Genomic DNA, 72,089 nt, shown 5'->3' on the forward strand with positions numbered 1-72,089 from the left:
TTCACCCTCTTAAAAGTAAGTGGCAACCGATTTTGGATCTAAGAGGGGCTTATTTATAGTGTTTCACATGCTAGGGTTACACTTTGAAAACCCTAATGACCCATGACTTTCCAAGTTCTCATGATCCATGGATTTAACCTCCATGGACTATCCATGGATTAGTTTAGTCCATCTACATAATCATGGATCATTGGCCCACACTACAATAATCATTGATTTACATAATCATTCCCCATATATTTAATTAGTTTCTTTTTACCACAAATTAATTATAAATTAACTCTTGATCAATACTAATTAAATAATATGATTTCATATTAATATATTATACTTCTAATATATTAATAAACCATAAATAACCTTATTCTCAAAATCCATCCTATCAAATTGCACTGGTAAAGACAACCCAAAAAGGACCATGCTATAATCGGGCCAAGTACATCCCAGTTATAGTTATGGGCTTAGACACCAAATCCAATAGTCTCCCACTTGGATAAGTCTAATAACAATAGCTACCATTGTAACTTCAGGATCCAAGCTAGCAATCGTAAGCTTTCAAAATCCGTTGTCAACTCTGACCCATTTAGTGACGCATCCTTTAGATAAGGGATCATATACTCCTCTATTCTCAAGATATCAGCTGGACAAATACATGGAACAATGTCAAACTTATTGTCCAGCAATTTGTTTCCTGATTTCCAATTCGTCTGAAATAGAAAATAACTGAACACATCAATTTAGTTCTGACCGGGGCCGACACATAAGTCAAAACAGAATCATCGAGGGGCCCAAGATATTGATTTTAATCCTCTTAGGATAAGAGTAACATATAAACTTCGACATTATATGCTTGTATTAACTACTCATCAAATCATGCACAACGACACATTTTATAACATCAAGTTACTGATGCGTTTTCATGCCATCAATGCACAACCAACTCGTATTCAAAAACTCATATATCTTGTTTTGAAGACTATATGATATTATCGTCTCACAATCACTCGTGATAAATTCCATGAAGTGATTCAGGTGAGTGCGGGTTGATCCAATACTCAAATCTTATTTCAGACGTACTCATGAATGTTGTAGCAAACTGTTTCTATGCCTAACTCCTTAGACAATCTAGAAGCTAACTCATGACAGTCTTCTTTCATACTTACTTCCAATGTATGATCGACTACGGATAGTTTGAGTAAATCTTATTATTCTGGAAGTCAAAACATGCAAAGTGAAACACTAGTAAATAATTGGCACAAGACAGTAACTTTACTTATAAATAAAAACCCTTTTATTTAATCATCAAATGTCAATTACAATTTAGCTATTACAAGTTTCTATTTATCTAACCACTAAAACTAATATCGTCCGTTAGCCAAATGCGCCTTGCATGCTGCAGGTGCTTAACCCTAGTCAGTCCCTTTGTAAATGAATCTGTTGGGTTGTCCTTTGACGATATCCCCTTTACCAGGAGGTATCCTTCTTCTACTTGATGTCTTATGAAGTGGTATTTTCTGTCGATATGCCTTGATCTACCATGATCTCTCGGTTCCTTGTTTAAGGAAATCGCCCCTTCATTATCGCAGAAAATCTCCATAGGCTCCTTTATGGATGGAATGAATCCAAGGTCTCCGATGAAGTTTTTCAACCATATCGCCTCCTTCGATGCTTCGCTTGCTTCTATGTACTCTGATTCGCACGTTTAATCAGCTACAGTCTCCTGCTTGGAACTTTTCCATGTCACTGCTCCTCTATTCAGGGTAAACACCTAGCCCGACTGAGAGTGGAAATTATCTCGGTCGGTTTCAAATCTGGCATCGCTATACCCTGTCACTCTCAAGTCATCAATCCCACCAAGGGTAAGGACCCAGTCCTTAGTCCTCCGCAGGTACTTGAGAATGTTCTTAACCGTAGTCTAATGAGCTTTACTAGGATTCCCTTGATATCTGCTGACCATGCTCAAGGAAAAGGCCACATCAGGGTGAGTACAGCTCATAGCACATATGATCGACCCAACTGCAGAAGCATATGGTATCCGACTCATCTCTTCTATCTTAGCCTCTGTACTCTGACTCTGAGTCTTACTCAGTTTGGTATTGCTTAGGATAGCTAGTTTACCTTTCTTGGAGTTCTCCATGCTAAAACGATTCAACACCTTGTCCAAGTAGGTACTTTGACTAAGTCCTATCAGTCTTTTGCTCCTGTCTCTCAATATGCTTATCCCTAGGATGTAAGCAGCTTCTCTGAGGTCCTTCATAGCGAAACACTTCCCAATCCAGGACTTAACCTCCTGCAAGGTTAGGATGTTGTTTCCTATGAGCAGTATGTCATCTACACACAATACCAGAAAGCTCACTATACTCCCACTAGTTTTGACATATAAACAGGACTCATCCTCGCTTCTCGAAAATCCAAACTCTTTGACTTTCTCATCAAAACAAAGATTCCATCTATGAGATGCTTGTTTTAATCCATAAATGGATTTTTCAAGCTTACACATTCTATTAGGGTACTTTGCATTGACAAAACCCTTTGGCTGACTCATCTAAACATCTTCAGCCAACTTTGCATTAAGGAAAGCGGTTTTGACATCCATTTGCCTTATTTCATAGTCATGAAATGCATCTATGGCTAGCATAACCCTTATAGATTTAACCTTCGCTACTAGTGAGAATGTCTCATCATAGTCAACTCCATGAGTTTGAGTAAAGCCCTTCGCAACCAATCGTGCCTTATATGTGTGTACTCTCCCATCCATGTTGGTCTTATTCTTGAAGATCCATTTGCACCTGATTGTCTTACGACCTGGTACATTGTCGACCAAGTTCCAAACTTGATAGTCATACATGGACTAAATCTCGCTGTCCATAGCCTATTTCCATTTTGCAGACTCGGGGCTTGCCATGGCTTCCTTGTAGTTGTTAGGTTCATCCAGATTTACCAGTGTGTTGTCACTGATAAATGTATCACCTTTAGCTGTAATATGGAAACCATAAAACTCAGGTGGAACTCTAACTCTATTGGAACGCCTCAGAGGTACAGACTCGTCAATTGGCTCTACCAGAGTTTCCTCCTCGGATTGAGTGCTAGTGTTTGAGGTTCCTACACCGCTTGACTCTTCAAGATCTTCAACGTCAATTTGCCTCCCACTATTCCCTTGTAATATGAGTTCTCTCTCACGAAAGACTCTTCTCCTCGCGACGAAGACAACATTGTCACTCGGTCTATTGAAGAAATATCCAAAGGACTTTTGCAGGTAGCTGATGAAAATACATTGCTCACTCCGAGGTTCGAGCTTTTCATGAGTCTCGCGTCTCATGAAAGCCTCGCAACCCCAAACTTTGAAGTGGTCTAACAAGGGAACCTTCCCTATCCACATCTCGTGAGGTGTTTTGGAAACCTTTTTGGTAGGGACTAGATTAAGGATATGGGCGACAGTCTCTAAGGCATACCCCCAGAATGAGATAGGTAACGAAGCTCGACTCATCATGGAACGAACCATGGCTAGCAAGGTTCTATTGCGCCTCTTAGCCACACCATTAAGTTGTGGTGTCCTAGTGGCGTCAACGGTGAAACAATTCCACATTCCTTAATATATTCAAGGAACTCGATACTAAGATACTCTCCTCCTCGATCGGATCGCAACATCTTTATCTTCCTTCCTAATTGATTCTCCACTTCTTGCTTAAACTCTTTGAACGCTTCAAAGGTTTCTAACTTATGCTTGATTACGTAGATATAGACATATCTAGTGTAATCATTAGTAAAAGTCACACAGAAGCGGTTAGCATCCTTTGTGGCAGTTCTGAATGGTCCACACACATCAGTGTGTATGAGATCCAACAGGCCTTCACCCCTTTTCACAAGTACCAGTGAAGGGTGATTTGGTCATCTTTCCAAGTAAACAAGATTCACAAGTGTCATCCGACTTAAAGTCGAATGACTCCAAAACTCCATCCTTTTGGAGTTAGGATATGCGCTTCTTGTTGACATGTCCAAGACGACAATGCCACAAGCATGCCTTATCCAAATCATTGGAAGAATCAATGTGTAATACATTATTTCCTAGGTTATCTACAACATTCACAGTTTCATATACACCATTGCAAGGTAATGCTTCAAAATAAAATACACCATTATAATAAGCATTAATACCACCAATCTCATTATTAAAAGAAAAGGTAAAAACTTGTTTATACAAACTGTGAAAGGAAATAATATTTCTCGCCATATCGGCCGAGTAACAATAACTATTCAAATCTAAATCTAAACCATTACTAAGCAATAAAGAATAAACTCCGATCTTGGTTATAGGAGACACTTCCCTATTTCTCATGATTAAGTTTATCTTCCCATGCTCACGTCCTTACTTCTTTTAGTCCCTACAAATCAGAACAAATGTGAAATCCACAACCTGTATCAAGGACCCAAGAATTAGCATGTGATGAGTTATTACATTGAATAGTGTAAATACTTGCAAAAGAGGGCTTGATCTTGCCATCCTTTATGTCCTGCAAGTACTTGGGGCGGCTTCGTTTCCAGTACCCTTTTTCATGACAGTGGAAGCACTCTGCATCCTTCGGATTAGAAGGGGGCTTAGTAGAACCAACTTCAGTGCCACTTGAAGAGGATCCATCAAGAGACTTTCCCTTGCGGCTCTTGGAGGGAGCCTTCCTCTTCTTTCCCTTCCCATGTCCGATTGCCAGAATAGGGGCAGAAGTAGTAGGAGTAGACACAACCAACTTGCCTTTCAGGTTGCTCTTTACAATCCTTAAAAGGCCTTGAAGCTTGCTAAGAGTGACCTCCTCCTTGTTCATATGATAGTTCATATGAAACTGATCATAACAAGAAGGTAAAGAGTGCAGAATAATATCTATGGGCAACTCTTCATAAAAATTAACATTCAATTTAAGCAAGCGGTCCACGAATTTCTGCATCTTTTTGTGACAACCGTCAATTTTTGGTCAAGTCAAAGTCAACTAAAGTCAACAAGTCAAACCGGTCAACCCAATTCGCCGTGAGTACTAGAGTTTACGTTATATAACTTCTAAACAACTCTCTATTCTAATGAGAGATCATAAATCGAAAAGTGCGTTCACCTAAATCTCCTTAACCTAAAACGGTGGTACGTAGAAAGCCAAATCGATACAACAATGTTACATACTCATCGGGAGTATGCAAGATCCCTAATCAAGGCTTAACGGGGTTTAAGGACCTTACAGTGCGTAGCCGGACACTCAAAAAGGTCACCAGTGAAACCTCTCCCACATATCTCTAAGTATGTGAAACCTCTCCCACATATCTCTAAGTATGTGAAACCTCTCCCACATACCTCTAAGTATGTGAAACCTCTCCCACATATCTCTAATTATGTGAAACCTCTCCCACATATCTCTAAGTATGTGAAACCTCTCCCACATATCTCTAATTATGTGAAACCTCTCCCACATATCTCTAAGTATGTGAAACCTCTCCCACATATCTCTAAGTATGTGAAACCTCTCCCACATATCTCTAAGTATGTGAAACCTCTCCCACATATCTCTAAGTATGTGAAACCTCTCCCACATACCTCTAAGTATGTGAAACCTCTCCCACATATCTCTAATTATATGAAACCTCTCCCACATATCTCTAAGTATGTGAAACCTCTCCCACATATCTCTAAGTATGTGAAACCTCTCCCACATATCTCTAATTGTGTGAAACCTCTCCCACATATCTCTAAGTATGTGAAACCTCTCCCACATATCTCTAAGTATGTGAAACCTCTCCCACATATCTCTAATTATGTGAAACCTCTCCCACATATCTCTAAGTATGTGAAACCTCTCCCACATATCTCTAAGTATGTGAAACCTCTCCCACATATCTCTAAGTATGTGAAATCTCTCCCAAATATCTCTTTGTATGAGAAATCTCTCAAAGTATGTCAAATCTCTCCCAAATCTCTCTAAGTATGTCAAATCTCTCCCAAATCTCCCTAAGTATGTGAAATCTCTCCCAAATATCTCTCTGTATGTGGAATCTCTCCCAAATATCTCTCTGAATGTGAAATCTCTCCAAGTATGTCAAACCTCTCCCAAATCTCTCTAAGTATGTCAAATCTCTCCCAAATCTCTCCAAGTGTGTCAAATCTCTCCCAAATCTCCCTAAGTATGTGAAATCTCTCCCAAATATCTCTTTGTATGAGAAATCTCTCCAAGTATGTCAAATCTCTCCCAAATCTCTCTAAGTATGTCAAATCTCTCCCAAATCTCCCCAAGTATGTCGAATCTCTCCCAAATCTCTCTGAGTATGTGGAATCTCTCTCAAATCTCTCTCGAAATCTCTCCCCGACTTTCTATAATCACTCGGGGCATCCCGACCCTCGAAATTGGCGAAAAATAGCCCAAGAATAGAAGTCTACGCGAAAAACGGACTTAAGAAACGAACCCTCCGAACCGAAAGCACTATTCATGAACCGAACCGAAAGCACTATTCATGAGGGTCCGAACCGAAGTTACTGTTCATGAGCCGAATCGAGGACACTGTTCATCCGAACCGAACCCAGCTTGGAAGGAGGATCCGAACCGAACCCGGCATAGAAGAAAGGTCCGAACCGAGAGTACTGTTCATCACTGTTCACAACAGTGCCTTCGGTTCTTGCCTGACTTCGGACCGAACCCCCCCGCTTTCGCTTCTCGCCTTCACTTCGGACCGAGCCTCGGACCAGCCTCGCTTCGCTTCTTCCCTCCGGCTCGCGCCCCTCGCCTCCGAAACATGCACCATCCGACTGAACTTCGGCCTAGGGACCGAACTTCGGCCTAGGTCCGAAGTTATCCGCTGGAAAATTCGTTTTTCACCCCGTTTTTGCGTATTTTTGCGTTTTAAACCCATTTTTAATTATTTTAACATAGGATTCTCACCCAAAACTTTATTTTAAAATATAAGACCCCTAAATTAATGATTTAATCACATTTTAAGGGTAAAATCTTATCCAAATAAGGTTAGGTAAAGTACAAAGGTAGAGTGTTGACTTTACCTTATTTTATGACACAAGCAACCCCATACCCACTCCATGATTAACCCACACTCCTCCCCACCATACCTTGTCACTTCCTTGTACTTTTACCTTCCTCACAAGCCATCTCCATGTTTTGAGAGCTGGATATCCATCCTCTCTCCTCACTTTTCTCTCATTTGTTCTCATTTCACAAGAAGATCAAACTCCTCTCTCTCTCACTTTCACTCTCTAGAAATCCGAGATTCAAGGGCTGATCTTGAGAGTTTCCTCCACCTTTGGTAAGCATAATCCATTTCCTTTAAGATTATCTCAATTATTTCCACTCAAATCATGAGTATCTTACACAAACTCCATTAAATTTGTGTTAGAGCTTCGAATCTTCAAGCGATTCTTCTAGTGTTCTTGGGTTGAACACTTCTCTTCTTCAACACTTATCTACTGAAATCACACAAGGTGAGTTCATACCCCTACATTTTCATGTTTTCTTAAGTTTTTAGGGGGGGGGGGGGGGGAATACAAGTTAAAACACCAAGAACATAACTAAAATTTTCTAACAGCTTTCATCAGAAAAGTTGAACTCCATTCACGGACTGTTTTGGACACCTTAAACATTTTAGTTTTCAAAACTGTTTTAGGTGCATGTAGTTCCACTTCTTAGCTTTAAAATGACTACTCGCACATCTCCATACGATTTTTCTACAATTTATGGTGATTTTTACAAAACTGCCTATCATTTCAAACACCAATCCGGACCAGTCTGTGATTATGGACTTTTTCACCTAAGTTGCAGTTCATTAAAAGTCATGATAAAAATTATGAGTAAACTAGACACATTTTGGGAACTCCCAGAATTTACGGATTTAGTTTTCGACTTCGTATGATTTTTCTATGAATTTTCAAAAATAGTGTAGGAAGGTTGAAAATTTGTTAACAACTTGTAATTTTTACAACACTTTGTATTATGTTGAGCAAAGTGTATAATGTCAAGTTCTAAGTATTGAATGTGATATGTTGTAAATTTTATCATCATAAACTGAAAATAAGCCATTCATGATAAGATTATTCATTCAAATAGAACACGTATATATATATATATATATATATATATATATATATATATATATATATATATATATATATATATATATATATATAATTATAATAAGCATAGTTTAATGGATTTTATAATCCTAACGCTTTTTCATAAAAGAGTTCTTATATAATACAAACGTTTTGGATAAAACTATAATAGGTATAGTTTTCAATACATCACATAACACACACGTACGAAAAGGGTACATTCATACAGAAAGGTTTTACACTCCCGCATACAACTTGTAAACTTGTTAACATAAATTGTCAGACATTCTCTTTCCGTACGTCCGAGTGCGGAATATAAAATCCTGTACGTTATAATCAGAGTCTCCTGGAGGGAGAACGTGATAGTTGTATATAGATCTATATTGGGTTTGACACCCCACACCTTGCTGCTAGCTACAGTTGGACCTGCAGGTCTACGGGTGATAATTGTCATTTCAGTTAATCGACGCCTGAGAAACGTCGTGGCAGGTTCATTAGTCTTAAGTATGATTATAGCGGCTCACATAAGGATATAACAATACATAAAGTTTACGGGATTTTTATAAAACTTTAATGGGTTTTATGTCGATTTTTAAAATCACTTTTATCTCAATAAGTACCGATATTACTGTCTACATTCGGTTTTTGGTATTTATGACTACACACCATTTGAAACCACATTTATAACTTTAAGTATAGACGATACTTGTTATTTTCTCGGTCCCGAGACCTAGGACTACATATACATTAAGTATTAACAAACATAAGAAATTGCGGAAACATCATTTAATTCAAGTGCGTTTATGTCAGTTTAAGCACATTTTATTTTCCTTTAATAAGAAAGGTTACTTATACATTTTGGTCATCGGTTATGAGACTACATTACAATACTTGATAAAGAAAATATCGGATTTTCTGAATACATATCATATCATTTTTACCAGGAAAACGGTCTATTTCTCCAATAAAATCTCTTATGAACTCACCAACCTTTGTGTTGACACTTTTCAAAACTACTTGTATTCTCAGGAATTCAGTGAAAACAGGAAACCAACAACGTTTTGAGGATGAGACGATAAATCGTCAAACAGTTCATTTTGTTTCATAATGTAATTGATTCGAATCATGTAAACATATACTTTGGTGTAACTTTTTCAGTTATATTTATGATGGTTATATTTACTTTGAGCACTATTATACTCGTTGTGATGATACTCTACATGAAGTCCCCACCCTCGAACGTTTCCGCCATCCTTGGTTTGGGGGTGTGACAGATTGGTATCAGAGCATTGTTTATAGTGAACTCAGTATATCGAACCACATAAGATATACAAACTATAAATGCATTGGGACTAGAGTCTCTGATTTTATGTTTTCAAAACAACTATACTTTTAGAAATAAGTAGTTTCTTATTAAAAGTATACGCGCATGCATACATACTAGGGTCACGTCGTTCTAGAACAAAACAAAAGTAATGATTGTTGGATATCACAGGTAAGCTCGGGGATCTATGGTCAGTCTTGGGATTGGCATAGCCTAATCAACTATGCTCGTCCGAGGAGTGATTAGCACATGCCCAAGAATGGTTGTGATATGGCAACAAGTCTAAAAACTTACCAACACTACCACAATGAAATACCATAGGGGTATTTGGTGTTATTATAATTATTTATCTGAGAACTAAATAGATTTTTATCAATAGGTCAATAATTGCTTAGTGGATACATTAAAATTATATGTAGCCAGGACGTCATAGACTTAGAATCTGTGAATCTTTTCTTTACTTCCTGTTCTCGTTGGATTGGGGATTTAGAGTTAGGGTCGCTTATTCGAAGGTCTATCCTGTCCCAAATACATATGACTAGTATGCACTAAACAGTGTATTGAAGTACCTGATAAAAATCATCTTATAATTATCTAATTAGTACATCTACTTAGTTACTTCCTATATCCCCATTTCTCGCGAAGATATCATGGCTGGATTTCATCCCCACGACGACCCGTACTACCCTAGCCACAACAATACCGAATGGCTCGGAGAGGAGCCAGATAATGATCGCCCAATCCCTATGGATGGTCACCAAGCTGAAGGCCTTGCTGACGATTTCGACTCCGAACCTGAAATGGTGAACCTATCCTCGATGACCCGTGTTCCCAATCCCAATCCTCGACCGGCTTTTCAAGGCCCGATGCCTCCTTGGGTAGAGTGCTTGGAAATCTGGAGCGAAGAGCAAGACCAACCTATGTCATTCGATGGAGATCGAAACTTCTACAACATAAACGAAGGAACCCCAGCAGATAGAATTTTTCCAATCCTGGTCTGTAGAGTTGCCTGAGACGAGAATTCGGGGCAGAACAACTCTCCATAGTATCGCAGAGGTTGATGCAAATGCAAGAATACATACAATCCGCACCAATCGCCTTGAGCGCACTCGTGAAAAGTCTGCGAAAGACTATGAAACCCTGCTGCAAACACTGACTGAATCACGAACCGATGTCATAAAACTCCGAGTACGCCAGAGGGTGTACGAAAGGCACATGCCTGATATGGAGCGGCAGCTAGCTGAACTGAGAGATCACAAGAAAAATGACCGCCGCCAGTAGTAAACGCCTTACTTCACTTCGTGTTAAAAAGGAATCGTTATCCCTATCTATGCCCTATGTGGTGTTTCCTATGAAACTATCTTGTACTGTAGGCACCTTTAGTGAGGCCTTTAGGCGGCCAAGACACCCCTGCTTTGATATGATATAAGACCCCCTACAAGGTCAATTTTCCCTAATTTGTTACATCTTAAACATCAATGACGTATCAATCAGCCAAGTTCTGTGTCACCCTTTTTGTTCAAACACTCCCATCATGCTGCGATAGGAGCCTGCCTACAACCCACTCTATTTAAGTTGTAAAACTAGAATAATCTAGCTCCGGAATCATTCCTGATCTTCTCTCCAAGGTTGGATCATGTCATTCACCAACCAGTGGAACCCGGTTTTAAACAACCAACATCAAAAGATCACTACCTAAACTTACTTCTACTCTGTATTAGGATTGGATCATAGGGATGCAAGTCAAATCTTCGAGAACATGCTCCCATTTGGTCATGATAAGGGCCCAGCCTGGGTCAGCTATAAGGCACCACTTGGGTGCGGAACTACTGGAAATTCATGGGTTACCATGTAAAGACTCCCGTTAGGAATTGTTTTCAGAACGCCCTTAACGACCAAATTACGTTACAAATCTATATAAGATAAAGCTTAGTTAGAAACTCACGACGTTTAGCCATTCTAAAAACTCAATATCATCTTACCCTTAATCATTTTGTTGAGAAGTTCCCTCATCATAGACTCACGGGTACGAATCATACCAACACTAATGCACCGGATCCCATCAGAACTCCCCAGCCAAGCGTGTTTGGACACACATGATTCTAAGATGGGTAAAGCTTGACGCCGGTATAAAACCTACCCCTACCCACTGCTGTAACCCTACTTCAAGAATGTTAGCGGAAACACTAGGAGTAGTACAGTAATGTGCAAAAATTTATATGTGTTAATATAAATTGTAAGGATGCACTTAAGATAACCATTTCCACTAACGAAGATGTTTTCATCATGAAACAGAACTATGTCTTCACTAAGAGGGAACCAACCAACTAGCAAGGTGCCAACTCTGCAGATAGACGCTGCTACTTTTCAAGCTGCAGTCATGGCAGCCGTGACAGCCGTCATGGCACAGTTCAATGCTAACAACGCCAGCATAAATGGAAGCGGTGCTGACAATACAGATAGTGGTAATATTCAGGAACACCAACGGGTGTCCGTAAGCAAAATTACCTCAGGTCTCAAACCTACGAACAAGAAGAGAAAGTTTTGGAACATGAAAGAGCGCCACCAATCACAAAAATCCATTAAAAGACAACAACCTATGGCCACCCCCACCATCGCAACAGCAGTCACAACACCTGCCCCAATACTAGCCACAGGATCTACCACCCAAACGTCGGCCAGACCATATAAGGGGTCACTCCCGGAGTGTAACAAGTGTAATTACCATCACACAGGAGCTTGCCGAATTTTACAATGTGATAACTGCTACAGGGAAGGACATATCGCCCGTTTCTGTAGGACCCCGACTCAGTACATCACACCAACCCCCATTACCAAAGAAATTCCAGTGTGCTTCCTATGTGGCGAAGCGGGACACTTCAAGAGAAACTGCCCAACTGAGAGGAATGACGGGGAAAGCGGAGGAGCTTAACAAACGAACCAGCAAAGGTAATAGGGAACCATATTAGGACTTTTGTAATGTTTCCCAACGACAAAAACGTTTAAGTACTATATGTTTGTAATGAAATTGTTATGCTTGCTAAAGTCACCGTCTTTCTAAAAGTAGTTAAAATACTCTCTCGTTTAAATCGAACCAAATACATTCATATATGATCTAAAGATCATTACCTCTAAGATGTGATGACTCTGTACATACATCGGGGTTAATCATAATCGGAATACTGAAGTTTTGAAACAAATAATTTCATCCCGACGATTCCCCAACATCAGATCACATACGACGTTCATATACCATTCGATCATAGGGAGACCTGTCAGGGGTCATGATGTCAAATATCATTACTAATTCTCGAAACACACCTGCCGCCAGTACTAGACACTATGGTATAAATCATCTACGATAATGATAACATCAAACAAAGTTTATCACCCTAAAAAGAAACACCAGATACTCTATCACTCTAGTGAATCTCTTCTTGCGAATACAGCTTAGCTAGTTTTATCTAAAAAGATATTGCTGTCGTCATTCAATCTTCATTGATATAGCCCTCATCTTCCCAATTTAACATCTACAAAAGGAACTTTCACCTAACCCCTCCAAACATCGAAACCTTCGTCTCTCATAAACATCCAGCTCGAACCTACGGATTATCTTTTACTATGGAACCCTTGGGAATGTCACGCATGTAGCAGACAAGGTCCAAGCACAAAAGTTTGGGAAAGATATGGTATGAGTTCTGCCATGAACTTCGAGCCAAGGTTGCCCAGGAGGGCGAGTAAATGTCCTACCATCTAAGAAGGCCTAATCGTATAAACCAAACCCACAGGCTTTCTACCGAGCTACAAGAACTCTTAGGTCAAACCTGTCGATCTACTCAACAATAAAAATTGAAGAACCAAGCTTCTCACCCTGGAAAGCTCTGTTCTTATTCTTCAAATAGAAAGGCAAATTGCTCATAGTTCCATTAACTTCAGAGGCCCTGACAATATCCCCAGTAGAAACCTTTACTATCTGCCTCACATAAACGAATAGGCCGACCAACCACAAGGAACGAGGCACCCTTTAGGAATCGGACCTGAGATCTGAATATCACCAGTCGCGAGTATTGGATAAGGATGTCCGAGGACAACCCTCCAAATTCGATGTGGACGCTGCAAGTCTGTAGTGATACCCCTCGGATAGGACCAACCCGTTCGCAGTATTCATAGGATGTGCCATTCTTACTAGGATCAGTTCATCGTTATCGTTGTAAGTGACTTGCTTATCTACCCTCGTAGTAAGAAAGATTACTAAGTTATTTGCTATGATTTCCTCGCTTATACATTCCCCAGTTATATATAACGAACACCTGGTAGATAATAGCATGTGAGAATTCTGACTTGGTTTCTTTTCCTCGTTGGGATGTGAAACTGAAGTAGAATCACACATTTTACTATCCGCCCAGTATTGGTTATATCATAATGTGTATGAACTAAGATTTCGTGTATAATAACTCATCTCTTAGTCAGAATCAAAATAATGTAGAGCCGACCTTAGTCATTTACCAACTCCTTGCCTAAATTTGAATTTCGGGACGAAATTCCCTCTAACGGGGGGATGATGTGACAACCGTCAATTTTTGGTCAAGTCAAAGTCAACTAAAGTCAACAAGTCAAACCGGTCAACCCAATTCGCCGTGAGTACTAGAGTTTACGTTATATAACTTCTAAACAACTCTCTATTCTAATGAGAGATCATAAATCGAAAAGTGCGTTCACCTAAATCTCCTTAACCGAAAACGGTGGTACGTAGAAAGCCAAATCGATACAACAATGTTACATAATCGGGAGTATGCAAGATCCCTAATCAAGGCTTAACGGGGTTTAAGGACCTTACAGTGCGTAGCCGGACACTCAAAAAGGTCACCAGTGAAACCTCTCCCACATATCTCTAAGTATGTGAAACCTCTCCCACATATCTCTAAGTATGTGAAACCTCTCCCACATACCTCTAAGTATGTGAAACCTCTCCCACATATCTCTAATTATGTGAAACCTCTCCCACATATCTCTAAGTATGTGAAACCTCTCCCACATATCTCTAAGTATGTGAAACCTCTCCCACATATCTCTAATTATGTGAAACCTCTCCCACATATCTCTAAGTATGTGAAACCTCTCCCACATATCTCTAAGTATGTGAAACCTCTCCCACATATCTCTAAGTATGTGAAACCTCTCCCACATACCTCTAAGTATGTGAAACCTCTCCCACATATCTCTAATTATATGAAACCTCTCCCACATATCTCTATGTATGTGAAACCTCTCCCACATACCTCTAAGTATGTGAAACCTCTCCCATATATCTCTAATTATGTGAAACCTCTCCCACATATCTCTAAGTATGTGAAACCTCTCCCACATATCTCTAAGTATGTGAAACCTCTCCCACATATCTCTAATTATGTGAAACCTCTCCCACATATCTCTAAGTATGTGAAACCTCTCCCACATATCTCTAAGTATGTGAAACCTCTCCCACATATCTCTAAGTATGTGAAACCTCTCCCACATATCTCTAAGTATGTGAAACCTCTCCCACATATCTCTAAGTATGTGAAATCTCTCCCAAATATCTCTTTGTATGAGAAATCTCTCCAAGTAAGTCAAATCTCTCCCAAATCTCTCTAAGTATGTCAAATCTCTCCCAAATCTCCCTAAGTATGTGAAATCTCTCCCAAATATCTCTCTGTATGTGGAATCTCTCCCAAATATCTCTCTGAATGTGAAATCTCTCCAAGTATGTCAAACCTCTCCCAAATCTCTCTAAGTATGTCAAATCTCTCCCAAATCTCTCCAAGTGTGTCAAATCTCTCCCAAATCTCCCTAAGTATGTGAAATCTCTCCCAAATATCTCTTTGTATGAGAAATCTCTCCAAGTATGTCAAATCTCTCCCAAATCTCTCTAAGTATGTCAAATCTCTCCCAAATCTCCCCAAGTATGTCGAATCTCTCCCAAATCTCTCTGAGTATGTGGAATCTCTCTCAAATCTCTCTCGAAATCTCTCCCCGACTTTCTATAATCACTCGGGGCATCCCGACCCTCGAAATTGGCGAAAAATAGCCCAAGAATAGAAGTCTACGCGAAAAACGGACTTAAGAAACGAACCCTCCGAACCGAAAGTACTATTCATGAACCGAACCGAAAGCACTATTCATGAGGGTCCGAACCGAAGTTACTGTTCATGAGCCGAACCGAGGACACTGTTCATCCGAACCGAACCCAGCTTGGAAGGAGGATCCGAACCGAACCCGGCATAGAAGAAAGGTCCGAACCGAGAGTACTGTTCATCACTGTTCACAACAGTGCCTTCGGTTCTAGCCTGACTTCGGACCGAACCCCCCCGCTTTCGCTTCTCGCCTTCACTTCGGACCGAGCCTCGGACCAGCCTCGCTTCGCTTCTTCCCTCCGGCTCGCGCCCCTCGCCTCCGAAACATGCACCATCCGACCGAACTTCGGCCTAGGGACCGAACTTCGGCCTAGGTCCGAAGTTATCCGCTGGAAAATTCGTTTTTCACCCCGTTTTTGCGTATTTTTGCGTTTTAAACCCATTTTAATTATTTTAACATAGGATTCTCACCCAAAACTTTATTTTAAAATATAAGACCCCTAAATTAATGATTTAATCACATTTTAAGGGTAAAATCTTATCCAAATAAGGTTAGGTAAAGTACAAAGGTAGAGTGTTGACTTTACCTTATTTTATGACACAAGCAACCCCATACCCACTCCATGATTAACCCACACTCCTCCCCACCATACCTTGTCACTTCCTTGTACTTTTACCTTCCTCACAAGCCATCTCCATGTTTTGAGAGCTGGATATCCATCCTCTCTCCTCACTTTTCTCTCATTTGTTCTCATTTCACAAGAAGATCAAACTCCTCTCTCTCTCACTTTCACTCTCTAGAAATCCGAGATTCAAGGGCTGATCTTGAGAGTTTCCTCCACCTTTGGTAAGCATAATCCATTTCCTTTAAGATTATCTCAATTATTTCCACTCAAATCATGAGTATCTTACACAAACTCCATTAAATTTGTGTTAGAGCTTCGAATCTTCAAGCGATTCTTCTAGTGTTCTTGGGTTGAACACTTCTCTTCTTCAACACTTATCTACTGAAATCACACAAGGTGAGTTCATACCCCTACATTTTCATGTTTTCTTAAGTTTTTAGGGGGGGGGGGGGGGGGGGGGAATACAAGTTAAAACACCAAGAACATAACTAAAATTTTCTAACAGCTTTCATCAGAAAAGTTGAACTCCATTCACGGACTGTTTTGGACACCTTAAACATTTTAGTTTTCAAAACTGTTTTAGGTGCATGTAGTTCCACTTCTTAGCTTTAAAATGACTACTCGCACATCTCCATACGATTTTTCTACAATTTATGGTGATTTTTACAAAACTGCCTATCATTTCAAACACCAATCCGGACCAGTCTGTGATTATGGACTTTTTCACCTAAGTTGCAGTTCATTAAAAGTCATGATAAAAATTATGAGTAAACTAGACACATTTTGGGAACTCCCAGAATTTACGGATTTAGTTTTCGACTTCGTATGATTTTTCTATGAATTTTCAAAAATAGTGTAGGAAGGTTGAAAATTTGTTAACAGCTTGTAATTTTTACAACACTTTGTATTATGTTGAGCAAAGTGTATAATGTCAAGTTCTAAGTATTGAATGTGATATGTTGTAAATTTTATCATCATAAACTGAAAATAAGCCATTCATGATAAGATTATTCATTCAAATAGAACACGTATATATATATAAATTATAATAAGCATAGTTTAATGGATTTTATAATCCTAACGCTTTTTCATAAAAGAGTTCTTATATAATACAAACATTTTGGATAAAACTATAATAGGTATAGTTTTCAATACATCACATAACACACACGTACGAAAAGGGTACATTCATACAGAAAGGTTTTACACTCCCGCATACAACTTGTAAACTTGTTAACATAAATTGTGAGACATTCTCTTTCCGTACGTCCGAGTGCGGAATATAAATCCTGTACGTTATAATCAGAGTCTCCTGGAGGGAGAACGTGATAGTTGTATATAGATCTATATTGGGTTTGACACCCCACACCTTGCTGCTAGCTACAGTTGGACCTGCAGGTCTACGGGTGATAATTGTCATTTTAGTTAATCGACGCCTGAGAAAGGTCGTGGCAGGTTCATTAGTCTTAAGTATGATTATAGCGGCTCACATAAGGATATAACAATACATAAAGTTTACAGGATTTTTATAAAACTTTAATGGGTTTTATGTCGATTTTTAAAATCACTTTTATCTCAATAAGTACCGATATTACTGTCTACATTCGGTTTTTGGTATTTATGACTACACACCATTTGAAACCACATTTATAACTTTAAGTATAGACGATACTTGTTATTTTCTCGGTCCCGAGACCTAGGACTACATATACATTAAGTATTAACAAACATAAGAAATTGCGGAAACATCATTTAATTCAAGTGCGTTTATGTCAGTTTAAGCACATTTTATTTTCCTTTAATAAGAAAGGTTACTTATACATTTTGGTCATCGGTTATGAGACTACATTACAATACTTGATAAAGAAAATATCGGATTTTCTGAATACATATCATATCATTTTTACCAGGAAAACGGTCTATTTCTCCAATAAAATCTCTTATGAACTCACCAACCTTTGTGTTGACATTTTTCAAAACTACTTGTATTCTCAGGAATTCAGTGAAAACAGGAAACCAACAACGTTTTGAGGATGAGACGATAAATCGTCAAACAGTTCATTTTGTTTCATAATGTAATTGATTCGAATCATGTAAACATATACTTTGGTGTAACTTTTTCAGTTATATTTATGATGGTTATATTTACTTTGAGCACTATTATACTCGTTGTGATGATACTCTACATGAAGTCCCCACCCTCGAACGTTTCCGCCATCCTTGGTTTGGGGGTGTGACACTTTTGCAAGTGGGCCATGATGGTTTCACCATCCTTCATTTTGGTTGTGATAATGGAGGCAATGATCTCATACCTCTCTTGTCGAGCACGTTGATGGTATCTTTCCATCAAATCTTGATACATTTCAAAAGGATAGTAATCCTCTTATGACTTCTGCAGCTCAACAGTCATGGTAGCAATCATTAGACACGACACCTTTGTCACATCCCTCTCATGAATAGTGTGCTCAGTGATTTGCTCGGGAGTAGCAGTGGTGACATCAATCTCCATGAGGTCTTTATCTAGGACATATTTTTTGTCCTTATACTGAATAGCCACTCGGATGTTTCTAATCCAATCATTAAAGGTTGAACCATCAAATATGACCCACCCACATAGGTTCATGAGGGAGAAAGAGCCTGAAGGGATTGGGTTGGAAGAATTGTTTGGGATAGACATCTGAAAAGAAGAATAAAAAAGTTTAGTTTAGATAATAATCCTTAATATTACACCCAAATGAAATATTAAGGCTAGGACCCTACACAATATTCTACAATTGCGAAAAGGGATGCCGTAATCCAATTGTAAAAATATTTGAAGGTAGGTAATGACGATTTACCAATTTCCACCATAAAAAACGAAATAGATTATTAAGTTTTAATTGTATTTGAAATTCCTAGATCCTTTGAGATTCATTGAACTTTTCAATGGCATGTTTAAATCTCGATTGTGCCCTTCAAGTTTGTGACTGGGATACCGAGGATCACAAACAAGGTGTGAATAACCATGCAAATTAGCTTCGTACAACCAATGTTACAGATCACCTAATCAATGTGTCGGTTAGCCATACACATTCCATTGATCTATGATTAACATTAAGTTACCCTTTGCCAGATATTGTCAGTCCCAAATTAGTGTGTCGGTTAACCTGTGACAACCCGAAGTTCGTTCCGTCGTCGTAACCCGTTCCGTCTTTTAAAATTCATCGTCTTGAATTGTTTCCGTTCGTTTCTAAAATTAAGTCATTTTTTTTGGGTTTGTTATTATGACTTAATAATTTTCCAAACGAATTAGAGACTCGTGGAAACGCCCCAAATTTTTAATTAGAAAAATTTTAGTTTTATTCCGTCAAGTTATAAACAATTAAATCGGGTACGACCAAATGCCTCGCTTAACGACAATATCGGGTAGAATTCCACCATGTCCCAAACCGAACTATATATAAAGTTGATTAAGCCTCATTTGAAGCTTTTTCACTCTCTCTCTCTCTCTAACCTCTCTCCTCAAATCCAATCTAAGGGTCCAAAATCATCAAATTAAGGCTCCAAATCATCAAGGTAACTACCCTAACTCCTAGTATAACATCTTTAGCCTTCAATTTTGAGTTCAAATCATAATTTAGGACCATAAACATGTTTTTACGGCCTTGGAGCATTCTTGGGCCGTGAACACATATAATTGGGGTTTTTGAGCCTTAAAACCCTTCCAATCGATCTTTGGAGCTTAGATATGGCTAGATGGCTTAATGGATCGGACTTAGAACACCTTAAACTCATTATTAGAGGAGTAAACATGAGTTTACTGCCCAAGAACATGCTTGGGCGGTAAACACCCATTCATGGGTAGTAAACTCCTTCTAAGGTGTTAAATTGCCACTTACACACCTCCTAAGCCTTGAACTAAAATCTAGAAGCAACTACAAACGAATTAGAAGCCTTAAACTTGATGAAAACCATTCCTTTAGGAGTTCACGGCCGTAAATCCCCCAAGAATGGGTTCCTGGGCCATAAACTCCAATAAATGGGTTAAATGGTGCCCTAAATTCACCCATTGGCTTGTAAAATGGCTTGAAATCACATGTGATTAATCTAGGACCCCCAAAACACATTAATTCATGGCACGTAAGAGTTTATGGCCGTAAACTCATATTTTACTGCCGTAAACTCCTCAAATGGTCCATAAAATGTTCAAACTACTTTCCAATGCCTTGAAAACCAAACCTAGAATTAACCCTCAAATGAGATAAGGCCATTTAGCACTCTAGAACACCCCACCATGAGTTTACGGCCGTAAACTCATGGGGAGTGGGTCTTTAGGGCCAAACACTCTTGTGTGAGTTTACTCTTGAAGAGTAAACTCCATATCCAAGCTATATGTGTCTATAGATGTCACCCGGGTCCCTCCAAACACTTGTAATGAAGCGCTTTCGCGACTAGAAGTGTATGTCCTAAACTAATTAATAATTCAAAGCCTAATTAGATACAAATGTGTATCTTTTCATAATACATAGGAATCTTGTGCGTTTGCAAGCCCCGAACTGACGTTTAGGATCCAAACCGACGCGTTCCTCAACCGGTGAGTTCATACCCCTACCCTTTTTTCGTATTTTTCAAATGTTTTCACGGGGGAATACAAGCAAAAGTACAAGGAAATCTTGTACTTAAAGTTATTTTCAGCTCAAATGTTTCATTTTATGTATGCTTTTAATATCAAAAATCGTGTTAACCAATGGTTCGAATTGCAGAGTAAACTGTTAGACTAAATGTAGATTTCTTTAATAAATGTTATAAACTCTGTTACATTTTGCAAAAGAAATCATACTAATCATAAACTAAGGTGAATACTAATACGAATACTAATACGAATACGAATACAAATACGAATACAAATACGAATACAAATACAAATAGGAATAGTTATAGATATATTAATACGAATACGAATACGAATACGATTAGGAGCAGAAATAGGTATACGAATACGAATACGAATACAAATACGAATAGGAGTAGGAATAGGAATACGAATACGAATACGAATACGAATACGAATACGAAAGCACACCTTTGGATGATGCCAAGACTTCGAATATACAGTTAGTGTACGCCTTGGGTGTCACCAAAGTTTCGAAATTAATTCGAAAGTACGCCTCTAGACATCGACAGAGTTTCAAAAACGTACGCCTTTGGATGTCGACAGAGTTTCGAAGATACGTCTAATGTACTCTTTTGGGAATCACCAGAACTTCGAAAATACTGTTAATGTACATTTCTAAGTGTATCCAAATATTCGAAAATACAACTAAGTACAGTAGATAATCGACATTTGAATGTAGGGTAACTAAGATATCAGAATACCTAACTAATACTAAAAGTATGGTAGATACTAGTACATCGAAATCCGAACTAAGAACTAACCGCAACATTAGGAAAATATGGGATTTTCCTGGAATAACATAACATTTCGTAAACAAATGGTGTAACGAATGGAAAACTAAACTAATAGGAAAATATAGGATTTTCCTGGGATAACATAACTACTCATAATCGAATCGGGTAACGAATGATAACTAAACTGTTTTTATAAGAAAATATGGGATTTTCTTAGATAACATCTTTTCAGAAAACCAAAAGGGAACTCATTCTTTTCAAAACTAAACCGCTTATGAACTCACCAGCTTTATGCTGATTTTCAAAATGCTTGTATTCTCAGGTCAGCATTAGACAGGTACACCGCCATCCTTTGGAGAAGATGAAGTGTTTGGAAGACTCATCTTTGCTTTTGTTCATATGATATATATGTATGACACTTATAACATTTTGATTTCAAACAAATGTAATAACTCTATGTAATGTATTGTTTTGTGTTTACTATACTTACTATGTACATTGGTTGCGATATTCATGACGTCCTCCGCCCCAGAACGTTTCCGCCTTAGGTTTCGGGGTGTGACATAACCACACACGCTCCACTAACGATTTAACAAGGTGCAAAGTGTAATTTCATGGATTAGCACCATTTTCACATTTTTCCTAAAGTAACTAAGATTGAGAATTTCATAAAAGTTTAGTTACTTTATATTTATCATTATACTTTTAATGAGGGAGAATTAATGTCCAATCCTACCCGTTCGGCTAACGACCCTCCACCATTCAAGGAACCAGTGGGTGAGAGTGGACACCCATTAAACCACCATTTTATATGCAGTAACCTTATAACCCCCCTTATAGACCGGGTTCGTGAATGAGGCCTGCTCACGGTAAGCCTGCTAGTCTTATATATATATATATATATATATATATATATATATATATATATATATTAAACTTCTAATATTATAAAGTATAAGGGTTGAATTTTAACTTTTAAAACTCTAGGGTTTGGAATTAAAGTTTCATTGATGAGACTTTACAAATTCCAAAACTTGAGGGCAAGTTTTGAAACTTGTCAATAATATTCACATTCATAACTTATGAGTTTAATATGATTTTAATGTATGAGACCTTTCATGTTCCATAACTTGAGGGCAAGTTATGGAGGTCATTAAAATTCATTTAGATCATTTTCTAACAACTAAAATTATCACATAATTTATTATCTAACTAAACTCATAATCAAGATAATTTCAAGTCAACAATTTGAAAGAAATTTTGTTTATCATATAAAAACAACAATTATTTTAAAACTTTGAGAATTATCTTGTGGTTGGATGTGTACAAGAACTACCATATCATTAAAAAACATTTCCAATGATCCAAAACAGTTTGTGGTAGTGTTCCCAATCTAAACTAGGCCAAGAAACTCGAATTTCTGCAAACAAAGCCTGCAACTCATCGAGTGCATGAACTAAGTAGCTGAGTTGCTCTGTTATTGAGTGGACTCGGCGAGCTCATCAGTCAGAGGACAAAAATTCGACTTTTTCAACTTTGAAAAATAACAAGCATCAAGTATAATAGAAAACAATTCTAGGCTCTGATACTACTGTTGGGTTTTGAGCACTATAACACTCCTATGGTGCACATGCAACCATAAATGCTTTGGATCTATGCTTTCTCTAATCATACATGCATATTTTCAATTTTCCAAAGGAGAATTCTCCTTAGCTAGCATACAATTGAAACTATACAATATAAACTTACTTTGAATGCTTACCTCTTGAGTATGGTAGATTTCTTTACCTTTAAAAGCTTGAGCACCTCAGGTTTGATGCCTCTATTGGTTCACAAACACCAATATTCAAGAGGAGGCTTGAGAGAATAGATTAATAGAACAAAATCAACTTCACCTTCTTGAAAGTAAGTGGCAACTGATTTTGGCTCTAGGAGGGGCTTATTTATAGGGTTACACATGCTAGGGTTACACTTTCTAAACCATAATGACCCATGACTTTCCACATTCTCATGCTCCATGGATTTAACCTCCATGGACAATCCGTGGATTAGTTTATCCCATCTACATAATCATGGATCATTTGCCTACACTACAAGAATCATTGATTTACATAATCAAATCCCCATACATACATAAGCATAACAAATTAATATCAAGCGGAAAAATAAATTACGTACCAGCCACGACGTTTAGCGCTGCTCGAGCCTCCTCTGTGGTCAACTGAAATGCACGGCTCTTCACCGTAGGAGCATCCACCTTTGCAGGGAGGCCATCAGTGATCCTCATTGTGGCAGACGTAGGCAGCGCCACCGCTCCTCCCTACCCCTGCAAACTCAGACAATCGACCTTTTTATGGCCGGTCTAGTTGTAGTGGAAACAAATCAAACCCTTATTGGGGCAGTCCCCGCTCACGTGGTCTGGCTGACCACAGGTATAACATATCGAGTCCGTCACCCGACAAACTCCACTGTGCGACCTTCCATATTTGGCACACCGACCACGGCCCTGGCGCCCTGCTGGGCTTTACTAGTAGAATCCGAGTTCTTAGGCTTTTCAGGCTGACCTACAGTTGTCTGAGCTGCTCTGGCTTCCGCTTGGTGCCAAAATCCAACTCCTTCTCCCACTCCTGGGGCTTCTCCACCATCTCATTCAGGGTTTTGCACCCTGAAAAGCTCACGAACTCACAGATATCATCCCTCAGCATGGAATGATACCTCGTCCTCCTCATATCTTCATATGCAGCATACTGCGGGATCACTAGTGCTCGTTCCCGAAACTTGGCAGTGATCTCGGCCATAGTCTCGGTGGTCTGCTATAGCTCCTAAAACTCCCTCACGAAACGTTGCATCTCAATGAATGGTGCAAAATCCAAGTCAAAGTGCCTGACAAACTCCTCCCATGACATCTTAGCCACTCCGGCTGATCCCACCTGGTGGGTTACCTCCTCCTACCATTCCCTGGCTCGATCCCTCAGTATGTACAAAGCAAACCCCACTTTTGCCAGCTCGGGGAAAGAGCTCGTCTGTTGGACGTTCTCCTTGTCTACCACCCACTGTCAACTAACTTTGCGGTCCCTGACCCCAAAGAACTCAGGAGCCCCACATGCCTTGAACTCCAAGAGCAAGGGAGTTCAGGCCTCGACCTGGCCCACCGCAATCCCGGCTTGGAAAGACCTTAGCTGCTCCTCCATGATCTTCATCATCCCCTCCTTGATGATCCCGAAAATCACTATGGTAGCATCAAGAAAACCCTTCATAACCTTGACTGCGATAAGCTCGCGTAGCTTCTCGTCAATGGGCTCCGTAGCGTAGCCCGACCCAGATCCGGATCCTGATTCTTATCCCGATCCCCCTACACCATGACACGTCACCACCATTCTGATCTGAAATACCATAAGACATAATGATCAAGATTTTCAAAAAGGGGATCCTTCCACCCGGTCTCCTTAGAGCTCCCATATCTAACATTAGTTCGGTATAGGTCGTATGCTTTTAGTAGTACGGGCCCAATACTACCTTCCACACGTACATGTATCTTCCCCAAGGCTCTATCTGATAACTCTAATTCATCCCAGAACAAAACATATCTCACAAACTGGCGCATAACTCAAATCCTAGGCTATCCTAAGATTTGCTCCATTCCCATCAAAATAGAACTCAAATCAATCATAACAGGTTGCCTTATGCATGCAAATTATACAAAGAACAGGATCAAATAGAGTGTGGAATAACAGAGTCTACCCTAGGACCACAACCAAACAATGAACAGGAAATAAGGCCACATCAATTATTCTAAGGCTATAAGATCCTAATCGTATACAATTTTGAAAGCATACACATAGCAAGATCCATCCGATTAGCACATTCCAAATATCAATATAGCATGGCTAACATATTCGGGAAAACACTTACTTGAGTTCGGCCAATTACATGCGTTGCACTCTCCCTTTTTCGTACAACGGTACAAGAAATCGGTTTTAAGAAGTTTTTAACTTTTATTTTGAAAAACAGTTTTACCATTTCCTCGGTTTGAGTTCTGACACACCCGAGAGTATGCCCAAATCCCTCAAACCAAGGCTCTGATACCAACTTGTAACATCCTAAAATTCCAATAAAAATTTTCATTTTTAAGTAACGAAATCATTTCCTTAAAATATAAAATTCCAATCACATTTTTTTTCAAAATCCATAACATCATACAATTTATTCATAATATCATAGTTTCCCCAATAAAAATGCCAGAGAGTGCATGCTGCGCCATCACGCCGGGCCCTTTCCCTTAGATCCTGAAGTACCTAAAACAACCAACAAACTGTAAGCTAACGCTTAGTGAGTTCCCCATAACATACTCCACACAATCCACATAATCACATAAACCATATCAACCATATAAGCTACATAAGTCATGCATATAAACATATAAGGATGCCATGGAAACCTTCCAAGGTCTTACATCGAGTGCCACTGGAACCCTCCATGTGGTCTCAACCCACCACCATGGGAGCCCTCACACGATCTTAACTACCTGCCATGGGAACCCCCACATGGTCTTAGCTACCTGCCATGGGAACCCCTACATGGTCTTCCCTAACTGCCATGGGAACCCCCACATGGTCTTAGCTAAGCACATAAATGTCATATAAGGTAAACATGTGAACATACAAGGATGCCATGGAAACCCTCCAAGGTCTTACACCGAATGGCATGGGAACCCCTACATGGTCTTAGTCCACTACCACGGGAACCCCCCAGGGTGTTCCATGCAAGTATCACAAGGACAACTAGCATATCACATATCACATAATCAACTATCATTCCACATAACACATAATGGTCCGGCCTTGGTGCCTTCGACCCATTGGTATGGTGAGGAGACTCACCGTAGTCTGAAGAACACAAACAATGCTCGCCTAACAGTTCGAAACCACCCGTGCTGAACAATAATACCATTAACCTAAAATTAGGATTAAATACAATCTAATCCAAGAACCCAATTACCTAAGCCCAATTCCTTCCATAATGGCCCAAGAGTCTTTCCTTTGCTAATAGGCTCAAAGTCCATGTCCAAAGCTATTAATGGCCCACATGGCCTAATAAGGCCCAACGAAAACAACCATGGCCCAGAATAGATTAATCAGTCCACTACCCCAAGTACGACCAGGCCCAAAACTGATTGCGGCCCAAAGGGATTACAAGCCCACACGAAGCCCAAAACCAACTCGGGTGTGTACTCCAAGCGTAGCACTTCAGTACGCTCATCGTACTGAGTCCTTGGCTGTACACGTTGTGTACACTATATTACGCCCAACGTACAAGTAGATTAATCACCACTTTCATTAAGTGCCTAATACTTGATATTCTAACGTCCAATATCATATCTGAGCCTAATAAGACGTCCTAGGACATAAAGTTGGCAACTTTATACCCTTGCATGCTATAAGGGACTTCACAACTTCATTCTTCACATTAGGACTTCATATAAAGATTCAAACTAATTCATGGAGTCTAGATAACTTTCAAGCTAGCACCTTTATTCATTTAGCATGCTCACAAAACTCAGATCTAACCATCTTAGTCTATGGAGTTGCTCAACTCACAAGAGAAGATCCAAGAACCAAAAAGGGGACAATATAGAAAAACCTAACTCAATCTAGTGAATAATATGGCAAGATTAAGACTTTATACCTCCAGAAGCTCCTCAAGGTGAACTAGATGAAGGTTCTTGAAACCCAATGCCACACCAAGCTTGCTCACTAACGTCTTTTTATTGAATATGCTCCAAAATGGCCACCAAGACACTTCTATGCTCCAAAATCACACTCTCAAAGGAAAACTGAGGTAAAGGGACGAAATGAGACTCGAGAGGATGATTAGGGTTTGCTCCAAGTGGCTTAAGGATGAATAAATAGGTCTCAAGTCTGAGTTTTAGGGTTTAAGTCCTCCATCGCATACGCCCCACATACCTACATGTATGGCCCGCATACTCAATATTCCTTCGTGATCCTTCCTCCATAGTACGTTAAGCGTACACTTAGGTATGCCCAGCATACCAAAGGGACCATTTTGGCCAAATTAAATAATTTCAAGGGCTTAGAACGATTTACCTAATTTGGAGTGTGACATATCATGCTCTCTTACGGGATATTCTAGTTATAATACATGACTTTTGTAGGTACACTGATAGGTATGATGAAGACTTTGACTCACAAAATTTGACTCAACAATTTTATGTTTAGTTGTAATGAAAACCTTTGTATGTGTAATTTTCACCTTTCCATGATAATAAAATGGTATAAAATAATTATATCTATAACTTTATATAATTATCCACTTTGCTCCACATATTACAATAGTGTTAATAATCCATAAACTATACTTATATAGTTTATTATAAGATTTGACTTTTGTACCTATATATATATATATACATATATATATATATATATATATATATATATATATATATATATATATATATATATATATAGGGTAAAGTGAATATACCTAACAACCTTATATAAGCTTAGGTACCTAACCACATTATACTACATTGTTTTCAATTATATTTCTATTGCAATCGTCTAAGGTTCTTAAACTTCAATCCTTAACTTGATTTACTTCCAAAATTTTCAGACATTCACTATTATTTTCCTCCTACACCATTTGATTTGTAATGGTAGTATATGAAGCCCACCAGGGGGTCTCCGATAGAAAGACGTCATTTGAAGGAAGATAACGGTAAATGTCCAAATATTTTGGAAGCAATCAAGTTATGAGGTTGAATTTTAAGAACTTTCGGTGATTACAATGCAAATATGATACAAAATTACGTAGTATGATGTGGTTAGGTACCTAAGCTTATATAAGGTTGTTAGGTATATTCACTTTTCCCATATATATATATATATATATATATATATATATATATATATATATATATATAGAGAGAGAGAGAGAGAGAGAGAAAGAGAGAGAGAGAGAGAAAGAAAGAAAGAGAGAGAAAGAGAGATAAAGAGAGAGAGAGAGAGAGGCTAACATGCTTAGATATTCATAAATACAAGTATTTTACATCTAGCACAAATAAGTGAGTCCTTATTATGAAAATGTCCATTTTTCAAGTTTTTTACTTTTAACGTCACAAACGGCAAATAGTGAAATATAGTTATGTAAAACTTATTTTTATATTTTTGTGATTTTTAGGTCAAGTTAACGTTATATGTTTTAAACAACATATTTTGGTCAAAACCCAAATAAATGGTGCCATAACCTAGTTATGACCATTTTTGTTAGAAAACCCATTTTTGCATAAAATGATAGATTTTGAAGTATTCTTTTTGTAAAACTAAATCTTTGGTATTCATATGTCCAAAATAAAATATTTTGGTTTATGTTCCACAAAATGGTGTAATAACTTGGTTATAACCATTTTTGCTACAATAATCATTTTATGCTCATAAAAACCCTAGTTTTTATAGTTTTGTGTTTATAACTTTTTCATAAGAACATATAGCATGTATACACTTGTGTTTCATAGCTATGTATTTTAAACATACTTTTACATCTAAATGTTCATAAAGCTTGGTAATAACATTATTTCATGTATTTAGCACTTTTACACAACATGTAAGCAAGCATGCATATAACTTGTATATTTATACAAGTTTACTTGTATTCTTCCCCCAAAAACTTTGAAATCACGAAAATGAAGGGGTATGAACTCACCTTATGTGTCTTTTCTTGATGAATGGAAGGTTTGTCACACACCCAAACCAAAACGGCGGAAACGTTCGGGGGCGAAAGACGTCATGTTAAGTATCACAACACACGCATTATAGTAATCAAAATACAACAATCATTGCATTAATAATGTATAAGTTTTTACATAAGTGTTTAAACATTACATATTTAAACATCAAAAGTAGATATAGTAAAAGACAAAAGACGCAGCACAACACTAAGTTGTCTTCTCAAAAGCTCCGGGAGTGTACCTATCTACTAGATTCCCTGAGAATACAATTTATTTTGAAAGAGAGAATCAACATTTAAGCTGGTGATTCATAAGTATTTTTGTTATAACAAGTATACTCTTAGTTCTTTTGGAAAAGTTCGCCTGTTCCTCCAGAAAATCCTATATTTTCTAATGTGATAAAATGATAACCACAATACTTCCTTCTACAATCACTTAGTTTATACTAGTTATACAGTTAAATGTGTGAATATGCCCTAAGCCCACAACCAAACAAGGAACAGGAAGTAAGGCAGAAATCACACATTCCATTGCCTATCGGATATTATTTATATATAACTTTGATATATAAACTAAGGAATTACAGAATTAACCACTAAAGGTCCTTTATGTTATACTAGTTTTAAGAAAGTGACTGATTAGGTTTCCAGAAAATCCTATATTTTCTACTTTACAACTAAAAAGTAGTTTTAATCCCATAAAATCGTTCCATTTAAGTATTATTGTACTTATAATAAAGTTTAGCATAATTTTAACTATCCATAAAATTATAAGAAGAATAAAAGTAGTTTCAATACCATAAAACTGTTTTGTGAAGTAGTTTTAAATCCTATAAAACCATTCTGTAAAGTAGTTTTAATCCTACAAAATTGTTGTGTTTTGTTTGTGGAAAGTGATTAATACAGTAGTATTTCTTAAAAATAAACTACTAGTGAATAACTACCTTATTATTAAACTGGTTAATTAGGGTTAAAATGTGATGAAGTTGTAACCATGCTGATAGACTAGAACAAACACAACGATTTTCTGGCGTCGAAATTGTGTATGTGACATTTGTCACCCTTTGGCCTGCCGGCCAAACTGTAGCTAATAGTTGGGATGTGGGATTGTCGGTCCCGTATAGATTTATACACACAATGCCCGTTCTCCCTCCAAGAGACTCTAGTTACAAGAATGTAACATAACAAGTATATTGCAATGTCCTGAAGACGTACCATCACATTTTGGTTTAGGTAAAGATCGAATTAAAACCTTTTCTTCACAAAGTAGTTTAAACCTCGAATACTTATCTAGAAAATAGATTTCTCGTTTGTTTCATAAATTATACGTATTATAATTTATGTTCTATCTGTTTAACATGATCTCTCATTAATGTACCCTTTTGCTCAGCATGAAACAAAGGTAATGATACTGACTGAAGTAACCTTTTATATTCACATATGTATAATACATATAATTAAGAAAGAAATGACCTTCGAACAAATAAAACAACCTTAAGCCCACATCCAAACAAGGAAAAGGAAATAAGGCAATTCATTAGTCTTAAGCCCTTTAAGTCTTATTTATATACCTATACATATATAAACATGATTTTTACAATCATAAGTTTAAAGAGTTATAAAACATTTAAATGAGTTTAACGGTATTCTAAAATGAGTTTATGTGACTTTTAAAAGAGTTAACATGACTTTAAGTCATTATGGAAGTATTTGGTAATCCTTAAAAACATAAGGAAATTTTTTGTGTGATTGATATCACATGTAATTACTGACACAATTAAATTGTGTTCAACTTGTATCCCCCTCCCCCCCCCCCCTAAAAGTATTTAAAACCATTTAAAAGGTAGATTATAGAGGTATGAACTCACCTTATGTTTGTTAATCGATTGAAGATATGATATAGGATGATAAGTTTCATGAGTGAAGTCCCGAAGCACAAACGATTCCTATTTAGCATATAACAACATATATATATATATATATATATATATATATATATATATATATTAGTATATTTAACAACTAAAGTGTAAAGGAAACAGCCTTAGGATATATATATATATATATATATATATATATATATATATATATATATATACAATTAGTGTATTTAACAAATAAAGTGTAAAGGAAACAGCCTTAGGAAGTAGGGAACACATACAATGAAGTGTCAGAACTAAAAATGAAAGGTTGAATGATGATCACGGCCAAGAGTGAAGGGTTCACGGCCTTGGAAGAAATCACGGTCCAAGAACAATTGATGTGTTCACGGACAAGATGATGTCTTTGCGAACCTGGGATGGTTCACGGCCTAAGAACAACTGATGATCTTGAAGAAAAGGTGATGAATCAAAGATGGAATCAAATGGTTTCACATGAATAACAAGAAAAGTGAAGTGTTTCTTACACTTTTGAGGAGAAAGGAGGGTGGTTCACGGCCAAGAAAGAAAAAATGAAGGATAAATGAGCCATATATATATATATATATATATATATATATATATATATATATATATATATATATATATATAGGGTGAGTTCAAGCCCTAAGAAGGGTCCAGGACCGTAAACACAGCCTGTGGTGTTAAGCCTTCTAGAAACCGCCTCACAGTTCACGGCTCCAAAGTGAGACACGGTTGAGCGGAGTTTAGGGTCCGAGGTGTTCACGGCCGAAGCCTCGTTCACGGTCCGAGGTTTTGGCCTCGCATGGGTTCTCGGTTCGGATGTAGTGGGTTGCGAAGGTTCCCGGTTTCAACATGTTTCATTTCTTAAACAACCAACACCTTTTGAACAAGGTTTATACACTTAAGACCCATTAATCTAGCCATATATGTTAATAAAAGAAATGAGTTTGACCTTTACATGATATGTTTGACTTTTACAAGAATAAATTTTTCGGGTTGTCACATCATCCCCTCGATAAAGGGAGTTTCGTCTCGAAATTGAGTCTAAGGTATACACATGGACTAAAGGAAAAGAGGTGGATACTTATGTTTCTGATTATTCTCATGTTCCCAAGTGAATTTTGGTCCTCGCTATGCACATAAGCGGACCCTCACTATCAGGATAAGGATTTGATTAGTCCTAATGACTTCGTTGTCAAGGATTTCTATGAATTCTTTCACAAAGTTGAGGTTCTCGTTTACCTCGATCTAATCGAGTGGGATAACAAGAGTCTTGTCGGTCCATTATGCTAATGACTAGCCTAGTTTCTAGAGATTTCCGAAGTCACTTACTGAACTGGGAGAAGATTCTACTATCTCAAACGGAGATAACAGATATTGGAACACCGTGCAGTCTAACCAATCTCTCGAACACACGTTCTAGTTAGCTTCTCTATTTGCCTGTTTCCTTCAATTTGCTGGATGCGTGCAGACTTGGATGATCTGCCGACGATCAACCAAAATGGTATCAAGTCCACCTGTTGCCTAGGGTAACTTGATTATGAAGCCTACTACAATCTGCTACCACTTCCACTCAGGTATCTCTGGTTGTTGTAGTAAGCCTATGGATTTTATCTCTGAAGTTCATGATAGAACTCATACTTGGCTCATCCACCATCACCTCGTGTATAAAAGTCGTATATAATTTAGATTGACAAAATGTTCGGATGGGTGACACTGCCGCAAGTCCACAACCAAAGAAGGAACTGGAGATAGGGCGCAATCACACATCCTAAATCTTGTTGAGTCTAAATTATATATCACTCTTGCGTATACACTTAGCAGTGATAGATTAACCTCATGAGTTCTTAGTCTGTATTCTCGAACATGACTTACGGTACAAGCGGTCTTCCTATGAGATCTATTGGGGATACTTCGGGTGGTTACTGACTTGTGAGACTTCTTTGGTGCTTTTCGCTTCATGTTTCCTATCTACTAAGTAGGAGAGAAGGGTGTGGTACCCCTCACATGGGTACTTCTGAAGTTTTGAAGTGAGAGATTATACAAGGGTATGCGTTATGGATTGGAAGAATTTCATCTAACGGTTGATTAAGGAAAGAGTTCTTTTACACATCATAGGGATTTTGCATGGTAAGGACCAAGCCAAACCATGTTGGATGATGATGTCAGAACTTCTCTACGAAATAGATATTAAGTTGATCTGGAAGAAATGATTACTAGGATAATGAACATTCCTATGTTCATAAGTTTTCAGCGCTTTCGGTTTTATTCTATTATTATTGCTGCAAACCCCTTTTTGATTCGAAATTGGCGAGTATTAACAATACGAGAGTTCTGATGGGAAAAGTCGATAAGCTTAATACCTACCGTGAGTAATGTAAACACTAACTCACTAGGTTGTATCAATTTATTAGTAATTAATGTGACGTAAAAGGCACCCAACCACTTCGCATGCAACACATGTGGTTTCCCTCTGTTCTCTGTTCTAATATGGGGGGTAATGGTTTGTTCTACCCTGATATCTATATGGTGTACTTCTCCTCCATAGGTATATTGAATCCATGTGTTGTCTTACTTCCAATTCTAATACTGGTCCTTATTACTTCATAATGGGAAGTTCAAATCCCAGAAGTTTATACGAACCTCTCATCGGTGCCCTTTAATAAGGTAAAGGCACTTGGTGGTTTCTATAGTTTCTTTACTCCTCAATTGTTTCTTTCTCGGAATCCTCCTAATGAAACTCTGTTGGATCCTTATTGACTCTTCTATTGATTGTTGGAGTGGCTACATCCATCTAAGTGGTTTATACGAGAATGGGAATGTCTAAATAATTTATGAGATTAATAAAAATTGATTTTTTACGAAGGTGATCCTTCTCGGTCTTTCTATAATTACATAGTGTGTACAGATTATATAATCCAGATCAAATAGACCTTCGAATAAGTGATCCTACTCTAAAACCACAACCAAACAAGGAACAAGAAGTAGAGTAAAAATCACCTATTCTAAGTCTATAGAATCTCAACTATATATTACCTTAACATATACACTTAGTAATTATACACCTACCATAAAAGGTCTTTTAAAATTTTCCAAAAGTTTACTTATGGTACCTAAAATACTCCTATAGTATTTTAATTATATGATTGATTCTTGAACTTCTTGATATATGAAGTTGATAAGTTTTCAGTTTTGTTGCTATAGCATCATAAAATACTCCTATAGTATTTTAAACTTTATGTTTGATTCTACAATTCTTCTAGTACCTAGGTAAGTATTAGACTTGTTGCAACACTACAATCACTCCCAAACACATGTTGGTCATATCTCAAATGAATATAGTTGATCAGGCTATATTGATCCCAGATATGATTACATAACTGTCCAGGTTTTAATGTAGTGTCCGACATCCAAATACTTTTGTTTTGTTCTTCTTGTGATACTCGTTCTAATGTGTGTATATATATATATATACATATATATATATATACATATATATATATATATATATATGTGTGTATATATATATATATATATATATATATATATATATATATATATATATTCTAATGTATTTATACTTATATAAAATATTGTTATATTTTAAAGTATAATTCTTGGTCAGAGTGTTTTTATCCCCATGTGTTTATAGTTGTATATCTTTTATGACTGATATACTGAGTTCACTATAAACAATGCTCTGATACCAATTTGTCACACCCCCAAACCGGAACGACAGAAACGTTCGGGGGCGGAGGACGTCATGTTAAGTATCACAACACATGCGTTATAGTAATCAAAGTACAACAACCATTTCATTAATAATGTATAAGTTTTTACATAAGTGTTTAAACATTACATATTCAAACATCAAAAGTAGATATAGTAAAGGACAAAAGATGCAGCACGGCACTAAGATGTCTTCTCAAAAGCTCCGAGAGTGTACCTGTCTACTAGATTCCCTGAGAATGCAAATTATTTTGAAAAAGAGAATCAGCATTTAAGATGGTGAGTTCATAAGCATTTTTCTTATAAAAAGTATACTCTTAGTTCTTTTGGAAAATTTCGCCTGTTCCTGCAGAAACTCCTATATTTTCTGATGTGATAAAATGATAACCACAATAGTTCCTTCTACAATCACTTAGTTTATACTAGTTATATATAAGCTAATATAAAACGGACAGTTAAATGTGTGAATCTGCCGTAAGCCCACAACCAAACAAGGAACACGAAGTAAGGCAGAAATCACACATTCCACTACCTATCGGATATTATTTATATATAACTTTGATGTATAAACTAAGGAATTATAGAATTAACCACTAAATCCTATATTTTCTGCTTTACAACTGAAAAGTAGTTTCAATCCCATAAGACCGTTCCGTTTAAGTATTATTGTACTTATAATAAAGTTTAGCATAATTTTAACTATCCATAAAATTATAAGAAGAATGTGTTCCGTTTTATTGGTGAAAAGTACTTTTAATCCCATAAAACTGTTCTGTGAAGTAGTTTTAAATCCCATAAAACCGTTTTGTAAAGTAGTTTTAATCCCATAAGACCGTTCTGTTTTGTTTGTGGAAAGTGATTAACACAGTAGTATTTCTTAAAAATAAAATAATGGTGAATAACTACCCTATTATTAAACTGGTTAATTGGGGTTAAAATGTGATGAAGTTGTAACCATGCTGATAGACTAGAATAAACACAACGACCTTCTAGCATTGAAACGGTATAGGTGACATTTGTCACCCCTTGGCCTGCCGGCCAAACTGTAGCTAATAGTCGGGATGTGGGATTGTCGGTCTCGTATAGATCTATACACACAATGTCCGCTCTCCCTCCAAAAGACTCTGGTTACAAGAATGTAACATAGCAAGTATATTGTTATGTCCTGAAGACGTACCATCACATTTTGGTTTAAGTAAAGATCAAATTAAACCCTTTTCTTAACAAAGTAGTTTAAACCTCGAATACTTATCTAGAAAATAGATTGTGTGTCTAAGAGATTAGTTAGACTGTACGGTGTTCCAATATTTGTTATCTCCGTTCGAGATAGTAGAATATTCTCCCAGTTCAGTCAGTCACTTTGGAAATCTCTAGAAACTAGGCAAGTCATTAGCATAACCTACCATCCACAAATCGATAGGAAGAATGAGAGAACGATTCAAGCATTAGAAATCATGCGGAGATCAGATGTGATCGACCTTGATAAAGCATGGGATACCCATTTACCAACTAGTCGAGCCCTTTATCATTCTAGCATTTAAAGTTGCTCCATTTAAAACCTTCTATGGACGCAAGTGCAGATCCTCTCTGCACTGGACTAAAGTAGGTGTCTTGCAGCTAGCTAGAGGTCCAATTTCCAGACGGTACCTTCATTGGTCCAGAAATCATCAGAGAAACTACCAAGAAGAGAGTACAAATCCAGGAGCGATGTGAAGCTCCCAGAGTCAAACAGAAAAGTTATGACTTCAATAGGAAAAAAATCCTGGGAATTCTAGGTTGATGACCACGTCATGTGAAGGTGTCACCCTGGCAAGGCATGATACGCTTCGAAAAGCGTGGAATACTAAATCTAAGGTACATAAGACCATTCAAGATTCTTGTTAGATTTGATCCAGTAGCTTATAGACCCTGACTACCTCGAGAATTCAATAATATACACCCTACTCTCTATGTCTATCACTTGAAAAAGTGTTTGTCCGACAAGACTCTTGTTATCCTACTCGATTAGATCGAGGTAAACGAGAACCTCAACTTTTTGGAAGAATTCCTAGAAATCCTAGACAGCGAAGTCATTAGGACTAATCAGATCCCTATCCCGATAGTGAGGTTCCGCTTTACCCGGCCAACCTGTAGCTAACAGTTGGGATGTGGGATTGTTGGTCTTGTATAGATCTATACACACAATGCCCAATCTCCTTCCAAGAGACTCTGGTTACAAGAATGTAACATAGCAAGTATATTGCTATGTCCTGAAGACGTACCATCACATTTTGGTTTAATTAAAAGTCGAATTAAACCCTTTTCTTGACAAAGTAGTTTAAACCTCGAATACTTATCTAGAAAATAGATTTCTCGTTTATTTCATAAATAATACCAATTATAATTTATATGTTCTAGTTGTTTAACATGATCTCTCGTGAATGTACCCATTTGGTCAGCGTGATACAAAGGTAATGATACTGACTGAAGTAACGTATTATATTCATATGTGTATAACATATATATATATATATATATATATATATATATATATATATATATATATATATATATATATATATATAATTAAGAACGAAACAACCTTCGGATAAATAACACCACCTTAAGCCAACATCCAAACAAGGAAAAGGAAATAAGGCAATTCATTAGTCCTAAGCCCTTTAAGTCTTATTTATATACCTATACATATATACACATGATTTTTACAATTATAAGTTTAAAGAGTTATAAAATATTTAAAAGAGTTTAGTGTTATTCTAAAAAGAGTTTATGTGACATTTAAAAGAGTTAACATGACTTTAAGTCATTATGGAAGTATTTGGTAATCCTTAAAAGTATAAGGAAATCTTTTGTGTTATTGATATCACATGCAATTATTAACACAATTAAATTGTGTTTAACTTGTATCCCCCCCCCCCCTTAAAAGTATTTTAAACCATTTAAAAGGTAGATTATAGGGGTATAAACTCACCTTATGTTGGTGAATCGATTGAATATATTATATAGGATGATAAGTTTCACAAGTGAAGTCCCAAAGCACAAACGACTCCTATTTAGCATATAACAACATATATATTATTACAATTAGTGTATTTAACAACTAAAGTGTAAAGGAAACAGCCTTACGAAGTAAGAAACACATACAATGAAGTGTTAGAACTAAAAATGAAAGGCAGAATGATGATCACGGCCAAGAGTGAAGAGTTCGTGGACTTGGAGGAAATCACGGTCCAAGAACACTTGATGTGTTCACGACCAAGATGATGTGTTCACGGCCCTGGGATGGTTCACAGCCCATGAACACCTGATGATCTTGAAGAAAAGGAGATGAATCAAAGATAGAATCAAAGGATTTCACATGAATAACAAGAATAGGGAAGTGTTTCTTATACTTTTGAGGAGAAAGGAAGGTTCATGGTTGATGATACTTGAGAGACAATGGGGTGGTTCACGGCCAAGAAAGAAGAAATGAAGGACAAATGACCCAAATATATATATATATATATATATATATATATATATATATATATATATATATATATATATATATATATATATATATATAGGGTGAGTTCACGGCTTAAGAAGGGTTCACGGCTGTAAACACAGCCTGAGGTGATAAGCCTTCTAGAAACTGCCTCACAGTTCACGGCTCCGAAGCGAGATCACGGCTGAGGGGAGTTCAAGGTCTGAGGTGTTCACGGCCGAAGCCTCGTTCACGGTCATGAACCTCGTTCACGGTCCGAGGTTTTGGCCTCGCATGGGTTCTCGGTTCGGATGTAGTGGGTTGCAAAGGTTCTCAGTTTCAACATGTTTCATTTCTTAAACAACCAACACCTTTCGAACAAGGTTTATACACTTAAGACCCATTAATCCAGCCATATATGTTAATAAAAGAAATGAGTTTGACCTTTACACGATATGTTTGACTTTTACAGGAATAAAATTTTCGGGTTGTCACAAGGTTGTAGATGGAAAGTTTCAAGTCAAGATCACTTGAACACTTTGAAGATTTGAAGATCCTATGAATAGTAACACATGATAATGTGTGTAAATGGATTGAAACTAGTATGTAAGTGTGTAGAATCACTAGAAGATGAAGGAAGTACTTATTAATAGTTCAAGAACCAACTTGGAAGAAATTTGCTAGAGAGAATGAGAGCTTTTCTAGGATAAGAAGAACAAAATGAAGGAAAATAATGAAGAAAGAAGGCCTCTCAGTCGAGTTTAGGGGAGAGAGAGAGAGAGAGAGAGAGAGTGGGGAAGAGGGATGGGGGTGGGTAAGGTAGGCATGCATGGATATTTGTGGAGAATTTGACTTGTTGGAAAAGAGGGGACCAATTTGTCTCATTTTTCGGTTCCACAACCCTTAATGTCAACTAGCCATATCTTTTATAAAAATTTAGGCATTTTTATATAAGAGTGGGATTTTTATAAAAATGATGTGTTCTTAATAAAAAAAAGTATGTATAAATATTTAATTTAAATCGTAAAAATTCAAATTATTTTAAAAGACTCAATATCATCAAAGATACTAGAACATTATATTATAGTTATTACTTATATCAAAATAATATATACTCGAATTATTGAATTTCCCGTTGTTAACCCTAGTTAGGGTTTATACTTGATAAATGGAAAATCCAAAGAGATACTGTGTATTATAATTGTAAATTGTACATTAGGAACATTAAGAAACTTAGTTCTTATCCTAAAATCCTAATACTTGTTGTGTTGACTTGGTTGACATGTTGACTTTGTTTGACCCAAAATTGGCAGCTGTCATAGTAAAAGACTAATTCGACTTAGTCAAAGTACATACTTTGATAAGGTACTACAACATTTTAGTATGGAGCATTCCCAGAAGGGAGAATTGCCAATACATAGTAAATATTGCTAGCATATAAGTCAAAGTTTATATGTTCCTTTTGCCCTAATGGGAAAAAGCGATATCTTGGGCCCCTCGATGATTTAGTATTGACTTATAGTGTCGGGCTCGACCATTACTAAATTGATGTGTGCAATTAGTTGTTCTTTGTCATTACAAATCAGAAATCGGGAAACAAATTATTGGACAATGAGATTGATTATGTTCCATGTCATTATTCCACATGATATCTTGCAAAACAGAGGATTATATGATCCCTTATCTTAGGACACGTAATTGACTAGGTCAGAGTTTGACAACGGCTTTAAGAGCTACAATTTGATGATCGATTTAGAAGGATATATTGGCAACTATAGTTATTAGACTTATCCAAGTGGGAGACTATTGGATTAGGTGTCTAAGAGCATAACTATAACTGGTATATACTTGAAATGATAGCAGCATAGTCGTTTTGGGTTGCCCTCAAGACTAGCAACTAGACAGGATGATTTTGGAGGAAGAGGTTGATTTTTTATTTGATTAATAAATTGAAATAAATAATTTGTTAATATATTATGAGAATAATATATTAATTAGAAATAGTAATATCTAATTAATATTTAATCAAAAATTAATTAGAATTCATTTTGGGACTAAAAGAATTAATTAAACGTGCAGGGACTGAATTGTAATTGTTCAATAGTTGAGCAAGAGGCAATCTAGAACCCTCCATAGGCTATGGACGGTTTTTCTAGTGCCTTAGAGTTTCTAGAATAGTCTGTAATGGATAATCAGGAAAGTTGATAATTACCCGGTTTAAGATAATCTTGGATTTGGGCTTATCTAGGGTTTTCTGACTGCACTATAAATAAGGTTGATACCCTATGATTTTCGGCCACTTGCTCGTGAAACGTATTAGCTGAAATTTGCAACCTTCCTCCTGCTTCTCAATCATTCTTCTATTGCTAGTGTTGGGTGTGAGTCATTAGAGGCATGACAATTATGACGCTTGTTCTCAAAGTCTCAACAACACTAAAGATATGTATTGTTATTGCTATATAACAATCAAATGTATATTTTGTAACCCTAATTATGATTTTCGATTATATACTAGTGTTTGAGGGTTTCTATATTGTTGTTCACATTGTATGTTCAATTAGAGAAAACGTAGATCAATTTTAGGGTTGCATGCAAACATAGGATTATTTGTTATGCTCAAAACACATAATATGACCGAGATGAGCCGTGAAGCTTATGATCGATTACGAACAGCCTCAGAGTGAGATCATTTGCGATTCTTGGGTTCCATTAGATTATTATTCCAAACAGCTTGGTTCCGATGGGCTATTACTTGGTGTTGCTTCCAATGGGTGATTTGTTGTTGGTTTCGATTCCGAAAACGTCTTATATTCCAGTAGACTACCCGTTATGAAAAGGATATTTGGATGCGACAATTTGCTTGGTTGCATCTTTCTGACTAACTTGGGTGAGAAGGTACGATGGTAGATGAGGATGCGAACGAAGACTGATTGGATGCGAAGGGTGCTTGTTGTGAGATGTGAAGCTTTGGGATGTGAGACTACTTTACATGGGAGTTTTTCAAGACAGCCTTGGAAATTGAACAAACACCTTTTCTACTTCCCAATACATTATTTTCCAAGACTCCCTTTACCAAATTTTATTATTATTTTTATTAGCATTAAAATAAGCCATTAATTGGCATAGTTATTAGGAGTCTTATGATTAGTTTTAACCATTAGACTGTAAGGATATATGAAGCCATAGATAATCATTTGTAAGTGATGTGTTATGATGAGTTTATAAAATCGAACTGTTGTTCATTAGATTTGTTACGTACAATTCGAAATTGGTCTTTATTGGGACACATTTCCTAGTAATGATCTCGAAATCAAGGTAACAGGTCCTAACTTGTTTTCACTGAACTCAAATCAAAAGGTATTGATTTGTTTTCACCGAAGTTTCAAGCTCCAGGTCAAGTTTGATCTTCATACTATCCTTTTTATTGTTCTCTCCATTTATCCTTTGTTCTTGTCTTTTTGTTTTTTGTTCTTGTCGTTGTTCTTTTTTGTGTTGTTATTCCATTGTAAATTTGACTCCAAGCTCCAGTTTTCTTATCAATTGTTGTGTTGGGAATCCGAGTTATATTGGTGGAACTTAGAGTAGTCCAAAAACACATCAGAAGTGGTATCAAAGCTACAAGTTCCTATTTGGCCAAAAGTTTCTATGGGATATTGTTGTTGATTCCGGTTGTTGTTGTTGTTCTTGTAAAAAACAAAAAACAAAAAAATGCTATAAAAGGTCGATCTTGATGAAGTCGAAGTAGAAGATGAGAACGTCTACATCTACGACGTTATCAGGGTTCCACTCGTCGGTTATGATTTGGAAGAGGATGTACATTATAGCCCTGTCTATGACATTGTTGCGGAAGAAGAAGAGGATGGGACATATATTCCAATCCTATCTATGACATTGATAGGGAAGGGGAATGTGTCAAAAAATCAGTTTAGTGAAGAAATTGTTGATGATGACCTTTCTGAATTGAGGACAATTCCTGTCAAAGAGGGAGGGATTGATGCAAATTTGGATTGCAATTCTCCAGTTTTAAATTCCAATCCGATCTCAAGTGGATATGATTGGAAAGAACGACCAGATGCAAAGGATCTGACGCTGATGGAATTCGTTTCTCCAACAAAACCTTGAGTTCGCATTGCAATAGGTTGCGAATGGAGGATGGATGCAAATGACTGCGAACAGATGCAAACGGTTGCAAGTCATTGCAATCACTTGTGGTCAGTTATGAATGAGCGGAAGACGTCGGAGACCCTTATGAGCAGTTACAAGTGTGAATGACTTGGTTGCGAATGCGACTTCAAGTTCCCATCAGGTTGCGATCGCGTGCGATGGGTGATGACCACAATGAGCCTCGGTACTTATGATCGATTACGAACAGCCTCAGAGTGCGATCATTTGCGATCCTTACGTTCCATTACAATATTATTCCAAACAGATTGGTTTCGATGGGCTATTACTTGGTTTTGGTTCCAATGGGTGATTTTTTGTTGGTTTCGATTCCGAAAACATCTTACATTCCGGTAGACTACTCGTTACCCATGGGATATTTGGATGCAACAGTTTGCTTGGTTGTAACTTGATTTGGGATGCAATTATGTTACTAACTTGAGTGAGAAGAGCCGATAGGATATAAGGATGTGAAGGAAGATTGATTTGATGCGAAGGGTGCTTGTTGTTAGATGTGAATCTTTGGGATGCGAGACTACTTTACATAGGAGTTCTTCAATACAACCTTGGAAATTGAACAATCACCTTTTCCACTTCCCAAGACGTTATTTTCCAAGACTCTATTTACTATCTTTTATTATTATTTTTATTAACATTAAAATAAGCCATTAACTGGCATAATTATTAGGAGTCTTCTGATTAGTTTTAACCATTAGATTGTAAGACTATATAAAGCCATGTATAATCATTTGTAAGTGATGTGTTATGAAGAGTTTATAAAATTAAATTGTTTTTCGTTAGAGTAGCACCGTACTATTCGAAATTGGTCTTTGTTGGGACACGTTTCCTAGTATTGATCTCGAACTCATTTTAATAGGTCCTAACTTGTTTTCACCGAACTCAAATCAATAGTTCTTGATTTGTTTTCACCGAAGTTTCAAGCTATAGGTCTAGTTTGATCTTCATACAATCATTTTATTGTTCTTGTATTTTGTTCTTTGTTCTTTTCGTTGCTCTTGTTTGTGTTGTTATTCCGCTACAAATTTGATTCCAAGCTCCAGTTTTCTTATCAATTGTTGTGTTAAGAATCTGAGTTCCATTGGTGGATTCTTAGAGCAGTCCAAATACGCATCAGGAAATTACTCCTTTATTTGGTTAACAGAAACGCATATAAAGGTACCATGCTTTGTTTGGCGTGTTATTCTAAATCGCATCTCATTCGCCTTAACACTTAAACATCGTGGAATCGATATAGCCTTAGTGACTTGCAAGGAATACAACATGAAATAGGAATCTATTGATCGCCTAGTATGTGGGTGTTCATTTTCAAGAGTTACTTGGGAGTGGATTTTTAGATGGTGTGGTATATCAATGCCTCATTTTGATAAAATTTGTGAGGTGTTGCAGTTTTTTGCACCCTGGGGTAATTGCCCAAAGAAGAGAAAGGTGTTGGTGGGTATTTGTTACAAAATGATTTGGAGTTTGTGGAAAGCGAGAAATGAAAGAACCTTCAATCAAACTCGAATTATTCCTAAAAAATTTGTGAATGTTATCATGTCATTGGTGTTTGTAACAACCCAAAAATCAAGAGTAAAAAAATTTATTTTTATATAGTCAAAACACAGATATCTGCTAAATCAAAGCCTTCCAAAAACATTGTTAATTAAAAACAGCTATCAGAGTTCGTCCCAAATTCACAAAATGCGGAAAACTCGGGTGTGTGCATTGCGATCGAGCCAGGCCCTTCCTTTCAAAACCAATGATACTTGAAACCATAAAAAAATGTAAGCATGAAGCTTAGTGAGTTCCCTAGAGCATACCCCACATAATCCACATAATAACATAAACCATATCAATCACATAAGCCCATGTAAGCTACATATAAGAATGTCGTGGAAACCCTCCAAGGTCTTACACTCATAATAACATAAATCGTATCAACTACACAAGTCATGGATATAAACATATAGGGATGCCCTGGAAACCCTCCAGAGTCTTACTCTGGATGCCATGGGAACCATCACATGGTCTTAGCCTAATGCCTCGGGAGCCCCCGAGGTCTTGACTAAGGATGCCCTGGAAACCCTCTAGGGTCTTATACCCTAGTGCCTCGGGAACCCCCCGAGATCTTTACCTAGGATGTCGTGGAAACCCTCTAAGGTCTTACATAGAAGTGCCTTGGGAATCCCCCGAGGTCTTTACCTAGGATGTCATGGAAACCCTCGAATTTCTTACACCTAAGTGCCCCAGGCACACCCCCCCCCCCCCGAGGTCTTCCATGCAAGTATCACAAAGACAACTAGCATATCACATAGCATATAATCAATTAGCATACCACATAGCACAAAATCAACTAGTATATCACGTAATACATAATGGGCCGGCCTTGGTGTCTTCAACCCATTGGTATGGTGAGGAGACTCACCTCACACTACTGAAGTCCCGCGGATAAAGCTCTAGTTGCTGGTTGACAGATTCCCGAACTGTCAACATCAAAACAACACCCGATTATTAATTGGGGTCCAATACTTAACCATAAGTACATGCTTGGGGTAAAAAGACTACTTTACCCCCAACCTAGCTTGATTCAAAACCAAGGCCTAAACTCACACTCTGAAAGCCAAAAGCCAAATAATCAACCAAGGCCCTACATATGGCCCAATTTTCCAAATTGGGCCCAAACCTCACCAAGGTCTTACCTTAAGGCCCAACCATTTATTCTAGTCCAACCACTTGGCATTCCGATGGTCCAACATCTCATAATCATCAAATCCTAATTATGGCCCACCTATGGCCTAATTTTCCAAATTGGGCCCAAGCCTTTCCAGTTGGCCTTATCCTAAAGCCCAATAATTTCCTTAATCCATAGACCTGTTCCCAATTTGTCCCACGACAACTTAGTCCAAGAAATGGCCCAACTAAAACCCAAACCTAATTAGGGTTTTTCACATAAAATGACGATTAGGGTTAAGTGTTCTTACTATACCCATTAATCACTTAATCCATAAATTCCAATATTGCCTTAAAAACGCAAAGGATTTTTAATTATATTTTAAGTCTAGAAAATAGTTCCAGTGTAGGTCCCGATCAATTCCAAAATTAGGGTTTCATGACATTAGGGTTTTCTAAACCCTAATTAGGGTTTCCAACCCAAATACTAGCCAATTAGGTCTAATGATTAAGATTTAGGCAGATTAGGGTTTCACTAGGTCAATTAGGGTCAAAATAAGTTAGGAACCACCCACTACCACCTCGGGTAGTGTTGGTCAACAGCGGCTCACGACGGCAGCCACCACCACAAGGTGGTGGTGGTTACGATTCTAGTCTGAAACATGTCCAAACAAATCAATTAACAATCCAATCATACATAAAAGCACACCACCACCCAACATGGAGGCCGGTGGTGGTGGCGGCGATTTCCTTGATTATTTTGGCCAAAAATATGAATATACTACATAATATCCAAAATAAACACACACACACACACACAATATGACACACACACACGCTCGGCCACCCTTGTGGCAGCAGGCAGTGGTCGGAGGTGATAGCCACCACCTCACGGTGGTGGTGGTGGTGGCTTTCTTGTGATGTTCGGCCAAGCAGCACCCGTCAACCATGATAAACACGCATACACACACGATCAAAATACAGACCACGCCTAGACTTTGATCTTGGAGGAGGGCGGTGACGGCGGCGCGACGAAAGGGCTGAAGAAATGAAACAGCGGCGGCGCTAGCACTACGAACGGTTGTAACATGGGCTAAGGCAGTCAACGGTAGAAGCAGGGAACAAAAGGAGCAGCAACAACGACCAAATTTTGGCCTCTTTCGATCCTCTACTTCCATGGCGCCCCATGGCGGCCTTTGTCTTCAGTTGCGGTGGTTGTGACGGAGGAAATGGTGGTCGCCTCCACCAGAAAACGACCACAATGGCCATGACTCTCGATTCTGTCGGTCTTCGATATCTTCGGTCATGGAGAACGTCGTCGGTGGTCTTTTCCGATCGAAAAACGAGAGTAAAGGGGTAGTAGCGGCGGCTGGAGGGATGGAGGCATAAGGTGACGACTGAAGGATACTCCTAGGGTTCGGGTTTACGTACGGTTATATATATATGTTTAGGTTATTCTATTCAAACTAATTATTGTACATCTATCGTATGCTATGAGAATTACTACGATAATAAGTTGTTTAGCAATGCGAATGCGTTCAACCTTACAAGAATAACGTCATTCTCATGCATTCTCGTTAATTATTTTTTTTTTGTTCTCACATATCGCTTTTCACTCATTTTCATTCTGACAGAATATGACCCAATACAACATTCTGACAGAAATGAGAATAATAATAATAAGTGTATAATAACCTTATAGACGATTTAATTAGTGAGAATGTGTGTTAATGACAATAGTTATGTAAGATTGAACGTATTTATTTTATCAAACAACATATTCTCTTTATCATTCTCATAACATACAATAGATGTACAATAATTAGTTAGAATACTTGAACCTAGCTCTCTCTCTCTCTCTCTCTCTCTCTCTCTCTCTGTATATATATATATATATATATATATATATATATATATATATATATATATATATATATATATATATATATATATATATATATATATGGAGGTTACATGAGGGTTACGGGTTAACCCGTGTTCAACTTCAAACTTATGCACATTTTACATGTTTGGTCCCTCCTTATAAGAATCTTTTCAATTTAAGCCTACAATTTACAAAAAAGCCCCCAACATCCAAAATTCTTAACAATTCAAGTCCAATATTTACCAAACAGCCCCTGACATCTGAAAATCTTTACAAAATAAATCTGGAACTTACACTTTTAACCCCCAAAATCCAAAATTATGATATTTAACTCCCTGAAACCAGCACCCCGCTAAATATTATTGATTTTGGATACAACCAAATATAAGTTTACACCTTGGGGCTCAAGGTTTATTATTTAATTACTCAATTTCAAACGAAGTGTTACAACTCTCCCCCACTTAAATTAGATTTTGTCCTCGAAATCATTCTTTACCACCGTGACATGCCAAAAAACATGAGCAACACGGCCTCAACTACAAGCATACACCAGCCTTTCCAAGGCAACCAAAAACAACCCTCGTAGGGTTCTAAAATCCAAAGATGAACGAAATCCTTGCAACATGATCACATTTACTCAATCTGAAACATGAAGTCTTGAGATAGTCTGTCTCCCTAACAGACAGCCCACATCGAATCATTGTCGAATTCACTGCACTTATCTCCCAACTGGCTACTCAACTTCTGATATTATTTAGTCCAACTGTAAACAACTTAGCATATGTCCCGAATGACAAGCAACCCCACACACGAACCCGAAATCACTAAAACCACTCCAAATCATCTTGCTGCCTCATAACTGCTTTCCTTAAGAACAACCGGGACTTCCCTGGTCCCAACTTATCTGCCAACTATCCGGAACACCAGACACCTACCTGATTGCTAAGCCAAAATACACACACATAACAGCCTTGCGTACCTTCGAAAAGAATTCTGGCTGGCAAGACTTGATCAAAAACACCTTGCTACCAAAACTTCTGCTAGAGGAATGAATGTTACATGACTCACCGCAGCCTCATAACATATATGATCACCAACTACCCATCGTTTCCTGGTTCCAACATAATGTGACTCCTTTACGGATAGAACCAACCCGAGACACATCACAACGGCTTAAGCTACCATCGAACCAAACCCATTTATTACCCTAGAATCATGCATCTGACGCCCTTAGCATATAGATGCCCCAAATCTCATCTCACTGATACGAAATCCTACACTTGCATAATGCACCACGACTTCCCGAAATCCCTTACTTGACCAATAAGTAAATACCCTTAAGCTATTCCCCAAGACTACCAGTCTCGCACCTGGTCTAACTACCAGGTTCCCCAAGAGATTAATATTAAGGCTAACCAGCCTAGACTCCTCTGTATCACATATTGATTATCCACATGATCCTACAACTCAAGATCCAAACCCTTGACTCAACAGTATCTACCAATTCCATCCTGAATTCCCATAATCATTCGGGCTCGCCCGCAGACCCCAAAGATCCTCATCCTAGAACAGAGGATAATTCCTTTCCAACCCTGGCCGGTGTGCCCAAAGCACGAGCTTATCTCCCTTTCATACTTGTGACTATCACATAAATAGTCTAATTCAGACCGATGAATGTTATGATCCTATCGCACCCTATCACTACTTCCATCCAACCATGCTTACCACCCATGGCCTTACCACACTCCACTATCACATCGTCACACCTCTCGAGCCGAATCCTATATCCCATCAGGATTTTGGGTCGTACCTATGGATTCCCACTGCTCACTATGCATAATCAAGGCGATGTCGACCGTTGATTGGGAGTTTCCTGAACTCCCACCAATATAACCTAGGCCTAAAAAGCCACTTGATTCTCCCCCACTTGGGCTCGACGATGTTCTTCTACCTCTTACACCTCATGTACCTTCAATCAATTTCCATCAATATGCATGACCCGCCTAAATCCTGAGCCGAACAACACTAGCACCCCATAGTTAGCTAAACACAATGATCACTCAGCTCTGAAATCCTGAAGAATACTCTTGTATTCTTAACCAATCGGATGATCCAATGACTTCCCAAGGCACCCTTATACCAAATAAAACCTAAGTAAAATACAAATTTACAACTCTCTTACCACTGCCTATGGACCGATAAATGCTACGGGGTACCTCGCAGTCTTACAACACTCTTACCTCACTACAACGGTTCAAAACCTTACCGTCGATCCATCGGATCGGACAAACCCAATGTTGAGCACCCACTCGCAATGTCACCTGCTGACACGATCAATATTGCTATGCCGGTAGCAACCCATACTCCTGGAGCGCTAACTCTATTGTACAGTTTCGCGCATATGTCGTGCTAACTTCGGCCCTCCTGACCTCTCAAATGTTGCTCAGAAGTCTTGGGTCTCTTCTCGAGACCCTCCACTAAATGCACATGACATGGACCTCTCTTCTCAAGGTACTCCAAATCGATCTTACGCCCTCAGGCTCAGGGATCCATATCATTCATGGTCTCGCACCCTGTCACACTCACCAGCTCAATCGTCAACGACGGAATTGTAATAACTGGAGCAACCTCTACCCTAAACAGGGCTACAAACTACTCCCAACACATAGTCTCCCAATCCCAAAAGTGCAATAGATCGCGCAATCAATCCCCAAAGACTCCTTGCCGCCCGATACAGGAGATCCAAGGTGAGCCGAACCATAGCTCCAAAGGGGTAGGAACTAAAGGGTTTTGAGCATTCTAACACTCCTAAGTGTACATGCAACCCTAAATACCTTGGATCTATGTTTTCTCTATTATACATGAAAATATGCATATTCCAAGGTATTACCCTAACTAGCGTACAATCTTTTGATACTTGGGTAATAAAATGGATAGAATACATACCTTGTTGATGTAGCTTGACTCCATGAAGCTCAAGAGCCTAATGCCTCAAATGTGACACCTTAAATGGTTCACACAACATCACCAACACATGGAATAATCATGAGAAGAAGACACATGAACTCTAGAAATCGGCTTGCCCTCTTGTGTATACATTAGTGCCAATTTCACCAACCAATGGGGTCTTTATATAGTGTGGCTATTAAGGTTACACCATGTAACTCATGACTTTACCCATTCCTTATGCTCCATGGGTTTTAACCTCCATGGAGTATCCATGGGTCACCACATGGGTTAAACCCAACATAAGGAATATTGGATCATAAGTCCACATATATAAGAATGAATGATTTACACAATCAATCCCCATATATTTAATTACTCTCTTTTGATCACTAAATTAAGTCCAAATTAATTCTTGATCAATACTAATTAAATAACATGATTTCATATTTATATATTAGAACTTCTAATATATTAATATGTCATAAATGTCCTCTTCTCACAAACAGTCCATCCAAATGTTCTGATGCCATGCAACCCAAATGGACCATGCCGAGTCAGGTCAAGTACATACCAATTATAGTTATGGACTTAGACACTAATCCAATAGTCTCCCACTTGGATAAGTCTAAAACTATTATTGCGTATGACTTCAAAAATTAACTAGCAATCGTAGCTCCCAAAAGTCGCTGTCAAACTCTGACCTTGTCGATGAACTCTGACCTTTGTCAATGACTTGTCCATTAGATAAGGAATCATATATTCCTCCATTCTAGATATCATATGGACTGAGACATGGATTATAATCATTCTCTCTGTCCATTTGTTGTTTCCTGATTTCCGATTCATGATGACTGACTGGTTGAACAGATCAAATCAGTCCTGGCTTGGCCAAGCACTCACATGTATCATCATTAAATCATTGAGGGGCCCACATATATCGCTTTTATCCCGAAGGTAAAAGGAATGGATAAACTTCGACTCATATGGCTTGTTCTACTACTTGTTGAATCATACACAAAGGCACGTTTTATAACATCGAGTTACCAATGCGGTTTCGTGCAATCAATGTACAACCAGCTCATAGTAACAACTCATCTCTCTAGGTTTGAAGAATATAAGATATTATCATCTCATGATCACTCGTGATAAAATCCATGAAGTGATTCCAATGAGCATGGGTTAAATCCAATACTCATAACTTATGAGCACTCATGAGTGTTGTAGCAACACTTTGTCCAACATCTTAGACCTCTACAAGCCAACCCATGACAGTCTTGATTCATATCTACTTCCAACATAAGACCGAATGTGGATGGTCTGAATAACTTAGTCATTTAGGAAGAACGACCTAGTTATTTTGGAAGTCAAAACATGCAAAGTGAAATACAAGAATAATCGAATCAATATGGTCTCAGAACTTATGAATATAAATAAAACACTTTTTATTTAACACCATATTGATTACCCATCATTCATTGCATACTATTTCAAACTATCAACTTTCTACTTGAATTAAAACAATAGTTGTCCCATGCTCCAAGTATGTACACTATGTTTTTCTAAACACTAGTCATGCCATACACCAAGTATGCACACTATGTTTGTCTATGATCTTTACTCTATGAAATGGATCGACTGGACATAATTCCAATGATTCTCATTTCACAATCCCAATTCCTTACCGCAAATGCAAGAATTCCAAATTCCTGCCATTTACCTAAATCTGTTAAATTCTAAACTTATATGCATTGGTCCTCTTGTAATGATTATGCACAAAGTCACAAAGACTTGTCAACATACAATATAGAGTATTCCAATGGAGACCCACTCCATGGAACCGAAGTCTCATATTCAAATTTCGTTGCCTTTGAACATTCTTCTTGCATTAAGTTTCCTAATCTTACACAAATTTGATGAATAACTTCCACCTATGGGAATATTTCCATATTCTCATTTTGAATATCACTTCTGAACAAGAGTTGCCTCTTTTCAGAATATGTCGATATGAACCTTCCAAAATTAACATTATACTCATAACTGTCCCTGAGCAACCAATCTTTGGTAAACCTTAGATTGTCCTCGACAATTGCTTAATCTTTTTAGTCATATCTGGTTCTAGTACTTTTTCCTTCTTAATGCTTTGGGCATTTGGAAAAATTTAGAACAGATGAATATTATAGTACATGCAATCGATCCTATATCCGAAGCATACGGGACACGATTCATAAAGACATGATACTAGATCAGCCTTTTGCTATAATATTTCTATTTCTATTTGCCAAGTTCCCATAATTCAGATTATGAAAAGGGATGTCGTAATCATAATCGAATTTTGGAACGCAAATAATGGACCCATATATAGAATTTCCTTATGTTGAGCCATTCCAACATGAAATTCATATATATATATATATATATATATATATATATATATATATATATATATATATATATATATATATATATATATATCCTTGACTAAATATCATTAAAACCTCAATATAAGCTTTTAGAATTGAAGTGAAGTATATTTTCCTCTCCGTTAATTATAGCAAAACAACTTTTTCCCAATTAAAACCTTTTTGTTTTTCTATAATTAACCTTGCTAACTTGCAACACTAATTATAATTATCATGCTCCCACTTGCATGATGATTATTAGCATGAAGCTTATGCTCCCACTAGCTTTGACATATACTCATAAATCTGTTGGACTTCTAGAAATCAATACTTTATTGACCTTCTTACCAAAGTTCATATTTCTGATACGAGATGATTTGATAAAACTTTATCAAAATCATAAACCTTTCCTTAGATAGCACACATGTGTGTCTCAACAATTTCAGAACTTATGAAAAGGGATGTCGTAATCATAGTCTCAATTTTTTAGACCTTTTACCATTCCTCACAAGTCCATGTTAGTGTGCTGGTTAACCACACACGCTCCACTAACGACTTTAAGAATGCAAATATCACACCTGCCATCTACCTAAAATCTACTTAGTGAAAGCGTTTCCTCACCATCATTTTCATGAATTGGCGAGAAACCTTATGACACTTAGATTTTATGGTATATGTGTTCCTATCCATGTGAATTTGTCAAAACCATAATCACAAGACACGGTTAATGACAAATCCAAACTCATATGGATTGAACTTGTGCAGCCTTAACTTCTTGCCACCTGGCAGCATAAGGGCCTGTCATTGCTTCCAAGTTGTTATGCAATCAATTGAGAACTCTAAGAACTCATATGCAAAGCCAACTTTTAACTAGAATGGGCACAGGAATATGTCAACACGATAGTTTATAAACCTCACGTCGTGTGCTAGTGATAAACTACAGGTTTTATTCTTGATTAGATCTTGATGCTTTCAGAATCTTTAAGACTCCCACTATCCTCTTGACATATAAGACTATCTTTCCAAATATTCAAGAGATAGTGCGGATTCTTTATCAAGACAAACGCTTCACACAATTGGCCTAAGTTGGTCTTTGTTTTATCCAAAACATCACAACTTACCAATTTCAAATGTACAAGAGTAGGACACTTTTACTCTTACATTTGACAAGTGTTTTAAACCTTTCTTTAAGAAATGTCACTCAACTTACAGTCTTGGAGTATGACTTGAAGTATGACTCATCTTCTTGATTTAACCATTCCAAAAATTCAAGATTCCTCTTCTTAGTCATAATAATGCACTAAGATTTCCTTAGAAGACTAATTGTGATATGATTTCTAAATCATTAAGATGATCACAAAACCCGATATTAAAGTACTCTCCCATATTTTCAGATTTGAGAAACTTTTATCCTTCTTCCTAATTTGATTCTTCTCGATACTTAAACTTGTAAGTATAACCATATTTACTAGGCTTTAGTAAATCATGATGAATAGCCTTATCAATCTTTTGTGGGGGACTTGACCAGTGCACAAGAATGTGTATTCGATCCCTTAGTCCTACACTTGACTCACATATACATGTGAACAAGGAATTAGTCTTAATGTTCCAAAGATGAAAATTTTCATTCATCATACTATATAACTTGTATGATTCCAAGTTTCTATCCAACTGAAACCTTGGGTGATGAGAATCTTTCCTTATTTGGTGAATTTAGACACTACCACAAAAGCAAGAATCAAATTCATGTTTCCAATATTGTCATCAATGGTATCATATAAGCAACAATTTTTCACAAATGTCATTGTAAGGATACTTAGAATAAATAAAATCAAAAATTTCTTTTTATTTTAAAACTTTGCGGAACAACTTATCCTTACAGTGCACAAGCATATGAAACACTTGTTGTTATCTATTCCTAAACAATATATCATATCTCCTAAGCAACAGCTCAAAATTCTGATCACTAAACCATGCGATCGAAACCCATTGTCACACCCCCAAACCAGAACGGCGGAAACGTTCGGGGGTGGATGACTTCATGTATAGTATCATAACAACGAGTATAATAGTGAAGAAAGCAAACACAACCATCATCAATATAATTCAAAGAGTTACATCATAGAGTAAGTTTACATGTTTCAAAATTAATTACATCATGATGAAAAAATAAGTTTTGAATTTAACGCCTTAACGTCCCATCCTTGAAAGCAGTTGATTACCTATTTAGTAATTTCCTGAGAATACAAGTTGTTTGAAAAAGTGTCAACACAAAGGTTGGTGAGTTCATAAGGTTTTAATTGAGAAATAAACTGTTTTCCTTGTAAAAGCAATTAAGTTGTTCCAGAAAATCCTATATTTTCCTTAAAGAGTGAATTGAAAGTTTCTATGTTATGAAATAGTGCATCCTAGAATTCCCTATAGTTTCCTTCTATAATCTCCAAGTATATATAAGTTATATAAAATTATAGTTAGATAAAACATCGAATGTAATGGGTTTGCCCTAGGCCAACAACCAAACAAGGAACAAGAAATAAGGCGGGCCCACCAATTCTAAGTCAATCATGACTAGATTCTATATAACTCTAACATATACACTTAGAAATTATAGCTGAAAACTAACAATTCTAGATAGAATTTAGTCTTAAAACCAAAGACCGAAACCAAATCCTAGTGTAGTGTATGAAATAGTAGTAGTGGTTGTGAACATAAACTATACATATCATAGTTCATCGAATAGTGATAGTGGTAGTGAACATGAACTATGCATATTATAGTTTATCAAATGTGATGGTGATGGTGAACATAAACTATACATATCACAGTTAACCAAATAGCGATAGTGGTAGTGAACATGAACTATGCATATTATAGCTTATCAAAAGTGTTGGTAATAGTGAATCCCTTCTTGTAATGAGTTCGTAGTGTAGATGAAACATAAACAATATCTATTATAGTATATCACATTGTTTGCAATGTATATACGCCCTAACTGTACCGATTATAATTAGTGTATTCGTTTGTGGGGGTATAATAGACTTAACTATACTTATTATAGTTTATCATAATTATTCGTAGTAGTAGTAACCTTTTTGTAAATGTAATACCTTTAGTAATGTGTTTGTTATGTAAATGAATCAAAAACTATACCTATTATAGTTTATCAAATAATTGTTGGGGTAGTGAGCATAAACTATACTTGTCATAGTTTAACAATATTTGTATTTCAATGGATATAACCTTGTAATACCATTTATATATTTACCATACTTATGAAGGTAAGAATCCATTTGTTTTCTGATGTATGTCTATATAACAAGACAAAATGACATATATGGCAATAACATATCATCACATGAAGGTACACACCTTGCTCAACAAGTTACAAGGTGCAAATGAAATTGAAAACATTTTTCTAGTATTACCATTTCTATTCTGTTTTTAGAAAATTCATAGAAAATCATTAAAGGTCCAAATCAGAATCCGTAAATTCTGAGAGTTTGGAAAATGAGTCTAGTTTGTTCTTAATTTTTATTATGATTTTTAGAGCTCTCTAACTTGTGTGAAAATATCCATATTCACAGACTAGTCTGGATTTGTTCTTGAAATGATAGGCTGCTTTGTAAAAATCACCATAAATCATAGAAAACTCGTAAGGAGATGTGCAAGTAGTAATTTTAAAGACATAAACCTGAACTATTTGCATCTAATACAGTTTTGAAAACTAAAATGTTTAAGTTGACCAAAACAGTCCGTGAATGGAGTTAAACTTTCTTGATGAAAGCTGTTGAAAAAGTTTAGTTGTGTTCTTGGTGTTTTAACTTGTATTCCCCCTCTAAAAACTTAAGAAAACATGAAAATGTAGGGGTATGAACTCACCTTGAGTGATTTCAGTAGATGGATGATGGAGGAAAGAAGTGCTCAACTCAAGAACACTTGGGAGATGCTTGAAGATTTGAAGATCTAACACAAATATGACGATATTTGTGTAAGCAATCTATGATTTGGATGTAGGATAGTAGAATATCTAAGTTTAGCAGGAAGATACTTACCAAAATGTAGAAGAAAAGCTTGGAAACAAGCCTTAAATCTCGAAATCTTAGAGAGAGGGAGTGAGAGAAAATGAAGTTGTCACTTGGTGGAAAAATGGAGTAATGAGAGGAGAGAGGAGGGTTTTCCAGCTCTTGACCAAGTGTGTGGCTGCAAAATGATGGGAAAAGTACTATGTAATGACTACGTATGGTGTAATAGTGATTTGGGGTTGTACTATGAAGGTATGGGGAGGTTGCTTGTGTCCTTGTCCAAAGGATAAGTCAACACTCCACCTACATATCTTACCAAATAGATTTTATTCTTAGGTAATGATTTTCCCCAAAATATAGTTAAAATATGAATATTTAGGGTTTATTATATTAAAATATGATTTTGGGTGAAAATCCCGTGTTAAAATCTCGAAAAATGGGCTCAAAACGCTAAAAATATTGGAAACCGGGCAAAAACTGTCAAATTCCAAAATTTAGGCCGAAGGTGCGAAGGTTCGGCTCCTTAAGGGCATAGGACCGAAGGTGAGGCTTGATTGTGCATGGGAACCGAGAGTAGAAGAGGAACCGAGAGTAGAGGGGTTCGGCTGCGCAGGCTCGCTCCTCGGACACAAGGTGCAGTCCTCTCGGACCGAAGGCAGGAAAGGATGAGCTGAAAGTCAGGTCTCGGTTTAGCATGATTAGAGGACCGAAATAGACAGAGTGCTCGGTCCATTTCGGTTGAGAGGGTTTTGGTTCTCAGGAGGTTCGGCTCCTTAAGGCTGTTTTTCGCGTAGACTTCCGTTTTCGAGCGGTTTTCGACTAAATTAAGAGCCAGGATGCCCTGAGTGATTTTAAGAAGTTGAGAGAGATGTTGGGTCGTGTTTTGTTAAGTATTGCATCGATTGGGCTCGCTAGTTAGTCCAATTTTGTATCTCCGGTATGGGCCTGTCCATCCGTGAGCTTGATAGGGTTTATTATAAATATAGGTGCTTGCATGCATCTTAGGTTAACGATAGTAACGAAAGAATAGATCGATCAGAGACGTTTTATTATCGTTTTATAACCCTAAATCCTCTACAGCGGAAGTTCTTAGTCGTGCTCTGCTGAGGATTGTTTGAATTAATCATTCGACACATTGTGATTCAACCTTACCTTGTTTATTGTTTTATGTGCTTCGCACTACCTGTTACAAAGATCTAATCGATCTTCAAGTTTATTTTATAACTTATCAATTGGTATCAGAGCAGGAGGCTGTGTAATTCATACACATCTTTTCTGTGAAAAAGGTTGCGATTAGGGTTATTCCGCATTAATCAATATTTATTGAGCCGTCATCCCATAATTGACGTAACTCAGCATTTATTTGTTTTGCCCTAATTTAATACATTACAAGTCTGATCTTTTAAACAGGTTATTCGATCAAGCATGGACGAGTCACAATCCAATCCCATTAACATCTCAAACAGCATTGGATCAACGACAAAGATTCCCATCCTTTATACCCAGGATTACGAAGTCTGGGAACATCATTTTGAAGATTATGTCATCGGATCTGAGGACAATAGATATCTCATCTGGGAAGCCATCATATCTGGACCATTCGCTCATTCAGCAACTTCAAGAATTATTAAAACTTATAAGGAGTATAATAATCTTTTGAAAGACGTTAAAGATATTGCTCAAGACGAAAAAGATAAATTTCAGTGCAATATTAAAGCATTGAGATTAATTAGATTCGTTCTTCAATCTGACACTTTCAGGCTGGTGAGTTCTTGCACAACTACCAAAGAAATATGGGATAGGCTACGAGAATTGTATTCTACGAACGAGGATCTTGAGCATTCCATTCAAACCTTGCTCCTATCCGAGTTTGGTGAATTCAAGAAGAGTCCTGAAGAAACTGTAACTCAGACATTCAATCGCTTCAATCATCTTCTTAGTAAGATGATTAAACATGATATTGAAAGGAAGTTGATTGAACAAAAGGTTACTTTTTTAAACGGTCTCACATCTGAGTGGAGAGCGGTTGTGTCCACAGTTAAAGCGCATGAGCAATTCAAATCTTACTCTTTGGCGAAACTGGTAGGCATTCTGAAATCTCAAGAAAAGATTGTGTTACAGTAGAAAAATGTGGTTTCAAGCTTGGGTTCATTGGCCCTTCTGTCCAAAAGCAAAGTTGTGATGGATGATGAAGACCTCAACCTAGATGATTATGACCTTACCTCTGAAGACTATGCAATGATGGTGTCAAACCCAAAAAGGTTCATCAAGAAAAGGTTCCCCACCAATAAGAACCGAAATTGGCAGGGAAGTTATAGTTCTGAAAAGGTCAGGGAAGAACCAAAGGAGAAGAACCAAAGAAGGAACCGAAAGCTGAAGGAGATTCGGGAGTGAGCTGCTATTATTGTGGAGGAAAGAACCACTATGCCAAAGATTGTGTCCTTAAGAAAACGGCAGAAAAGGATGAGGAGAAAGATGAAGAAGCTGTCTTGTTGAAAAAGCTGGAAGAGATCAAGAGAAAGAAATCTACTGCTAACCCTTCAATGAATGCTTTAATTGTGCAGGGTCCGGTAGCAGATGATGAGTTCGGTGGCGTGGAGGTCTGGTCAACCGACTCTGAGGATGATGAAGTAAGGAAGCCTTCTCATGGAAAAGCTTATGTGGCGAAAGATGAGGGTAGCGGTGGAAAATGCTTGATGGTGTCTGATGTATCTCAGATGAGGGGATACAACACATATGGTGGGAATGAAGACACAAAGGAGCGGGTGGACTTGTGCTTCACAGCAAAACCGCTCAGCGTGCAGTTCAACGAACTTGATGAATTAATCAAGAAGGTACAATCCGTTTTTATTGCATTCAAAGTCCCACAAAGTTCATATGAAAAAGAATTAAAAAATGTTAATTCAAGAATCTCTCATCTAGACAGCAGTTTAACTCAAACACGAGTCACCAATTCTAACCTAACTGACCAAATAAGGAGGGTGTCTTCAAAGAGTGAGGAACAGAGGATGTGGATCGAACTGAAGGAGTCGGAGTTAATCAAAACCAAGGATGAAAACATTTATTTGCAAAGAGACAATTTAAAACTTTTAAAACAGAGAAATGTCTTTTGTTTAATTGCTAAGCGTCTTTATACTAATATCACTCAGCTTCATTTAGACTGTGAAATAGGGCAGAAAATTCATCGCATGATTTTTCCCTTCCTTGAGTTTAAGGAGGATGAAATTGATGCTGAAGCATATAATTGTGAAAGTGTTGTTTCATCTGAGGATGTTAATCTGACATATATCTATGGTCTAGACAAAATCGAATCTTTCATAAAGTCCAAGGACCATAAGGACATCCTGAAAAACCTTTTGGATGAAAATGATAAACTGAAACTAAGGACCGAAACCATACAAAAGTTTGACTCATTGAGTACCAACTTGAGCTCAGAAAATAAAATTGATGTTGAAAATGCATCTGAGCTTAATGAGGACGATGATATGAGTGAAATCTCTGTAGAGGATGTAGTTGACTGTTTAGAGTTTGCCAAGAGCGAACCCAAAAACCACAAGAATCTTATTTCAGAAAATTCTGTGGAGTTTGCTCGTTTGTCCCAACAAAAGTCCCCGATCCTTGAAGAAAAGGTTGTAGTATACCAAAAGTTTAGAACCACTCCAAATTAGGTGTATAAGGTCACAGGTGTAACCGAACATCAGACAGCCGAACTCACAGCCATTGTAAACGAAGATAATGCTGATGGCTGCGATGAGTTCTTCTGGTCAGCTCCTATCGACAATGCTGACGAAACAGTTGGTCTGTCAGAAAGGACATCATGGAAAACCAAAGGCAGATATGTGCCAGAACCTTTGAACAAGCCTGATAGCTTCGACGTACCAAGTACTAGTGGTACAAAAGATATTCCTGAAGAAAAAGGAATTCCTGCAAAAGAAGTCACTCCTTTAAGCGAAACACCATCCGTTCAAAGTGAACCAGCTGACGGAAAACAAAAACCAAAAGCGAATATCCATCATCAGCCGAAGCAGGTGAGAAATCAAAAACAGCAAAGGAATCAGAGATACAAGAAGAATCTCTCTGAAAGAAAATAATTTTGGCAATCTCAAAACGCCTATTTCTCGTATCGTGACAGAAATTTAAAGTCAGAGAAAAGTGCCGTTAGATCACAAGAGAGTAATAACAACCGAAAGCAAAGGTTCGGTTCAGAGAACAATATCTACCGAAAGCAAAGGTTCGGTTCAGAGAACACTATCTACCGAAAGCAAAGGTTCGGTTCAGAGAGCAAAAGCGACCAAAATTTTAGGTTCGGTCCCACTAATGATCAAAAACAAAAGAGTCACCTAGAATCTCAAGTCAAGAAATCATCTCAGTCTAAATTCTCTCGTTCTAATTCTTCTGATTCTTCTAATTCCTCTCAACCACATTCTAAATTCTATTCTGTTCGCTCTCAAAAACCTAAATCATCAACAGATCTGAAATGAAAATTAAAGGTTTCGTCAGTTAAAACAAATCAAAATCTTCCCAAAGTCCAGATACCTAAACCAGAGTCCAAACCAAAAGCAACAGATCTCAATAAAATTAAGGTTTTCACCATCACAAAGAAAGATGAGACAACGTTAATAAAAAGAACATATCTTGTTGATATCTCTCTTACTATTCCTGTTCCTGTGAAAGGCTCACGTGGACCCAAGAAACTTTGGGTTCCTAAATCTGCTTAATTTTTGCAGGTTATCAGTGACGAGCAGTTTGACGAAGAATGGTATATTAACAGTGGTTGCTCGCGTCACATGACAGGAAGGAAGGAAGAACTGAGAGAATTTCGGTCTCTTTCGAACGGTGGAAATGTCAAGTTCGGGAACAACTCCTTCGACACCATAAAAGGCTATGGAATGATTACAAATGGTGATTTCACGATTAGGAAGGTTGCATACGTAGAAGGACTACAGCATAACCTCATTAGTGTATCTCAGCTTGTTGGAGGTACCGGTCTCAAGGTTTCATTCGACGATGAGGGTTCAGAAATAATTGAGAAGAAGACGAAAAGAGTTATTCTCAAATCGGAGCGCAAAGGTGAAATGTTTCCCCTGAACCTCAAACCCATCAAAGGGAATCCGACTATCTGCCTGTTATGCAAAGCACAATCTGACGAAAGCTGGCTGTGGCACCGACGGCTCTCTCATCTCAACTTTAAGGACATCAACAAACTTGTCACTGGAGGTCATGTTCGAGGTCTTCCATTGCTCAAGTATGATAGAGAACATTTGTCTGCTGCATGTGAAATGGGGAAGCAGAGTCGTCAAAGTCATCCATCAATTATAAACACTAAAGTTGTTGAACCACTAGAGTTACTTCATATTGATTTGTGTGGTCCATCATCTATCGAAAGCATCGGCGGTAGCAAGTACATTCTTGTTATTGTTGATGACTTTTCGCGTTTTACATGGGTGTTCTTTCTGAAGCATAAATCTGAAGCGACTCACAAGCTAAAGATGTCCATCAAGCAGGTTGAAGTACAACTGAAGAAAGTCGTTCGCAACATCAGGAGCGACAATGGGCTGGAGTTCAAAAATAAAGAATTTGAAGAATTCTTGGCAGAAAAAGGAGCCAGTCACAACTTCTCAGCTCCCTACACCCCTCAACAAAACGGGATTGTCGAAAGACGAAACCGATCTTTGTGTGAGGCGGCCCGAACTATGCTAAGTTTTGCTTCTTTGCCTTTATATTTTTGGGCTGATGCTATTGTTGCTGCTTGTTTTACGCAAAACAGGTCATATCTCAATAAGCGATTCACTCTCACTCCTTATGAGATCATCAACAACAGGAAGCCAAATGTCAAATTTTTCCATGTGTTCGGTTCACGGTGCTTCATCTTCAATTCTAAAGAACACCGCAACAAGTTTGATGTCAAAGCCGATGAAGGGATTTTTCTGGGCTATTCTCTCACTTCTAAAGCATACAGGATATTAAACAAGCGATCAAGAAAAATAGAGGAGACTTATTACGTGACTTTTGATTATAGCTATGTCAAAAAGCTAAAGGCCAATAAAGATGCAGTTGGAGAAATCTTTCCTCAAACAGGCCAAGTCACAGCCTCGATCGCAAATCTATTCGAGAAGTTTGTCGAGTTATTTGATGAACCAGAGAAGGCTACTCTCTCGGAAGTAAGTGCAGCAGACAATAAAGTAGATAATTTGAAGCAACTCATCGAAGATGCTGCCAAACAAATGAATGAAGGAGTATCATATTCCAACGAACCTCCACAGCACAATGCTTCAGTCGAGGGGGAGGATCCATCTTCGTCATCACAGCCGAGATCACATGTTGAGGGGGAGAACAATTCTCAAGCTGCTCTCGAACGCACTTCACCAACCGAAAGTGCCTCACCACCCGAAGGTGCGTCAACACCCGAAAGCTCAACACCACCAGAAACCCCTGTAGCTCAAGATACAGAAATACCTGAAAGCTTATCTGTCGAGGGGGAGAATGTTGATATACTTGATGACGATGACAGTCAATCCAAACTAGAAGAGATGGTAAACGCTGAATTGGATCCATCATATGATCCAAATTACCCTCCTCTTGTCAAATAGACCATAGATCATCCTGTCTCCCAGGTTGTTGGTAATGTCTCTTAAAAGGTTCTGACCCGATCTCAACTCAAGGCAAAACAAACTTCCTTATTCTCAAAAGTATAATTCTGTATGTTCAACTCCTTCGTATCAAAAGTTGAACCAAAGACAGTTAACACTGCTCTTGATCACTCCGATTGGGTTCAAGCTATGCAAGACGAACTAAATGAATTCGAAAGGAATAAAGTTTGGCGTCTCATTCCAACTCCTCAAGGTGTCTCAGTTGTTGGTCTCAAATGGGTCTTCAGAAATAAGATGGACAAGGAAGGCAACGTGATACGAAACAAAGCACGTCTGGTGGTGAAAGGATACTGTCAAGAGGAAGGAATTGACTATGAAGAAACGTTTGCTCCTGTAGCTAGGCTGGAATCCGTTAGAATATTTCTTGCCTATGCTGCACACAAAAATTTTGAAGTCTACCAAATGGATGTCAAGTGCGCATTTCTAAATGGAGAACTTGAAGAAACAGTGTACGTGGAACAACCTCCTGGATTCGTAAATGAAAGGTACCCTAATCATTGTTACATTTTAGGCAAAGCTGTATATGGACTGAAACAAGCTCCGAGAGCCTGGTATGAAACGCTAACAAAGTTTTTAAAGATGTCCAAATTCAAACAAGGTTCGGTTGACCCAACCTTCTTTCGTAAGAAGGAACGTAACCACCTTATGATTGTTCAAATTTACGTTGATGGTATCATCTTTGGCTCAACGCATCCTAGCTTAACGGCTGAATTCAGAAAGCTGATGGAGACTAAATTTGAAATGAGCTCAATGGGTCCAATTAACTTTTTCCTTGGTTTAAATATTAGACAGGGACCCGAAGGCATCTTTATTAATCAGGAAGCTTACACAAAGACTCTCTTGGCAAAATTTGGCATGATGGGAGATTCAAAGGTTAAAGTTCCAATGGCGTTCGGCACCAAGCTCACTCCATCCTTGGATAAGCTAGCAGTTGATATTACGCTATATCTCCAGATGATCGGTTCTCTGATGTATCTTACTGCTAGCAGGCCTGATATAATGTTCTCTGTATGCTACTGTGCTAGATTTCAGGCGAATCCACGTGAACCTCATATGCTTGCAGTGAAGAACATACTCCATTATCTCAAGCAAACTACCTCTTTAGGCCTATGGTATCCTTCCAACTCAGGCTTCTTCGTTCAAGCCTACTCAGATGCAGACCTTGGAGGTTGTGGACTAGACAGGAAAAGCACCACTGGAGGCTGCCAATTCCTTGACGGGAAGTTGGTTAGTTGGCAATCAAAGAAACAATCTTGTGTGTCTTTGTCTACAGCTGAAGCAGAATACATTCCAGCTGCCTCCTGCACTTCTCAAGTGATTTGGATCCAAAGTCAACTCCGAGACTAGGGACTCAATATGAAAAAGATCCCACTATATTGTGACTCTGAAAGTGCAATTAGGATCTGTCATAACCCAGTGCAACACTCCAAGACCAAGCACGTAGCGCTGAGGTATCACTTCATTAAAGATCATGTGGAATATGGGAACGTCGAAATTCATTTTGTTCGAACCACTGATCAACTGGCTGACATCTTCACCAAAGCTCTTCCTGAGGCATTATTCAACAAAATTCTACAAGGGCTAGGTATGATGGAATCAGAGTCAGTACCACAAATTACCTCTCAAACTCAAAAGTAAGAAGCAAAATAGACCGAACGTTCGGGTTCGGGTCTTGTACTTATGTACCGAAATAAACCGAACGCTCGGGTTCAGTTGGATAATCTGCTTTTTGCTCATCAATCAAAGGTAGTTTTCTTGGTTGTGAATTTCATGTATAATTGTTCCAAATTCATTTATCTTATTGTCAAAAGTATTCTCTTCATGAAAATCTATTTTCTTTGGCAACCGAAATAGACCGAACGTTCGGGTTCGGTTCCAAAATTTTTCTCACCCGAAATAGACCGAACGCTCGGGTTCGGTTCCTCAATTTTTCACAACCGAAATAGACCGAACGCTCGGGTTCGGTTCCAAAGTTTTTTTTAACTTTTTATTTTCTTTCTCAGTCTTATTTTTTATTTTTTATTTTTTTTATTTTTTTATTTATTCTTTCTTTCACTATTATTTATCAAAAATTCCAAAAATATTTTTCTTTATATATAATTTCAAAAACTCCAAAAATATTTTGTTCTTTATTTTCTTTTTGGCTTTAATTTTATTTGTGTGTTTGTTTATGGGGAAATTGTTGAATTAGCTAAGTGTCCCTAGAAGCATGCTACTGTATGTGTCCAAAGCCTCATCTGATTCTGAATAATAGCCTTAATGACTTGGTATACACAAACCTTGTCTTCCCAATTAGGCTATCACATTTGTTTTAATCGTGAGCTACCTAACTCTCTTCTCACAAGAGATAAGAGTTTTCTGCTTAGTCCTATATTTCACAGCAGAGGTACTTTGATTTCTTACACCATCTACATTACATTTCTCCATCACACTCATTTCACAAATGTAACCCTTGAGACTCTCAGAAATTACCACTGAGGTTTATGGTTACCTAATAACTGTGTTCATGATCTTAGTTTCATGCCACTATGAGCTGAGCGAAACCCAAAATTCAATACCCAATCCAAATTGACGGTGAACAATTAATTTGCTCTAGTTTTCACTAATGAGTTGACGGACGTATCTTCATGAAATCTCAAAATTTTCTTTTGTGTGATTCTTATAAAATTGTTAAAACCAATAACATTTCTTCCCTTGGGATCCAGTTTAAAATTTTTGTTGAGATTTTATATTTCCCAGCCAAATTAAAATTATTACCAACCTACTTGTTCAACAGACTACACCGGTCTCACAAGTACTTCGTTCACTTTCTATCTTATATCGAGATCAGGAATTTTGAATCGAAGAAAAAGCCACCCTATTAAGCCTGGTTAAAAGAAGCCTTTCAACACTTCTTAATAAGTGTCTGATCGTTAATCAACGGGAAACCACACAAACACTTTAAGGTCTCTCTTGACTTTGGAGGAAGAGATTCGTGCCCGGGATCATTTGTTTCGTGTCTTTATTGACATCACAATTTTTCCTAAAAGTATTGCTTTATTTCTTTTCTTTTACACCCTTAGCACGAAAATCTTTGATTTTCCAAAATTCCGGTTCTATTAATTACAGGCATTTTCATTGGATTGGTGGTTAATTAAAATTTGTGGTTAATTTTAATCCACATGGGAGCATTGTTCCAAAGATGTCGTTACAATTTAAAAGGATAAGATGATGACATGCTGACTCAGGCGGGAGTCTAATCGATTTGATTTCAAACGGCGCTAAAAGGGAACGCGTGCGAATTGGAAACGTCTTATCTCCAAATGGCGCCGCAGAAGCGCGTGTGAATTTGAAACGGTTTATATTCAAACGGCGCTTGATGGGTGGCGTGTTCTTAGGGGTCTGACATTCTCTCTCATGCGTGATCATCGGCAACCCCAACTGTCACGCATCCGTCAACTCCGAAAAGCCCTTCCATTCTCAATCGAAGATTTGGGAAGATCTTTCTCTCTCCTTAAACCCCATTATAAAAGGCAACACAATCCTTCATTTACCTCTTTATCGCCATCAAAATTCCCAGAGAGCAAAAATTCCTTGATTCTTTCCTGTTCATCATCTTCTTCACTCTCTTCAAGCAATGGCAGATTCATCTTCTGTTCATGCAACATCCCATATACTTCCCATTCGCCCTCAACAAAGCCTCATCATTGATTTAACTCCTCAGGCTTACGATGCCTTCATCTTCCCCATTATCGAGTGCTTGCGATTTTCTCCGATCGCTCCTGCACTTACAAGAGCTGAATCTGTTCCAATGGAGTTCTTGTCGCAAATTTTTGCAACTGCTCATTACGACAAAGCGGTTGACAGAATCTTCTTTGACGTTTTTCAGCACAAAGCATCAATTTCCAAGCAACGATTTTGCTCCCTGTTAGGGTTTGAAGCTGATTCTACGAGAGTTAACCCTGAGACGATTCCGTTGGGGCACTTGTTTAACATGTTTTACAACATGGGTTATACGGAGGTGCTTACTTCCGTCGCAAAATTCAAGAAGTCGTGCCTGCCTCCACAGTGGAATGGGATGTTCACTGTTTTATTCAAAGGCCTTTCTGAAAGGAGTGCTGGCTCTGATGGTGCCAGTTGACTATTTCTATCAATCATGTATGGTATCTACAATGGCATCAATGTAGATTATGGGTCTGTTCTATGGCAAAAACTCATCCAGAGTCTCTCCTTTTCTTCAAGGCATTCAGAGGTTTCTTATGCTAGGTTCTGGACCTTAATCACGAAATGGGTGATGGACAAGTACCACGTCCCCATTGTCGCCGGTGCTCCAATGTCTTCGATTGGTACATTCCATACCACGAAGATCATTGTCTCAGATGCTTCCAAGTTTCCATTCAACGGTTCAATTCCAGAAACTATGTATGGTGACGTTCCAGCTGATAGCCGGATTATCAGAACTTACAAAGAATTTAAGTGTTCTGGTCCGAGGGATCTCACTCCGGAGATGTTGAAGTCCATTCATGACGCTGACAAGCCTGCTCCAAGAGGCAAGAAGGCTGATAAGGGGAAACAGGTGGCGAAAGGAGCTAAAGGCCCGTCTCCAAAGAAGAGGAAACCCACAAAGGCTGCTCAGTCTCCACAGCAGAAGAGGAGAAAAACCCAACCCAGGAGAAAGCTGGTTATCGCTTCCTCCTCAAGCGAGTCTGAGGGTGAGAGTTCGGATTCTGACGACTCTCCACGAGGCAACACTCCACCCAGATCTCCTACCCCTGAAATTCAAATCCCTCCTTCTCCAATTCCCTCTCCTCCTAAAACTATTCCTACTTCCATTCCCACCATAAACCCCTTTACACACATTCCAAACACTTCAATCCCAATGCCACCACCAATATTCACCGACGTAACCACAACATCCACTGCAAATGTTAGAGCCAACGTATCTGATACGGGGGTTCATACTGCTGCAGCCAAAACCACTCAAGCACCCGAAACCACCAACGCACCCGAAACTACCAAAGCACCCGAACCTACACCCGAAACAACCCAACCCGAACCTACCCATACTACTGCTCCACCAGCTTCTCCACCACCACCATCTCCCGGTCATGCCTCAGAGGGAGAAGAAACATTCCTTGGCGAGGAAAATATGATGTTTGACTCGGTCTACAGCTGAAGCAGAATACATTCCAGCTGCCTCCTGCACTTCTCAAGTGATTTGGATCCAAAGTCAACTCCGAGACTAGGGACTCAATATGAAAAAGATCCCACTATATTGTGACTCTGAAAGTGCAATTAGGATCTGTCATAACCCAGTGCAACACTCCAAGACCAAGCACGTAGCGCTGAGGTATCACTTCATTAAAGATCATATGGAATATGGGAACGTCGAAATTCATTTTGTTCGAACCACTGATCAACTGGCTGACATCTTCACCAAAGCTCTTCCTGAGGCATTATTCAACAAAATTCTACAAGGGCTAGGTATGATGGAATCAGAGTCAGTACCACAAATTACCTCTCAAACTCAAAAGTAAGAAGCGAAATAGACCGAACGTTCGGGTTCGGGTCTTGTACTTATGTACCGAAATAAACCGAACGCTCGGGTTCAGTTGGATAATCTGCTTTTCGCTCATCAATCAAAGGTAGTTTTCTTGGTTGTGAATTTCATGTATAATTGTTCCAAATTCATTTATCTTATTGTCAAAAGTATTCTCTTCATGAAAATCTATTTTCTTTGGCAACCGAAATAGACCGAACGTTCGGGTTCGGTTCCAAAATTTTTCTCACCCGAAATAGACCGAACGCTCAGGTTCGGTTCCTCAATTTTTCACAACCGAAATAGACCGAACGCTCGGGTTCGGTTCCAAAGTTTTTTTTAACTTTTTATTTTCTTTCTCAGTCTTATTTTTTATTTTTTATTTATTTTATTTTTTTATTTATTCTTTCTTTCACTATTATTTATCAAAAATTCCAAAAATATTTTTCTTTATATATAATTTCAAAAACTCCAAAAATATTTTGTTCTTTATTTTCTTTTTGGCTTTAATTTTATTTGTGTGTTTGTTTATGGGGAAATTGTTGAATTAGCTAAGTGTCCCTAGAAGCATGCTACTGTATGTGTCCAAAGCCTCATCTGATTCTGAATAATAGCCTTAATGACTTGGTATACACAAACCTTGTCTTCCCAATTAGGCTATCACATTTGTTTTAATCGTGAGCTACCTAACTCTCTTCTCACAAGAGATAAGAGTTTTCTGCTTAGTCCTATATTTCACAGCAGAGGTACTTTGATTTCTTACACCATCTACATTACATTTCTCCATCACACTCATTTCACAAATGTAACCCTTGAGACTCTCAGAAATTACCACTGAGGTTTATGGTTACCTAATAACTGTGTTCATGATCTTAGTTTCATGCCACTATGAGCTGAGCGAAACCCAAAATTCAATACCCAATCCAAATTGACGGTGAACAATTAATTTGCTCTAGTTTTCACTAATGAATTGACGGACGTATCTTCATGAAATCTCAAAATTTTCTTTTGTGTGATTCTTATAAAATTGTTAAAACCAATAACATTTCTTCCCTTGGGATCCAGTTTAAAATTTTTGTTGAGATTTTATATTTCCCAGCCAAATTAAAATTATTACCAACCTACTTGTTCAACAGACTACACCGGTCTCACAAGTACTTCGTTCACTTTCTATCTTATATCGAGATCAGGAATTTTGAATCGAAGAAAAAGCCACCCTATTAAGCCTGGTTAAAAGAAGCCTTTCAACACTTCTTAATAAGTGTCTGATCGTTAATCAACGGGAAACCACACAAACACTTTAAGGTCTCTCTTGACTTTGGAGGAAGAGATTCGTGCCCGGGATCATTTGTTTCGTGTCTTTATTGACATCACAATTTTTCCTAAAAGTATTGCTTTATTTCTTTTCTTTTACACCCTTAGCACGAAAATCTTTGATTTTCCAAAATTCCGGTTCTATTAATTACAGGCATTTTCATTGGATTGGTGGTTAATTAAAATTTGTGGTTAATTTTAATCCACATGGGAGCATTGTTCCAAAGATGTCGTTACAATTTAAAAGGATAAGATGATGACATGCTGACTCAGGCGGGAGTCTAATCGATTTGATTTCAAACGGCGCTAAAAGGGAACGCGTGCGAATTGGAAACGTCTTATCTCCAAATGGCGCCGCAGAAGCGCGTGTGAATTTGAAACGGTTTATATTCAAACGGCGCTTGATGGGTGGCGTGTTCTTAGGGGTCTGACATTCTCTCTCATGCGTGATCATCGGCAACCCCAACTGTCACGCATCCGTCAACTCCGAAAAGCCCTTCCATTCTCAATCGAAGATTTGGGAAGATCTTTCTCTCTCCTTAAACCCCAGTATAAAAGGCAACACAATCCTTCATTTACCTCTTTATCGCCATCAAAATTCCCAGAGAGCAAAAATTCCTTGATTCTTTCCTGTTCATCATCTTCTTCACTCTCTTCAAGCAATGGCAGATTCATCTTCTGTTCATGCAACATCCCATATACTTCCCATTCGCCCTCAACAAAGCCTCATCATTGATTTAACTCCTCAGGCTTACGATGCCTTCATCTTCCCCATTATCGAGTGCTTGCGATTTTCTCCGATCGCTCCTGCACTTACAAGAGCTGAATCTGTTCCAATGGAGTTCTTGTCGCAAATTTTTGCAACTGCTCATTACGACAAAGCGGTTGACAGAATCTTCTTTGACGTTTTTCAGCACAAAGCATCAATTTCCAAGCAACGATTTTGCTCCCTGTTAGGGTTTGAAGCTGATTCTACGAGAGTTAACCCTGAGACGATTCCGTTGGGGCACTTGTTTAACATGTTTTACAACATGGGTTATACGGAGGTGCTTACTTCCGTCGCAAAATTCAAGAAGTCGTGCCTGCCTCCACAGTGGAATGGGATGTTCACTGTTTTATTCAAAGGCCTTTCTGAAAGGAGTGCTGGCTCTGATGGTGCCAGTTGACTATTTCTATCAATCATGTATGGTATCTACAATGGCATCAATGTAGATTATGGGTCTGTTCTATGGCAAAAACTCATCCAGAGTCTCTCCTTTTCTTCAAGGCATTCAGAGGTTTCTTATGCTAGGTTCTGGACCTTAATCACGAAATGGGTGATGGACAAGTACCACGTCCCCATTGTCGCCGGTGCTCCAATGTCTTCGATTGGTACATTCCATACCACGAAGATCATTGTCTCAGATGCTTCCAAGTTTCCATTCAACGGTTCAATTCCAGAAACTATGTATGGTGACGTTCCAGCTGATAGCCGGATTATCAGAACTTACAAAGAATTTAAGTGTTCTGGTCCGAGGGATCTCACTCCGGAGATGTTGAAGTCCATTCATGACGCTGACAAGCCTGCTCCAAGAGGCAAGAAGGCTGATAAGGGGAAACAGGTGGCGAAAGGAGCTAAAGGCCCGTCTCCAAAGAAGAGGAAACCCACAAAGGCTGCTCAGTCTCCACAGCAGAAGAGGAGAAAAACCCAACCCAGGAGAAAGCTGGTTATCGCTTCCTCCTCAAGCGAGTCTGAGGGTGAGAGTTCGGATTCTGACGACTCTCCACGAGGCAACACTCCACCCAGATCTCCTACCCCTGAAATTCAAATCCCTCCTTCTCCAATTCCCTCTCCTCCTAAAACTATTCCTACTTCCATTCCCACCATAAACCCCTTTACACACATTCCAAACACTTCAATCCCAATGCCACCACCAATATTCACCGACGTAACCACAACATCCACTGCAAATGTTAGAGCCAACGTATCTGATACGGGGGTTCATACTGCTGCAGCCAAAACCACTCAAGCACCCGAAACCACCAACGCACCCGAAACTACCAAAGCACCCGAACCTACACCCGAAACAACCCAACCCGAACCTACCCATACTACTGCTCCACCAGCTTCTCCACCACCACCATCTCCCGGTCATGCCT

Source organism: Lactuca serriola, chromosome 4, assembly GCF_051521515.1.
Source record: "Lactuca serriola cultivar US96UC23 chromosome 4, Lser_US96UC23_V15, whole genome shotgun sequence".
NCBI classification, from domain to species: domain Eukaryota; kingdom Viridiplantae; phylum Streptophyta; class Magnoliopsida; order Asterales; family Asteraceae; genus Lactuca; species Lactuca serriola.